This window comes from Patiria miniata, unplaced genomic scaffold (assembly GCF_015706575.1).
Source record: "Patiria miniata isolate m_02_andy unplaced genomic scaffold, ASM1570657v1 HiC_scaffold_14, whole genome shotgun sequence".
Lineage (NCBI taxonomy): Eukaryota > Metazoa > Echinodermata > Asteroidea > Valvatida > Asterinidae > Patiria > Patiria miniata.
Window position 1 is genome coordinate 1,112,003 of NW_024037052.1, and position 71,497 is coordinate 1,183,499.

Here is a 71,497-nt window from a genome sequence, read left to right on the forward strand (position 1 = left end):
TGTTAAGTAACTGTAACCTTTTTTCCGTGTGACGTCTATCGGGGAGGGAAGGGGGGGGGTAAGGGGGAGGTGAAACTTGTGTCACCGGCGGTGGAAGCTACCCCTGCCTGGGTCTTTGGTCTGAAATTGGGATCATATCTCCAGCTTGGGATGGAGATATGTCCTCTTTGCAGGTCTTAGCCCCAGGACGACCGTTGTGAAAGTGTGTGTGGTGGGTTGCCGGCTGTTTTGTTGCGTTCTGTTCATGTCTGTCTGTTTCGTCTCCCTATTTGTCCGGGCCCACTGTGTTCACCCCTTGTTTCAGTTCCGTTCGTCTTCGTTGAATGTTCAAAGATGCAGAGTTTTGACATTTCACTAACACTTTTTGTTTCTTCCCAGTTTTCTCTTTTCTGTGTGTGCAGATTGAAGATGAAGGGCACAGAAGTAAGGTCGTCCAAGTGCAGCATTCATCTCCCACAGGTAAATGAGTAATGTTTCTCCTTGCAAAACGTCTCTGTTTTGATGCGCTTCCTTGCATTTGAATGGGCTTGCTGGATTTTAACGTGGAGGTAGACCTTGGGGTATATCTTTGGAGTTTGAGATGGCAAGTTGGACATACAGTACTTGTTGATAAAATGGAAATGTATTGGAGGTTTGATGACAGGACGTGATGTCAGAAAATTGGGATATTGAATTTACAATGTATACTTGCTCTTTTTTTCTGCCACAGGGAGCTTTTGAATGCTGCGAAGAGAGAAGACGCCGGTTTTCATCGAAGTTTTTGTTAAGTAACTGTAACCTTTTTTCCGTGTGACGTCTATCGGGGAGGGAAGGGGGGGGGTAAGGGGGAGGTGAAACTTGTGTCACCGGCGGTGGAAGCTACCCCTGCCTGGGTCTTTGGTCTGAAATTGGGATCATATCTCCAGCTTGGGATGGAGATATGTCCTCTTTGCAGGTCTTAGCCCCAGGACGACCGTTGTGAAAGTGTGTGTGGTGGGTTGCCGGCTGTTTTGTTGCGTTCTGTTCATGTCTGTCTGTTTCGTCTCCCTATTTGTCCGGGCCCACTGTGTTCACCCCTTGTTTCAGTTCCGTTCGTCTTCGTTGAATGTTCAAAGATGCAGAGTTTTGACATTTCACTAACACTTTTTGTTTCTTCCCAGTTTTCTCTTTTCTGTGTGTGCAGATTGAAGATGAAGGGCACAGAAGTAAGGTCGTCCAAGTGCAGCATTCATCTCCCACAGGTAAATGAGTAATGTTTCTCCTTGCAAAACGTCTCTGTTTTGATGCGCTTCCTTGCATTTGAATGGGCTTGCTGGATTTTAACGTGGAGGTAGACCTTGGGGTATATCTTTGGAGTTTGAGATGGCAAGTTGGACATACAGTACTTGTTGATAAAATGGAAATGTATTGGAGGTTTGATGACAGGACGTGATGTCAGAAAATTGGGATATTGAATTTACAATGTATACTTGCTCTTTTTTTCTGCCACAGGGAGCTTTTGAATGCTGCGAAGAGAGAAGACGCCGGTTTTCATCGAAGTTTTTGTTAAGTAACTGTAACCTTTTTTCCGTGTGACGTCTATCGGGGAGGGAAGGGGGGGGGTAAGGGGGAGGTGAAACTTGTGTCACCGGCGGTGGAAGCTACCCCTGCCTGGGTCTTTGGTCTGAAATTGGGATCATATCTCCAGCTTGGGATGGAGATATGTCCTCTTTGCAGGTCTTAGCCCCAGGACGACCGTTGTGAAAGTGTGTGTGGTGGGTTGCCGGCTGTTTTGTTGCGTTCTGTTCATGTCTGTCTGTTTCGTCTCCCTATTTGTCCGGGCCCACTGTGTTCACCCCTTGTTTCAGTTCCGTTCGTCTTCGTTGAATGTTCAAAGATGCAGAGTTTTGACATTTCACTAACACTTTTTGTTTCTTCCCAGTTTTCTCTTTTCTGTGTGTGCAGATTGAAGATGAAGGGCACAGAAGTAAGGTCGTCCAAGTGCAGCATTCATCTCCCACAGGTAAATGAGTAATGTTTCTCCTTGCAAAACGTCTCTGTTTTGATGCGCTTCCTTGCATTTGAATGGGCTTGCTGGATTTTAACGTGGAGGTAGACCTTGGGGTATATCTTTGGAGTTTGAGATGGCAAGTTGGACATACAGTACTTGTTGATAAAATGGAAATGTATTGGAGGTTTGATGACAGGACGTGATGTCAGAAAATTGGGATATTGAATTTACAATGTATACTTGCTCTTTTTTTCTGCCACAGGGAGCTTTTGAATGCTGCGAAGAGAGAAGACGCCGGTTTTCATCGAAGTTTTTGTTAAGTAACTGTAACCTTTTTTCCGTGTGACGTCTATCGGGGAGGGAAGGGGGGGGGTAAGGGGGAGGTGAAACTTGTGTCACCGGCGGTGGAAGCTACCCCTGCCTGGGTCTTTGGTCTGAAATTGGGATCATATCTCCAGCTTGGGATGGAGATATGTCCTCTTTGCAGGTCTTAGCCCCAGGACGACCGTTGTGAAAGTGTGTGTGGTGGGTTGCCGGCTGTTTTGTTGCGTTCTGTTCATGTCTGTCTGTTTCGTCTCCCTATTTGTCCGGGCCCACTGTGTTCACCCCTTGTTTCAGTTCCGTTCGTCTTCGTTGAATGTTCAAAGATGCAGAGTTTTGACATTTCACTAACACTTTTTGTTTCTTCCCAGTTTTCTCTTTTCTGTGTGTGCAGATTGAAGATGAAGGGCACAGAAGTAAGGTCGTCCAAGTGCAGCATTCATCTCCCACAGGTAAATGAGTAATGTTTCTCCTTGCAAAACGTCTCTGTTTTGATGCGCTTCCTTGCATTTGAATGGGCTTGCTGGATTTTAACGTGGAGGTAGACCTTGGGGTATATCTTTGGAGTTTGAGATGGCAAGTTGGACATACAGTACTTGTTGATAAAATGGAAATGTATTGGAGGTTTGATGACAGGACGTGATGTCAGAAAATTGGGATATTGAATTTACAATGTATACTTGCTCTTTTTTTCTGCCACAGGGAGCTTTTGAATGCTGCGAAGAGAGAAGACGCCGGTTTTCATCGAAGTTTTTGTTAAGTAACTGTAACCTTTTTTCCGTGTGACGTCTATCGGGGAGGGAAGGGGGGGGGTAAGGGGGAGGTGAAACTTGTGTCACCGGCGGTGGAAGCTACCCCTGCCTGGGTCTTTGGTCTGAAATTGGGATCATATCTCCAGCTTGGGATGGAGATATGTCCTCTTTGCAGGTCTTAGCCCCAGGACGACCGTTGTGAAAGTGTGTGTGGTGGGTTGCCGGCTGTTTTGTTGCGTTCTGTTCATGTCTGTCTGTTTCGTCTCCCTATTTGTCCGGGCCCACTGTGTTCACCCCTTGTTTCAGTTCCGTTCGTCTTCGTTGAATGTTCAAAGATGCAGAGTTTTGACATTTCACTAACACTTTTTGTTTCTTCCCAGTTTTCTCTTTTCTGTGTGTGCAGATTGAAGATGAAGGGCACAGAAGTAAGGTCGTCCAAGTGCAGCATTCATCTCCCACAGGTAAATGAGTAATGTTTCTCCTTGCAAAACGTCTCTGTTTTGATGCGCTTCCTTGCATTTGAATGGGCTTGCTGGATTTTAACGTGGAGGTAGACCTTGGGGTATATCTTTGGAGTTTGAGATGGCAAGTTGGACATACAGTACTTGTTGATAAAATGGAAATGTATTGGAGGTTTGATGACAGGACGTGATGTCAGAAAATTGGGATATTGAATTTACAATGTATACTTGCTCTTTTTTTCTGCCACAGGGAGCTTTTGAATGCTGCGAAGAGAGAAGACGCCGGTTTTCATCGAAGTTTTTGTTAAGTAACTGTAACCTTTTTTCCGTGTGACGTCTATCGGGGAGGGAAGGGGGGGGGTAAGGGGGAGGTGAAACTTGTGTCACCGGCGGTGGAAGCTACCCCTGCCTGGGTCTTTGGTCTGAAATTGGGATCATATCTCCAGCTTGGGATGGAGATATGTCCTCTTTGCAGGTCTTAGCCCCAGGACGACCGTTGTGAAAGTGTGTGTGGTGGGTTGCCGGCTGTTTTGTTGCGTTCTGTTCATGTCTGTCTGTTTCGTCTCCCTATTTGTCCGGGCCCACTGTGTTCACCCCTTGTTTCAGTTCCGTTCGTCTTCGTTGAATGTTCAAAGATGCAGAGTTTTGACATTTCACTAACACTTTTTGTTTCTTCCCAGTTTTCTCTTTTCTGTGTGTGCAGATTGAAGATGAAGGGCACAGAAGTAAGGTCGTCCAAGTGCAGCATTCATCTCCCACAGGTAAATGAGTAATGTTTCTCCTTGCAAAACGTCTCTGTTTTGATGCGCTTCCTTGCATTTGAATGGGCTTGCTGGATTTTAACGTGGAGGTAGACCTTGGGGTATATCTTTGGAGTTTGAGATGGCAAGTTGGACATACAGTACTTGTTGATAAAATGGAAATGTATTGGAGGTTTGATGACAGGACGTGATGTCAGAAAATTGGGATATTGAATTTACAATGTATACTTGCTCTTTTTTTCTGCCACAGGGAGCTTTTGAATGCTGCGAAGAGAGAAGACGCCGGTTTTCATCGAAGTTTTTGTTAAGTAACTGTAACCTTTTTTCCGTGTGACGTCTATCGGGGAGGGAAGGGGGGGGGTAAGGGGGAGGTGAAACTTGTGTCACCGGCGGTGGAAGCTACCCCTGCCTGGGTCTTTGGTCTGAAATTGGGATCATATCTCCAGCTTGGGATGGAGATATGTCCTCTTTGCAGGTCTTAGCCCCAGGACGACCGTTGTGAAAGTGTGTGTGGTGGGTTGCCGGCTGTTTTGTTGCGTTCTGTTCATGTCTGTCTGTTTCGTCTCCCTATTTGTCCGGGCCCACTGTGTTCACCCCTTGTTTCAGTTCCGTTCGTCTTCGTTGAATGTTCAAAGATGCAGAGTTTTGACATTTCACTAACACTTTTTGTTTCTTCCCAGTTTTCTCTTTTCTGTGTGTGCAGATTGAAGATGAAGGGCACAGAAGTAAGGTCGTCCAAGTGCAGCATTCATCTCCCACAGGTAAATGAGTAATGTTTCTCCTTGCAAAACGTCTCTGTTTTGATGCGCTTCCTTGCATTTGAATGGGCTTGCTGGATTTTAACGTGGAGGTAGACCTTGGGGTATATCTTTGGAGTTTGAGATGGCAAGTTGGACATACAGTACTTGTTGATAAAATGGAAATGTATTGGAGGTTTGATGACAGGACGTGATGTCAGAAAATTGGGATATTGAATTTACAATGTATACTTGCTCTTTTTTTCTGCCACAGGGAGCTTTTGAATGCTGCGAAGAGAGAAGACGCCGGTTTTCATCGAAGTTTTTGTTAAGTAACTGTAACCTTTTTTCCGTGTGACGTCTATCGGGGAGGGAAGGGGGGGGGTAAGGGGGAGGTGAAACTTGTGTCACCGGCGGTGGAAGCTACCCCTGCCTGGGTCTTTGGTCTGAAATTGGGATCATATCTCCAGCTTGGGATGGAGATATGTCCTCTTTGCAGGTCTTAGCCCCAGGACGACCGTTGTGAAAGTGTGTGTGGTGGGTTGCCGGCTGTTTTGTTGCGTTCTGTTCATGTCTGTCTGTTTCGTCTCCCTATTTGTCCGGGCCCACTGTGTTCACCCCTTGTTTCAGTTCCGTTCGTCTTCGTTGAATGTTCAAAGATGCAGAGTTTTGACATTTCACTAACACTTTTTGTTTCTTCCCAGTTTTCTCTTTTCTGTGTGTGCAGATTGAAGATGAAGGGCACAGAAGTAAGGTCGTCCAAGTGCAGCATTCATCTCCCACAGGTAAATGAGTAATGTTTCTCCTTGCAAAACGTCTCTGTTTTGATGCGCTTCCTTGCATTTGAATGGGCTTGCTGGATTTTAACGTGGAGGTAGACCTTGGGGTATATCTTTGGAGTTTGAGATGGCAAGTTGGACATACAGTACTTGTTGATAAAATGGAAATGTATTGGAGGTTTGATGACAGGACGTGATGTCAGAAAATTGGGATATTGAATTTACAATGTATACTTGCTCTTTTTTTCTGCCACAGGGAGCTTTTGAATGCTGCGAAGAGAGAAGACGCCGGTTTTCATCGAAGTTTTTGTTAAGTAACTGTAACCTTTTTTCCGTGTGACGTCTATCGGGGAGGGAAGGGGGGGGGGTAAGGGGGAGGTGAAACTTGTGTCACCGGCGGTGGAAGCTACCCCTGCCTGGGTCTTTGGTCTGAAATTGGGATCATATCTCCAGCTTGGGATGGAGATATGTCCTCTTTGCAGGTCTTAGCCCCAGGACGACCGTTGTGAAAGTGTGTGTGGTGGGTTGCCGGCTGTTTTGTTGCGTTCTGTTCATGTCTGTCTGTTTCGTCTCCCTATTTGTCCGGGCCCACTGTGTTCACCCCTTGTTTCAGTTCCGTTCGTCTTCGTTGAATGTTCAAAGATGCAGAGTTTTGACATTTCACTAACACTTTTTGTTTCTTCCCAGTTTTCTCTTTTCTGTGTGTGCAGATTGAAGATGAAGGGCACAGAAGTAAGGTCGTCCAAGTGCAGCATTCATCTCCCACAGGTAAATGAGTAATGTTTCTCCTTGCAAAACGTCTCTGTTTTGATGCGCTTCCTTGCATTTGAATGGGCTTGCTGGATTTTAACGTGGAGGTAGACCTTGGGGTATATCTTTGGAGTTTGAGATGGCAAGTTGGACATACAGTACTTGTTGATAAAATGGAAATGTATTGGAGGTTTGATGACAGGACGTGATGTCAGAAAATTGGATATTGAATTTACAATGTATACTTGCTCTTTTTTTCTGCCACAGGGAGCTTTTGAATGCTGCGAAGAGAGAAGACGCCGGTTTTCATCGAAGTTTTTGTTAAGTAACTGTAACCTTTTTTCCGTGTGACGTCTATCGGGGAGGGAAGGGGGGGGGTAAGGGGGAGGTGAAACTTGTGTCACCGGCGGTGGAAGCTACCCCTGCCTGGGTCTTTGGTCTGAAATTGGGATCATATCTCCAGCTTGGGATGGAGATATGTCCTCTTTGCAGGTCTTAGCCCCAGGACGACCGTTGTGAAAGTGTGTGTGGTGGGTTGCCGGCTGTTTTGTTGCGTTCTGTTCATGTCTGTCTGTTTCGTCTCCCTATTTGTCCGGGCCCACTGTGTTCACCCCTTGTTTCAGTTCCGTTCGTCTTCGTTGAATGTTCAAAGATGCAGAGTTTTGACATTTCACTAACACTTTTTGTTTCTTCCCAGTTTTCTCTTTTCTGTGTGTGCAGATTGAAGATGAAGGGCACAGAAGTAAGGTCGTCCAAGTGCAGCATTCATCTCCCACAGGTAAATGAGTAATGTTTCTCCTTGCAAAACGTCTCTGTTTTGATGCGCTTCCTTGCATTTGAATGGGCTTGCTGGATTTTAACGTGGAGGTAGACCTTGGGGTATATCTTTGGAGTTTGAGATGGCAAGTTGGACATACAGTACTTGTTGATAAAATGGAAATGTATTGGAGGTTTGATGACAGGACGTGATGTCAGAAAATTGGGATATTGAATTTACAATGTATACTTGCTCTTTTTTTCTGCCACAGGGAGCTTTTGAATGCTGCGAAGAGAGAAGACGCCGGTTTTCATCGAAGTTTTTGTTAAGTAACTGTAACCTTTTTTCCGTGTGACGTCTATCGGGGAGGGAAGGGGGGGGGGTAAGGGGGAGGTGAAACTTGTGTCACCGGCGGTGGAAGCTACCCCTGCCTGGGTCTTTGGTCTGAAATTGGGATCATATCTCCAGCTTGGGATGGAGATATGTCCTCTTTGCAGGTCTTAGCCCCAGGACGACCGTTGTGAAAGTGTGTGTGGTGGGTTGCCGGCTGTTTTGTTGCGTTCTGTTCATGTCTGTCTGTTTCGTCTCCCTATTTGTCCGGGCCCACTGTGTTCACCCCTTGTTTCAGTTCCGTTCGTCTTCGTTGAATGTTCAAAGATGCAGAGTTTTGACATTTCACTAACACTTTTTGTTTCTTCCCAGTTTTCTCTTTTCTGTGTGTGCAGATTGAAGATGAAGGGCACAGAAGTAAGGTCGTCCAAGTGCAGCATTCATCTCCCACAGGTAAATGAGTAATGTTTCTCCTTGCAAAACGTCTCTGTTTTGATGCGCTTCCTTGCATTTGAATGGGCTTGCTGGATTTTAACGTGGAGGTAGACCTTGGGGTATATCTTTGGAGTTTGAGATGGCAAGTTGGACATACAGTACTTGTTGATAAAATGGAAATGTATTGGAGGTTTGATGACAGGACGTGATGTCAGAAAATTGGGATATTGAATTTACAATGTATACTTGCTCTTTTTTTCTGCCACAGGGAGCTTTTGAATGCTGCGAAGAGAGAAGACGCCGGTTTTCATCGAAGTTTTTGTTAAGTAACTGTAACCTTTTTTCCGTGTGACGTCTATCGGGGAGGGAAGGGGGGGGGTAAGGGGGAGGTGAAACTTGTGTCACCGGCGGTGGAAGCTACCCCTGCCTGGGTCTTTGGTCTGAAATTGGGATCATATCTCCAGCTTGGGATGGAGATATGTCCTCTTTGCAGGTCTTAGCCCCAGGACGACCGTTGTGAAAGTGTGTGTGGTGGGTTGCCGGCTGTTTTGTTGCGTTCTGTTCATGTCTGTCTGTTTCGTCTCCCTATTTGTCCGGGCCCACTGTGTTCACCCCTTGTTTCAGTTCCGTTCGTCTTCGTTGAATGTTCAAAGATGCAGAGTTTTGACATTTCACTAACACTTTTTGTTTCTTCCCAGTTTTCTCTTTTCTGTGTGTGCAGATTGAAGATGAAGGGCACAGAAGTAAGGTCGTCCAAGTGCAGCATTCATCTCCCACAGGTAAATGAGTAATGTTTCTCCTTGCAAAACGTCTCTGTTTTGATGCGCTTCCTTGCATTTGAATGGGCTTGCTGGATTTTAACGTGGAGGTAGACCTTGGGGTATATCTTTGGAGTTTGAGATGGCAAGTTGGACATACAGTACTTGTTGATAAAATGGAAATGTATTGGAGGTTTGATGACAGGACGTGATGTCAGAAAATTGGGATATTGAATTTACAATGTATACTTGCTCTTTTTTTCTGCCACAGGGAGCTTTTGAATGCTGCGAAGAGAGAAGACGCCGGTTTTCATCGAAGTTTTTGTTAAGTAACTGTAACCTTTTTTCCGTGTGACGTCTATCGGGGAGGGAAGGGGGGGGGTAAGGGGGAGGTGAAACTTGTGTCACCGGCGGTGGAAGCTACCCCTGCCTGGGTCTTTGGTCTGAAATTGGGATCATATCTCCAGCTTGGGATGGAGATATGTCCTCTTTGCAGGTCTTAGCCCCAGGACGACCGTTGTGAAAGTGTGTGTGGTGGGTTGCCGGCTGTTTTGTTGCGTTCTGTTCATGTCTGTCTGTTTCGTCTCCCTATTTGTCCGGGCCCACTGTGTTCACCCCTTGTTTCAGTTCCGTTCGTCTTCGTTGAATGTTCAAAGATGCAGAGTTTTGACATTTCACTAACACTTTTTGTTTCTTCCCAGTTTTCTCTTTTCTGTGTGTGCAGATTGAAGATGAAGGGCACAGAAGTAAGGTCGTCCAAGTGCAGCATTCATCTCCCACAGGTAAATGAGTAATGTTTCTCCTTGCAAAACGTCTCTGTTTTGATGCGCTTCCTTGCATTTGAATGGGCTTGCTGGATTTTAACGTGGAGGTAGACCTTGGGGTATATCTTTGGAGTTTGAGATGGCAAGTTGGACATACAGTACTTGTTGATAAAATGGAAATGTATTGGAGGTTTGATGACAGGACGTGATGTCAGAAAATTGGGATATTGAATTTACAATGTATACTTGCTCTTTTTTTCTGCCACAGGGAGCTTTTGAATGCTGCGAAGAGAGAAGACGCCGGTTTTCATCGAAGTTTTTGTTAAGTAACTGTAACCTTTTTTCCGTGTGACGTCTATCGGGGAGGGAAGGGGGGGGGTAAGGGGGAGGTGAAACTTGTGTCACCGGCGGTGGAAGCTACCCCTGCCTGGGTCTTTGGTCTGAAATTGGGATCATATCTCCAGCTTGGGATGGAGATATGTCCTCTTTGCAGGTCTTAGCCCCAGGACGACCGTTGTGAAAGTGTGTGTGGTGGGTTGCCGGCTGTTTTGTTGCGTTCTGTTCATGTCTGTCTGTTTCGTCTCCCTATTTGTCCGGGCCCACTGTGTTCACCCCTTGTTTCAGTTCCGTTCGTCTTCGTTGAATGTTCAAAGATGCAGAGTTTTGACATTTCACTAACACTTTTTGTTTCTTCCCAGTTTTCTCTTTTCTGTGTGTGCAGATTGAAGATGAAGGGCACAGAAGTAAGGTCGTCCAAGTGCAGCATTCATCTCCCACAGGTAAATGAGTAATGTTTCTCCTTGCAAAACGTCTCTGTTTTGATGCGCTTCCTTGCATTTGAATGGGCTTGCTGGATTTTAACGTGGAGGTAGACCTTGGGGTATATCTTTGGAGTTTGAGATGGCAAGTTGGACATACAGTACTTGTTGATAAAATGGAAATGTATTGGAGGTTTGATGACAGGACGTGATGTCAGAAAATTGGGATATTGAATTTACAATGTATACTTGCTCTTTTTTTCTGCCACAGGGAGCTTTTGAATGCTGCGAAGAGAGAAGACGCCGGTTTTCATCGAAGTTTTTGTTAAGTAACTGTAACCTTTTTTCCGTGTGACGTCTATCGGGGAGGGAAGGGGGGGGGGTAAGGGGGAGGTGAAACTTGTGTCACCGGCGGTGGAAGCTACCCCTGCCTGGGTCTTTGGTCTGAAATTGGGATCATATCTCCAGCTTGGGATGGAGATATGTCCTCTTTGCAGGTCTTAGCCCCAGGACGACCGTTGTGAAAGTGTGTGTGGTGGGTTGCCGGCTGTTTTGTTGCGTTCTGTTCATGTCTGTCTGTTTCGTCTCCCTATTTGTCCGGGCCCACTGTGTTCACCCCTTGTTTCAGTTCCGTTCGTCTTCGTTGAATGTTCAAAGATGCAGAGTTTTGACATTTCACTAACACTTTTTGTTTCTTCCCAGTTTTCTCTTTTCTGTGTGTGCAGATTGAAGATGAAGGGCACAGAAGTAAGGTCGTCCAAGTGCAGCATTCATCTCCCACAGGTAAATGAGTAATGTTTCTCCTTGCAAAACGTCTCTGTTTTGATGCGCTTCCTTGCATTTGAATGGGCTTGCTGGATTTTAACGTGGAGGTAGACCTTGGGGTATATCTTTGGAGTTTGAGATGGCAAGTTGGACATACAGTACTTGTTGATAAAATGGAAATGTATTGGAGGTTTGATGACAGGACGTGATGTCAGAAAATTGGGATATTGAATTTACAATGTATACTTGCTCTTTTTTTCTGCCACAGGGAGCTTTTGAATGCTGCGAAGAGAGAAGACGCCGGTTTTCATCGAAGTTTTTGTTAAGTAACTGTAACCTTTTTTCCGTGTGACGTCTATCGGGGAGGGAAGGGGGGGGGTAAGGGGGAGGTGAAACTTGTGTCACCGGCGGTGGAAGCTACCCCTGCCTGGGTCTTTGGTCTGAAATTGGGATCATATCTCCAGCTTGGGATGGAGATATGTCCTCTTTGCAGGTCTTAGCCCCAGGACGACCGTTGTGAAAGTGTGTGTGGTGGGTTGCCGGCTGTTTTGTTGCGTTCTGTTCATGTCTGTCTGTTTCGTCTCCCTATTTGTCCGGGCCCACTGTGTTCACCCCTTGTTTCAGTTCCGTTCGTCTTCGTTGAATGTTCAAAGATGCAGAGTTTTGACATTTCACTAACACTTTTTGTTTCTTCCCAGTTTTCTCTTTTCTGTGTGTGCAGATTGAAGATGAAGGGCACAGAAGTAAGGTCGTCCAAGTGCAGCATTCATCTCCCACAGGTAAATGAGTAATGTTTCTCCTTGCAAAACGTCTCTGTTTTGATGCGCTTCCTTGCATTTGAATGGGCTTGCTGGATTTTAACGTGGAGGTAGACCTTGGGGTATATCTTTGGAGTTTGAGATGGCAAGTTGGACATACAGTACTTGTTGATAAAATGGAAATGTATTGGAGGTTTGATGACAGGACGTGATGTCAGAAAATTGGGATATTGAATTTACAATGTATACTTGCTCTTTTTTTCTGCCACAGGGAGCTTTTGAATGCTGCGAAGAGAGAAGACGCCGGTTTTCATCGAAGTTTTTGTTAAGTAACTGTAACCTTTTTTCCGTGTGACGTCTATCGGGGAGGGAAGGGGGGGGGTAAGGGGGAGGTGAAACTTGTGTCACCGGCGGTGGAAGCTACCCCTGCCTGGGTCTTTGGTCTGAAATTGGGATCATATCTCCAGCTTGGGATGGAGATATGTCCTCTTTGCAGGTCTTAGCCCCAGGACGACCGTTGTGAAAGTGTGTGTGGTGGGTTGCCGGCTGTTTTGTTGCGTTCTGTTCATGTCTGTCTGTTTCGTCTCCCTATTTGTCCGGGCCCACTGTGTTCACCCCTTGTTTCAGTTCCGTTCGTCTTCGTTGAATGTTCAAAGATGCAGAGTTTTGACATTTCACTAACACTTTTTGTTTCTTCCCAGTTTTCTCTTTTCTGTGTGTGCAGATTGAAGATGAAGGGCACAGAAGTAAGGTCGTCCAAGTGCAGCATTCATCTCCCACAGGTAAATGAGTAATGTTTCTCCTTGCAAAACGTCTCTGTTTTGATGCGCTTCCTTGCATTTGAATGGGCTTGCTGGATTTTAACGTGGAGGTAGACCTTGGGGTATATCTTTGGAGTTTGAGATGGCAAGTTGGACATACAGTACTTGTTGATAAAATGGAAATGTATTGGAGGTTTGATGACAGGACGTGATGTCAGAAAATTGGGATATTGAATTTACAATGTATACTTGCTCTTTTTTTCTGCCACAGGGAGCTTTTGAATGCTGCGAAGAGAGAAGACGCCGGTTTTCATCGAAGTTTTTGTTAAGTAACTGTAACCTTTTTTCCGTGTGACGTCTATCGGGGAGGGAAGGGGGGGGGGTAAGGGGGAGGTGAAACTTGTGTCACCGGCGGTGGAAGCTACCCCTGCCTGGGTCTTTGGTCTGAAATTGGGATCATATCTCCAGCTTGGGATGGAGATATGTCCTCTTTGCAGGTCTTAGCCCCAGGACGACCGTTGTGAAAGTGTGTGTGGTGGGTTGCCGGCTGTTTTGTTGCGTTCTGTTCATGTCTGTCTGTTTCGTCTCCCTATTTGTCCGGGCCCACTGTGTTCACCCCTTGTTTCAGTTCCGTTCGTCTTCGTTGAATGTTCAAAGATGCAGAGTTTTGACATTTCACTAACACTTTTTGTTTCTTCCCAGTTTTCTCTTTTCTGTGTGTGCAGATTGAAGATGAAGGGCACAGAAGTAAGGTCGTCCAAGTGCAGCATTCATCTCCCACAGGTAAATGAGTAATGTTTCTCCTTGCAAAACGTCTCTGTTTTGATGCGCTTCCTTGCATTTGAATGGGCTTGCTGGATTTTAACGTGGAGGTAGACCTTGGGGTATATCTTTGGAGTTTGAGATGGCAAGTTGGACATACAGTACTTGTTGATAAAATGGAAATGTATTGGAGGTTTGATGACAGGACGTGATGTCAGAAAATTGGGATATTGAATTTACAATGTATACTTGCTCTTTTTTTCTGCCACAGGGAGCTTTTGAATGCTGCGAAGAGAGAAGACGCCGGTTTTCATCGAAGTTTTTGTTAAGTAACTGTAACCTTTTTTCCGTGTGACGTCTATCGGGGAGGGAAGGGGGGGGGGTAAGGGGGAGGTGAAACTTGTGTCACCGGCGGTGGAAGCTACCCCTGCCTGGGTCTTTGGTCTGAAATTGGGATCATATCTCCAGCTTGGGATGGAGATATGTCCTCTTTGCAGGTCTTAGCCCCAGGACGACCGTTGTGAAAGTGTGTGTGGTGGGTTGCCGGCTGTTTTGTTGCGTTCTGTTCATGTCTGTCTGTTTCGTCTCCCTATTTGTCCGGGCCCACTGTGTTCACCCCTTGTTTCAGTTCCGTTCGTCTTCGTTGAATGTTCAAAGATGCAGAGTTTTGACATTTCACTAACACTTTTTGTTTCTTCCCAGTTTTCTCTTTTCTGTGTGTGCAGATTGAAGATGAAGGGCACAGAAGTAAGGTCGTCCAAGTGCAGCATTCATCTCCCACAGGTAAATGAGTAATGTTTCTCCTTGCAAAACGTCTCTGTTTTGATGCGCTTCCTTGCATTTGAATGGGCTTGCTGGATTTTAACGTGGAGGTAGACCTTGGGGTATATCTTTGGAGTTTGAGATGGCAAGTTGGACATACAGTACTTGTTGATAAAATGGAAATGTATTGGAGGTTTGATGACAGGACGTGATGTCAGAAAATTGGGATATTGAATTTACAATGTATACTTGCTCTTTTTTTCTGCCACAGGGAGCTTTTGAATGCTGCGAAGAGAGAAGACGCCGGTTTTCATCGAAGTTTTTGTTAAGTAACTGTAACCTTTTTTCCGTGTGACGTCTATCGGGGAGGGAAGGGGGGGGGTAAGGGGGAGGTGAAACTTGTGTCACCGGCGGTGGAAGCTACCCCTGCCTGGGTCTTTGGTCTGAAATTGGGATCATATCTCCAGCTTGGGATGGAGATATGTCCTCTTTGCAGGTCTTAGCCCCAGGACGACCGTTGTGAAAGTGTGTGTGGTGGGTTGCCGGCTGTTTTGTTGCGTTCTGTTCATGTCTGTCTGTTTCGTCTCCCTATTTGTCCGGGCCCACTGTGTTCACCCCTTGTTTCAGTTCCGTTCGTCTTCGTTGAATGTTCAAAGATGCAGAGTTTTGACATTTCACTAACACTTTTTGTTTCTTCCCAGTTTTCTCTTTTCTGTGTGTGCAGATTGAAGATGAAGGGCACAGAAGTAAGGTCGTCCAAGTGCAGCATTCATCTCCCACAGGTAAATGAGTAATGTTTCTCCTTGCAAAACGTCTCTGTTTTGATGCGCTTCCTTGCATTTGAATGGGCTTGCTGGATTTTAACGTGGAGGTAGACCTTGGGGTATATCTTTGGAGTTTGAGATGGCAAGTTGGACATACAGTACTTGTTGATAAAATGGAAATGTATTGGAGGTTTGATGACAGGACGTGATGTCAGAAAATTGGATATTGAATTTACAATGTATACTTGCTCTTTTTTTCTGCCACAGGGAGCTTTTGAATGCTGCGAAGAGAGAAGACGCCGGTTTTCATCGAAGTTTTTGTTAAGTAACTGTAACCTTTTTTCCGTGTGACGTCTATCGGGGAGGGAAGGGGGGGGGGGTAAGGGGGAGGTGAAACTTGTGTCACCGGCGGTGGAAGCTACCCCTGCCTGGGTCTTTGGTCTGAAATTGGGATCATATCTCCAGCTTGGGATGGAGATATGTCCTCTTTGCAGGTCTTAGCCCCAGGACGACCGTTGTGAAAGTGTGTGTGGTGGGTTGCCGGCTGTTTTGTTGCGTTCTGTTCATGTCTGTCTGTTTCGTCTCCCTATTTGTCCGGGCCCACTGTGTTCACCCCTTGTTTCAGTTCCGTTCGTCTTCGTTGAATGTTCAAAGATGCAGAGTTTTGACATTTCACTAACACTTTTTGTTTCTTCCCAGTTTTCTCTTTTCTGTGTGTGCAGATTGAAGATGAAGGGCACAGAAGTAAGGTCGTCCAAGTGCAGCATTCATCTCCCACAGGTAAATGAGTAATGTTTCTCCTTGCAAAACGTCTCTGTTTTGATGCGCTTCCTTGCATTTGAATGGGCTTGCTGGATTTTAACGTGGAGGTAGACCTTGGGGTATATCTTTGGAGTTTGAGATGGCAAGTTGGACATACAGTACTTGTTGATAAAATGGAAATGTATTGGAGGTTTGATGACAGGACGTGATGTCAGAAAATTGGGATATTGAATTTACAATGTATACTTGCTCTTTTTTTCTGCCACAGGGAGCTTTTGAATGCTGCGAAGAGAGAAGACGCCGGTTTTCATCGAAGTTTTTGTTAAGTAACTGTAACCTTTTTTCCGTGTGACGTCTATCGGGGAGGGAAGGGGGGGGGTAAGGGGGAGGTGAAACTTGTGTCACCGGCGGTGGAAGCTACCCCTGCCTGGGTCTTTGGTCTGAAATTGGGATCATATCTCCAGCTTGGGATGGAGATATGTCCTCTTTGCAGGTCTTAGCCCCAGGACGACCGTTGTGAAAGTGTGTGTGGTGGGTTGCCGGCTGTTTTGTTGCGTTCTGTTCATGTCTGTCTGTTTCGTCTCCCTATTTGTCCGGGCCCACTGTGTTCACCCCTTGTTTCAGTTCCGTTCGTCTTCGTTGAATGTTCAAAGATGCAGAGTTTTGACATTTCACTAACACTTTTTGTTTCTTCCCAGTTTTCTCTTTTCTGTGTGTGCAGATTGAAGATGAAGGGCACAGAAGTAAGGTCGTCCAAGTGCAGCATTCATCTCCCACAGGTAAATGAGTAATGTTTCTCCTTGCAAAACGTCTCTGTTTTGATGCGCTTCCTTGCATTTGAATGGGCTTGCTGGATTTTAACGTGGAGGTAGACCTTGGGGTATATCTTTGGAGTTTGAGATGGCAAGTTGGACATACAGTACTTGTTGATAAAATGGAAATGTATTGGAGGTTTGATGACAGGACGTGATGTCAGAAAATTGGATATTGAATTTACAATGTATACTTGCTCTTTTTTTCTGCCACAGGGAGCTTTTGAATGCTGCGAAGAGAGAAGACGCCGGTTTTCATCGAAGTTTTTGTTAAGTAACTGTAACCTTTTTTCCGTGTGACGTCTATCGGGGAGGGAAGGGGGGGGGGGTAAGGGGGAGGTGAAACTTGTGTCACCGGCGGTGGAAGCTACCCCTGCCTGGGTCTTTGGTCTGAAATTGGGATCATATCTCCAGCTTGGGATGGAGATATGTCCTCTTTGCAGGTCTTAGCCCCAGGACGACCGTTGTGAAAGTGTGTGTGGTGGGTTGCCGGCTGTTTTGTTGCGTTCTGTTCATGTCTGTCTGTTTCGTCTCCCTATTTGTCCGGGCCCACTGTGTTCACCCCTTGTTTCAGTTCCGTTCGTCTTCGTTGAATGTTCAAAGATGCAGAGTTTTGACATTTCACTAACACTTTTTGTTTCTTCCCAGTTTTCTCTTTTCTGTGTGTGCAGATTGAAGATGAAGGGCACAGAAGTAAGGTCGTCCAAGTGCAGCATTCATCTCCCACAGGTAAATGAGTAATGTTTCTCCTTGCAAAACGTCTCTGTTTTGATGCGCTTCCTTGCATTTGAATGGGCTTGCTGGATTTTAACGTGGAGGTAGACCTTGGGGTATATCTTTGGAGTTTGAGATGGCAAGTTGGACATACAGTACTTGTTGATAAAATGGAAATGTATTGGAGGTTTGATGACAGGACGTGATGTCAGAAAATTGGGATATTGAATTTACAATGTATACTTGCTCTTTTTTCTGCCACAGGGAGCTTTTGAATGCTGCGAAGAGAGAAGACGCCGGTTTTCATCGAAGTTTTTGTTAAGTAACTGTAACCTTTTTTCCGTGTGACGTCTATCGGGGAGGGAAGGGGTGGGGGGGGGGGTAAGGGGGAGGTGCAACTTGTGTCACCGGCGGTGGAAGCTACCCCTGCCTGGGTCTTTGGTCTGAAATTGGGATCATATCTCCAGCTTGGGATGGAGATACTTTATACCATCTTGCTCACAGCCATTTTGAATTCACGTTCGTGTTTGTAGAACATAATGAAATTAGATGGATTGCATTTTGAAAGTGTACTCTAAATGCAACGTGCAAGTGCTACATACATGTACGCAAGCAAGTTAAGCGCATTATGACGGTTAAAAAACGTCACGGCAAAAATCAGCTGCAGCAGATATGCGCACACATTTTCGCAGAGCAAATGAAACACTCAATTTACTGTGCATTTCAGTTTGAGTGTATCGGCTTTGATAGCACACCTGTATGGAATACAAACGCAGATACAAATAGCCGTACAAAAGTTTGAGTTTTCCATAGGTTTGTGCACAAACATGGATGCGCCCATCAGCCATCACTTTGTACATCGAGTCAGCACTCTAGTAATTCAGTGTAGCTCTATGGCAGTAATGTAGTTTCTTCCTAATTGCTTCTTGAAATACGTGTTTTTGTGTTTGTGCATTGGTCATGTATTTTTGTAATACAGAGGATTTCATGTGGAAAATGTTGTTGCATTTTACCTGAATGCTATTAAAATGCATGTACATGTACATTTCCAGGTTTTGTTTATGCACTTGGAAACATGCCCAATTGCCTGAGAATTGCAATATGAAATTTTGGAACAAAAAGTAATCTTTTTAACAATAATTTTCTTTGCATTTCTGCCTGTACACAGACCCTGGAAATCAACGCCACAATTAATGCCCCTCCCCAGAAAGAACCGCACCGGCAGCAACCCCGTCAGTTCAGTCTTCAGCACACGACGCAACAAAGTCACCCAACCTACCTTAGACCTTCAGCACCGCAGGCAATATCGACACCTCGGACTCATGATGTGGTCAATTCCACGCTGGTGTAACAAGCCATTAAGCCTCAGGCATGTGCACTGGCTCTTCATGAGCCCAGTCTCTTAAACATCTCACCCATAGATTGTGTCAGCTGATGGTATTGTACAAATTGCAACATGATCAGAGAAATAGTAGTGGCAAGTTACACTGAGTGAGAGGAGGTAGTGTGAAATCACTGGTGCCAAGGTGGGCTGATGTGGACTACCATACCTCCTAACGTGGACAAGTAATACACTACTTACCCGAAATGAACCATGTTGTATTTGTTCTGTTACACCCATACATAATTCGTTAGTTCCATTGGAAGAAATTCATTGGAATTCCATGGAACATCCCTCCCATGAAATGCGTATATACTGTCATTCTTGAAGGTTGCAGTGTGGTACCACTAGCAACCCGACTTGCATGTGCAATTGTTGCATAGCTCAGGGTTTCAGAGCTAATTATGGGGTACTTCTGTCCTGGTAGCACTGACTGGTTTACGTGCCTCATGCGTGTGCCGTGTGTGCAGGGTAGCTGCTTTTGCTTCCCAGACAAACCTATGCAAGTATGAATAATGCTTTAAGCTTCACTTGTTGTTACTGTACTACCGCCTATTGTCCAAAAGACTAGTCCATGACCCAAAGTGCTAAAAGCACAGCAACTAAAGAACTACATCACTGCAACTGGAGGTCTGTGTTGATGTGGGTGCTCTTGCAGACCATTTCTTGATAGCGCAACACCAGTGTGAACATTTTGTCAAGGGGAAGATTGCAGAAGTGCAATAACAAGTGAATTTCAGTACACACAAATTGAATAAATATTGTCTTGCATTAGGAGTATATAATCAGCTGTCCGGTGTATCTGTAGGTGAGGTGTTTATACAAAGTAAATATTGACTGTTCTAACGTGTGGTACAGTAAAAAGAGTTTCACTTAGTGATCCGTGGAGTGCTATATTTTCCCTCCACTCTTCCTTGAGAATATACTTACAATATGGTATGGATCACCTTGCAATGGTATCGTTTGATTGTACCACTCATTGCAGTCAATATTAGCATACATTGTACTTAAAAGGCAGTGGTGTAGTCAAGTACATTTCCATGAGTACGAAATGTACTGGAGTATGAGTATGAGTACTGCAACACTGCTAGAAGGCATATGAAGTGTGACTCATGAGAATGTGGAGGTGCACATTGATCTATGCAAGACAAAGCTTTGCTTACTGCATTTATTCTAGCTTTATATGAACATCTTCCATATGCCCAGTGACATCTGAAACATTTTTGTCATTGACCTGACCAATCACATTGCTTTATGACTATAACAATGAACAAGTAAGGGCGTTGTTTTCTTCTCTTGCTTTTGCAAAGTTTAAGGAAAACAAGACAAGTCCCTGCATGCTTGATTGATGCGGCATGATTGTCAACATCTGACATGGTTTCTGCACATCCACGTACTCTGGTTCATATTTAACTTATGTAACTTCTTGGAAGCTTCCATCCTATTGTTCATTTGTGTCTCGGTAAACAGTCAAAATGTGGTATTAAGCGCATTCAGTTTTGCTGTTGAACCACTGTTATTAACACATTGAACCCAACTTTTTCAACAACTCAGAATATAGTATAGGTAGATTTTTCTTTAGGACATTAATATCCATGATATATATACGTATATATTTTTAAGAAGGGGCTAAAGTCCAGCACTTTTTGAGTGAGAAAGCTAGAATTGTTTTGCTTGTATCCTATTGTGTATAGCTATCCAGAGATAAGTTGTGTCTAGTTTCTGTGCTGTTATAGTTTGGTTTTCGTATATGGCACATGATGTAGGGTTTGATATTTACTTTGCTAGCTTGTGATTTGCAACTTTGCCACAAACATTTAAGATAAATATAAAGATCATAAAATGATCACTTTTTTGTTATTAATTTCATTAATCAGAAATACAGGTGGAATGTAGGTTAGCTATACACATCAATCATATTGACAAATATGTTGGTTTGTATAAAAAAAAAAGGCCTCCTGTTTAAACGATATACTTAAAGTCTTTATTAGTTTAATTGTGTTGGACAATATATTTCAAATGATGTTTATTATATAAAAAAGTGATCACATAGGGAAATGGTTTCAGTAAATTATGTTTAAAAGAAATCATTTCTGCTATGCAAAATGTAAAAAAAAGGTTTAAATATTGTATGGTTTTACTTGTTTATGTATATTCATTTACTTTTACAAAATTGTGCAATTTATGAATTAATAACTGAGCTTTCAGACATTTGAGATGGAAAAAGTCAACATTGATACTAAAGGACCTAAGACAAGAAATGGGAAAATGGGGGGGGGGGGGGCGGAGCGTTTGTTGAATTCTTTATTTCAGTTATGCTGGTAGCTTTATTTATTTGACATGGTCCTACAGAAACTGCAATTGTTGCAATAAAGTAGTCCAAGTTATTCTTTTGCTAACTGCGAAAACTGTAAACTAATGAATGTACACATGTTTTTGTGAGAATAGATTTGGTTTATTGTAACAATGTATGGTTATATTTTGTACAAATTATCCTACTTCCCATGCATGGATGCTGTGATTATGTTCAGTAATTTAGTTGTTTTAAGTCTATTTTCTTCGGTCAAGATAGAGGTTCTGAGTACAAACAATGTGCTTTTTAAAAATGAACGAGTGATTGTTTGAATTATTGTCTGGTACAATTTATGTTGCACATTGTGACTTGCTTTTCACAGAGTGCATGTACATGTAATATATGAATTCTGTAACGTATGTACTACTAGTATGTTATGTCCAGTGGCCCTAAGAGTGAAATAACATTATGTGAGACTTGCACTTGTGCGTTTAATATCTCCATTATTTAAGTTGTCATTGAGACTCAACTAGAAAAGACTCGAGTTGAAATCGTAATCTTTTCAATGAGGGAATAAATGTGTGTGCTTGTTGGTCGATATTAAACACTGTTCAACACCGGCTTGGAGTCTGGATGATGATACTGACCGGAGCCAAAGGCAAGGGTCGTTATCAGCATCCAGACTCAACCGGTCTTAAACAAAGTGTAGAATACCGGCCAAGCACATATTTATTTCCATTCATAAATACCTCTTCGGTCAAAAAATCTAAACTTTTGGTCCAAAAGTCAAAGGAAGTTAAAACTTATAGATTTCTTACAATTTTGTTCAACAATTTTACTACACTTTTTTTTCTCGAAACGCCCATCTAGCTATTTCATGTTATGTCCCTTTACATGGGTCAACTGTCGTAGGTCAACCAGCCCTAGTGTCAACATATCTAAACTCAACTTTGATTGGCTGGCCCGTGGGGTCGCATACAATTTGCATGTTCGGATATATCAGACATTCGTAGTGAGGCTCTGTAAACATGATCGTTTGATCCTCGGACTACCCAGGAGGCTAGTTTTACCACTCAACTTGAAGCAGCTGATATTTGTATAATTAAGAGCTCAATGGTAGTTGCCCCAGTCTAGTCTTGGGAAGGTCTATGTACATTGTTTCAAGTTGAAGCTCATGAGATTGATCAGTTGACATTCATGACATTGAATTGTATAGATTAGGGATAGGCAATGTGGCAATATTTATGAGGTTGGTACCTAGACAGGCTTGTAGGGGCATCAAGGTCTGCATATGCAAACCGCCCCCCCCCCCCCCACACACACACACACAAAGAAATAAAATCCACATTTTTGCTGAATATTTTTGTGAAGTAATTTGGCTCATCTATTACTTTCACCACTGCCTTTAAAAGATTACCTGCAACCATGATGCTTCAACTGAATAAAAATGACATAATAGTGCCATCCAGAGACTAATGTAATCAAGCCCCCCCCCCTTCCTTGAGTTTGTCAAACTGCAAGTCTTACCCAATTATATGTTGGTCTGGTGTCTTTACCCCCCCCCCCCCCCCTCGTGCATACATGCCTGGTATTGGCTCAACTGTGGCTTCTATTAGTGATTTCTTGATTGGTCAAAACATTCAACACGGTGGCACTGTGTGTAACAAACTAACAGACATGTATGTTGTACATATGTGCTTATCTTCAACCAAATTTGAATTCTTATACTGATAGGTTGATACATGAAACAGGCATGCAACTCAAAATTTACAAGAAAAGGAGGAAATTCCAAACCACACAAGCCTTTGTACAGTATTTTTCAAAAATTGTAATGGCATTCATGAGAAGAAAAGAAAGAAGGAAATCAGCAGATCCAAGGAAAAATTGCATGCCTGATGGCAACAACAGTGTTATTATCCCATAATGGGCCACACTGCACCACACAACGCAAGACGCTTGCTGCACGTACGTATGTGGTAGATGAAAGCTGAAACGTGACGACAGCGTGCACGTAACTGTGCATGAAGTGTGCTGGAAGATGAATTGTTAAACCCACTCACACTCATGGAACACACAAAATAAAGCGCTTGAATGCCAATCACAAATTTGTTCTGAAAGCTTGCATAGATCCTTTTAATATTCTACATTTAATTCCAAAATCCTTCACCATAAAAATAAAGTCCTTAAAATAGCCAACTTATTTTAAAAAGTATTTCACTGCAAAAATTCCAAAAGATATTAACAGTTGCATAAAATAATCTCTCTGTTCAATCCTTACTGCCAAGCATATCAATAGGGCTCACTCAATGACGGTCATCTCTTGATTGCTTATTTTACGCAATCAAGCACGCATTGCGCAGTGTTAAAAATGTTCCAAACACACGCGCTTCTTGCTTGAAATGTGTTTGAAATACGACACAGCCGATGTGCGTTATTCAGTTGATGCTCAAAATGTTGATGCATGTGGCTGGTCTGTAGGAAATGACGTCATTTGAATGAGACCTATTGATATTGGACACCAATATAAGATTGTATGGTAGAATACATGTGACTTCATTGCATACACTACTTTGTACATCTCTCCTACATTAGAACAACATGCAGGACATGACCCCAATACATGTACTTTTTGTGCATAGTTAATTGGAATAACAAGCTTGACACAAATGTTTGGAACAACAAATGGGTATTGAAGGACAACTTGCAAACTAGATGGTGAGAAGAGGGCACTATTTACCATTCTGAAATGAACAGGACTGTTCATGTAGTCATCGAGGACAAAACGTGGACATCTGCGTTTCTGCTGTCAGAATAGCAGATTGAGTATTTTTTGAATGGTTCATTTTGTTCTGCTTTCCCGCCTTTGTGCTACCATAAATGCAGAATTTACTGTTTAATAAAATCCACTGTAGTGCTTTTATGCTACCTGAAATGCAGATTTTGCTTTTCCTCCCTTGCTGGAGGGAGAAAAAGTGGACATCTGCTTTTCTCTTGTTCAAAAATCAGATCAAACCGTTTCTGACGTTTCCATTTCCTGCTTTTGTGCTACCCAAAATGTATATTTTTGTTTTTTGCTTTTCTCATTTCTTAGAACCAGAAAAGCAAAACGAACCTTTGGTAACTACCATTTGTATTCTGCTTTTGGTTAAAAGGAAAATGAAACGGTGCTTCTGAGAAAAATAAGCACCGTTTCATTTTTCTTTGAGTGTAGGTTAACAGGGTTTTTTAGGCGTTCCCCCTTAAAGAGCTTCCACATCACAAAGTTACAAAATGAAAAATGTATTGTCGGAAAATGGCCATACTTCTGTTATCTGCTCTTCTGACAGCAGAAAAGCGATGTCCACTTTGTGTCCTCCTTGGGCCTTACCATAGTGTACCCAAAGTATCGCATTTGAGAAGTCTTTGCTGTGCGCAGTAAACCCATATGTGAGCTGCACAAGCATTACTTCAATAACATCTGAACATACTGGCATGCAATTTCAGTAGTTATTGCCTCCATTTTAAACAGATTCAATTTCAAAACATTGACTATTTTGGCAGTATACATTGCCCCCACAATATAATGGAGCCTTTTCATGTCAAGGTTCCTGTGAGATAACAAATACAACAAACTCTCTCCAGTTTTAAGTAACCAAAGTAACTGTACATGTGGGCATTGTTATGTTAGTACTGTTACTATTCTACGCAGAACAACCGGCCATTCGTACTAAAGTGACAAAGTGACATCAGTTCTCACGTAGCACATGAACAAAAAGGAGCCTTTTTCTCTAAATGTTTGAAATCGTTCACAAGAACAGCGAATACAGCAGCTGAACTATCAGCATGCTAGCATCGGTGGATTTATAGGATCTCCTCCAACTGTTTCTAATCTTAAGTTGTCAGACAAGTCAATTATTAATAACATCAGACATACATGCACTGTTCTTGTGAATATCAGATTTTTGACCCAGGGTGGCAAAAAGGTTCACTTTTTCTATTCACTTGGCACAATAAAATGTTTATGCATAGGCCTTGGTGGGAAAGACAATAGCAACGAAGTCCTATGTCCAATTTGATTGAAAGTTTGATAAGGTTTCCCTGTATTCTCAAGATGTACAGTATCCACTCAGCTATAACTTCAACAGGTAAGTTGTTATGGATCTAACTTAAGATTTGGAGCAATTTTGTTTTTGCTTCAAAAAAAAAAACCCAAAAGGCACAAATATCACAAGATCCTATGCATCTTCAAACAGAGAATGAGGCTTCCCAAAGTTATAAGTCATTTGATCAAATGTGGAGACACAGTGAGGGGTGATTGTGTGTATTACTAGAGATTCCTGAGGTCTGTTTCCACGCCATAGATCAGAGCCTTGAGTTGAAGTAGCTCACTCTGCATCTTCTTTGATCTCTTAGCTGTCTGATGAATATTATGCAGCATGAACATATCACCATCTTCCCCAACACCCACTGTCACCTGTTCAGCATGGCAACAAAACAAGAAGGGTTTACATTACAAAGCACTGACAATGATCCAGGGCTAGGGATGTAGTTGATTCCATTCACAAGTCCACCACAAGTCCAGACACAAGTAATTCGTGAGTCCATCACAAGTCCAGGCACAAGATACACTGGATGCCTTTGTCAAAGCTCATTTGAATAGCTTGTGAGTTAAATTGGTGTTGGAGGACTTGTGGTGGACTTGCAGGGACTAGTGATGGACTCGACTACATCCCTGCAATGATGTCCTTGCAATCTTGATTTCAGTGACAACATCATTATGGACTAAGATGACATAACATCTCACTAACAGAATCTGCTTCTTGATTTAGTCAAGAGCACGTTTCATGGAATGCACCATTTTACTTTATATAATCGACATACAGATCGTTGTCATTTGATTGGTGGAACTCACATCATGTGGCATTCGTTATTGCTCCCATTCACGCCGGGGCTCAAAAAGTCCCATTCGCCTATGGGGAATGGGAAATACTATTGAACAGTTAGGATCATTCTTGTTCCATGACGCAGTTGTATGCAAATGCATGCTGGTGTGCGCGTTTAGCATTGCACGTAGCCAGCGTTGGGTTCAAACATTTTCGTGAAGGGGTGGTTTGGAAGAGAAAAATACATTTTCAACCAATTTTATATTGAAATAAAAGTTCAAATATCAAATGACAAGGATCTATGTGTCAGTTATATAAAACAAATATAAAAGTTCGACATGTTTTTGTACATGGTGGAAGTGTGGCCTTTATTTATGGAGGTAGTCCAGTAAAATGGCCACATATGGGGCTAAGCATGACCCAGCCTTTGGGGTACTTGTTCGCAGTGTCCGCACCACGATCTGCATGAACTGCACTATAGCTGACCAACATAGGAAAGTAGAAAACAGCAACGGACAAATGCAAACTAACAACATGACTGACATGAACAGACAATACTCCACCTTGTAGAGTTGCTTCTCAACATCCTTGAGTTGGTTTCTCAAGATTCGGGTATCATTCTTGAAACCTTCTATCTCCAGATTCCGTCGCTTCTCCATGGCCTCATACCGCTGGTTCATCAGGTGTAAACGCTTAGCAAGCTTTTCCGTCTTATCCTGTGGATAAATAACCACAAGAATGAATGGTACTAGAAACAGGTTTCGGCAATAGATCAGAAATGGCTTAAACTTTGCATGAGCAGTTGGTACTGTTTGAATATCAGAGTTTATTTTGTTCACTTTTCGATAGCAATCAGAACAATCCACTGAAGGGAATTTGAAGTCGGAATTCTATTTTTGATACATTTTGGTACCAACAAAATAGGATTACATAATAATCCTGTTTTAATCCTAAAAATGTGATAAATAGTGATATGACAGTATTCTACCAATACACACACACAAATATGTACTCATGCCATCAGTTTCTGTCATGAGTAAGTATAGGTCATGAAAAACTGACTGGACCTTTTTTTTTACGTTTTGCGTAATTTGTTTCGCTTCAGTGACTTCTAATATTTCAGCCTTCGAAAATGTCCTTCCGTTACCGAAAAAATACATATTTTTAATTTATTTTCAAAACTTGCAGTATGAATGCAATGAAAGTTATTGTGCAAAGCAAGTTTAGGTAGGCCTTCAATATGACATTATAACTGACACTGCTGTACGTATCGTTTTTTAATTACAATTAATTAAATCCCGTCCTTCCGTTACCAAATTGGTAACGGAAGGACGGTAACGGAAGGACAAATGTTATTTTTATCAAATGTAACGACATTTGTGCTCATGTTTGAAAAATGAAAATCACTGCAACTACATGCATGTATAATGCGCATTGAAAGGACATTCATGTGACCCACCTTCACAAAGCTGGTATGAGCAGGGCAAGGTGTTCATTACAAAGGATGGCACAGGCATATGTATAACATGTACATGTACAATGTACATGTATGACAATGTACCGGTACTCATACATGTATGGAGTTGTTGCAGAAAATCAAATCATTAAGTTGCTGCTATCACCATTCATGGACAATAGAGAAAGATACAATTTCTGTGAAGCCATTCCAGAAGCAAATTAAGTAAAAAATGAGATGGCAGAAAGTACCAGTGCTATTGGGCACTTTCATACAATTTACATGTGTAAGACATGTGAGGTGCAATTTTTGACAAATTAAGTTAACAACTTCAGGCTGGATGTTTATAAGATAATTATTGTTAATACTCTAAATCATTAAAATTTGATTTCAAACACTGAATTTAGAGTTCAATTAAAAGCAACACCTAAAACATTTTTTAAAGCACAATGATTCTGAAGCCATCAGTTCTACCTGTAGATGTTTTTAATGTACATGTAAGCTGGTCGCCCCTGCCCCCCCCCCCCCCCACCTTAGGTAAACCACTGAACCTACTGGTGTTATTATTAAAAGTTGTTGGTGAACATGTAACCAATATACTCAAGTGCTCAAATACTGTGTATTTAAAACTTTTAAGGATTAAGGTGATGGGTTTGAAGTCCATTTCTGTAGTTGTCTTGTGTTCGTGAATTATGTGTTTTTGGTTGTTTTCATTTTTCATTTGTTATCATTAATTAGCAGGCTTCTATCTTTATCTCAATAGTTTCTTGGGTATAATTATTTATGCCAGGTCTGCATATTGTTGATTTCACATTCAGTTACACATTTCAGCAATTTATTTCACTTGTATAATTAGTGTAAATTCACATTTTATTCATGCTATAATTGAGTAAACCTTTTGTCCTTCCGTTACCGTCCTTCCGCTACCAAATTATAATCCACTTAAGACATTGTAATTATATCACCGAAACACTTAAAGTCAAATGAAAGGTGGTATAGTATAGATAAAGCCGCAGGGATTCCATTTCCTACCTTTGAAATATAATTGCCCCATAAAATTCACAGAGTTTATGCAAAACGCGTGTAAGTTGGAAAACCCTCGTCCGTTTTACCGTCCTTCCGTTACCGACCTCATTAATATTCATAATTCATTAACGAGAGGTATGCATGCCCCCCAAAAGTGTGGAAATTGAAGGTAGCATTATAGCAATACCATTGTGACATTTGCTTGCTGTAACTAATAACAGTGGCTGTGATAGGCACATTTGAAATTTTGTTTAATGAGCGAAAACGTCCTTCCGTTACCGTGGAATTGCCCAAAAGCAGTAAAAAATTCTGAGCTCTCCATAGGTTTGTGCACAAAAATGGACGCACCCAGCAGTGTACATTCTGTACAGTAAGTTAAGTCTCTAGTCATTTTAAGCTACAGTCCATCATTTGCAGCTATCCAAAAAGTAACTGATGTAATTATCGTTGAAAAACATACTTGGTTGGTTGACAGTACTAAATTCTCTCTGAAATTATTCTTTCTGACATGCTGTCGTTTTGAAGAAATCAACAAAAGAAGGTCTTCAGACGCATCGTTGGAAATTTCTGTTAGTAGTTCGCTTTTTATTGGCGAAGCACGCACAAGCGTTGACACGATGCAAACGTGCGCGCAGTTGCCTTAATTCATCGTATCAGTGCATGACACCGCGTAGCTGCAATCGGCTCAATGAGAATGTGTCTCAATTCAGGCCCAATTCAAAACATGATTCAGCAACATGATTCAGCAACTTTTATTTGAAATCGAGATCCGCAGGCCCGGTTCTGTGTTTTTTTTTGTCCCGTTCTGTTCACAAACTCATCTATGTTTCAAGTCACAGACCATACAGGGATGAAACTGGCCTATGGGGAAAAAATCTGAAAATAGGCCGGCCAAAATTCTGTGTCCGAAATCTGGGCTGCGCCGCAAGTACACATACGTACTATATGTACAATAAACTTCGTGTTCAATTTCTGGACATCGCCTCCTTTTTTTCTTTTACATGTACATGTAGATCCAAATGAAATTTTACGATGTGAAAAATGTTCAGTGTTTCCATAAGATTAAAAAGCCCGAATTAGGGTTGGAGTTTCTGACTCGTAATTAAAGAAATTCACATCTTACTTGAGACACGGAGAAAGTCAAGGAAAAAGTCCAAGACAACAAGTCCACTAACGCATGGTAGGTGGAACTGGAAAAAGTTTGGCATTAGGCCTGCCGTCTTTTTCGTACAACAACTGCCGGTGAAATTTGTCTTCTATGCTCTCCTCGCCTTCCTCAAGATTTTGCATGGAAGAGATCGTCAGACTAAAACCACCACGTTGCAATCATTCAGTATCATTTGTACAACACTGAATAAAGTAGATCTGCCAAAGTCCAAAATGCTCCTTATGTGCGATTACCCCAATAGTTTGATTGCAGCTTTTGAGGGGGCCATTCAGTTGTGACTTTGTAACAAGATTCTTTTGTTTTGCTAACTTTTGAAAAAAAAAATGATTTCTGAATGGAAAAGTTAGTTCTTTTTTTAAAGCAATTCAAACGAATTTGCTTGAAAATGATCATTATTGTATTGTATTTAACTTGAAATGATTTCTTTGTGCAGGAAGCTTCTCTATAATGCCCACCTCAATTTCCAAGTTCTGTGTTTGTCTCTCTTCCAGTGCATGATCTGAGATGACTAAGACGTCATCTTTGGAGACATCTAGTTGTTCCTTACATCGATCCAGCTCCTGTAGTAGACGGTCCTTCTCTGCCATCCAGACTCGCTCCTGAGATCGTCCTTCATACTTCAGCTCTAGATAGTCCTTAGTGCTGTCATACAACATCTGCTGTGTACGATGTAACCTATTAACAGAAGAATGTCCATGACAAGTGATGTATGATGGTTGAACAAGGTAGCTGAATAAAGGATACACATTCTACTTTTGTTTAAAGAACGGTAAGTGTCTTATTAGTCATTCATAAGATTTCATTTCATTTTGCGTCGGGGTGATGTAAATCAAATTAGGTTTTGCCCTTCACCGACATATAAACACTGTTATACTCTCTGTGTTACCTCCCGAGTGAAAGTTGAAAAAATCATCACAGCGGTTACCCTTGACCCTCTACGGGAGATGTTGGCCACTTGACCACCGAGCTAACGGATCAGTTGGCTGGTTCGAACTATCGATGTAGACATCTGCACTACATTCAGATAAAGACATCTGCAATAGAGTGATTTCCAACTTTCAGGGAGGAAACACACTGAGAATACAGTGTTTATACATCGGTGATGGACAAAACCTAATTTGGTTTTATTAGTCAATTGACTCATGTAATTTCAGCAAGCACACACTGCATATGCCTCCATGTTATTTTGGCAAGATGTGTTGGCAACATACTAGTGTGGAAAGACTGTGGTTTCTAAAATAACTAAGATCAAAGTGCTTTACATTATTATTACCCCTGATCATTGGGCCAATGAAACATTGCAAATACAATCTCAGCTTCCTGTGGAATATGGATTTTTATTCACGAGAAAGTCATTTTAGTCATGTTCCCTGACAGTATTTTATAAACTATTGAATAGGATGGTGCCAGACTATTTTTGCATTCTAGCCTCACTTTCAATTTTTATTTTAAATGTGGCTTAAAAACATTAGGGTATGTTTAACAACAAATTTAAATTTTCATTAAAGCAGACTGGTATTAATTTGTAATTAATTTTATGTCACTGCTTTAATTTCTCTTTGCAAGTTCCAATATGAAGATTTTTACCTCGCTTTCAATTTAATATAGTCGACTCCTGAATAAAGCCCATACAGCTCGGTGTAGTCATTTCGACGCAAGGTAGCTAAAATCAATCACAATTGCGATCTCTGTTCTCACAGGTACCCATTTATTCCTGGGTGGGGCGAAGCAATGAGTGACAAAGTGTCTTGCCAAAGGGAACATGCACCATAACCCAGGCTGGCTCGAACCCACAACCTGTAGAATTACCCACAGACAACGAGTTCAAATGCTCCAGACCATGAGGCCAGGGCACTCCACATATTTAGAAATGTTTTGCCAATTCATGCAACAACACAAACACCAGGTAATATAATCTATTTGAAACCCCTGCCCGTTGTCCAAACTGCACACATGTGCATTTATCTTTATTGGTACCTTCAAGGATGTAACTGGGGTCCAAGTTGCTGGAGGGCCTAAAGGGACCTCAGTTTCTAGTAGGAGGCAGTCTTTGAGCAGAGGGGTCCATGCCCCTCATCCTCCTCCCCTATCATTAGCTATGCCACTGGGCACCTTTGTCAAGTTCATTTAAGATTATAAGGAATCAATGAAGGGAGTTCCTACTTTTCATTGAGGGAGTGAATCTTGGAGCGATCTCTCTCATCACATCACAGTCTGCATCTCTTCCATCCTGACCCTGCGATCCTCCAGCAAGGCTTCCGTCTGCTCTCTAGATAGCTCAGCTTGTTCCTTCATCTGAGATTGTAGAGCTTCAATCTGTAGCACAGACTCTGACTCTCTGGCTCTGTCGTGCCTGCTGCTGGTCTGAATCAGGATTGACAGCTTTTGGGCTGGGCGCTGTTGGACTTAGAATGAGGATTGGAAAATATTGATGGATGGTAACAGGATCAACCTGCTGGTACAGACTCGGACAAAAGAAAACCCACATTTTGGAGATGATCTGATCAATTATCGTGATTGAAGCAACTTTACTTTTTATTATTTGTTTCCATTGAAACATATTGCGCTTTAACCAAAAGTAAAATTTAAAATTAAAGTTTAACCAATTATTCATTTTCATATTTGACATCGTTCACGCCATCTTGCTCAATTTAACAGCAATTCATTTCATTTTTAATTCAAACCACATAAATTCAAAACAGATCTTCATAGAAAAATAAAATTGGAAAGTATGACATTGAAACATAAACACTTTCAAACATGACACGATTAATTCAATAAATATAAGTAAACATTATAAGTCATTCAATAAAATAAATAAAGTATAAAACAAAGTCTATTCTAATTTCTACATGTACATTTGTATATGTATTTAACAAAAAAACCCACATAAACACCATTGCATACACTGCAAGAAAAACGAAGGTTCCATATTGAACAAAAAAGGTTAATCAAAAAAGTAAGTTACACAGATTCGTTAAAAAACCACAAAACTCAAAGCCAGCATGTGAACTAAAAAAAAGATCAACTTATTAAATACCCTACAATTATGAAATGTCAATCATCAAAAAGGAGTATTGGAGCTCTGGGAAGATTATCCTTCAAGGCCTTACAGGTACATTAGCTGTCTGTATGTTCGACTATGATGTTCCATGGGGAAAAAAGTTAATCAAAAAAGTATAAAAAGTTAAACAGATTCGTAAAAAAAAAAAAATTAAACAAACTAACAATTACATGAAATGAAAGGTCTACATGTATTTCAAATTAATAACTTCCTCACTGAACAACATTTTTGTGACATATTGAAATCCTTCATTGAGTGTGATTTAATTTGGTTTATATTATTTGCAGGGTTGTAGTTGAGACCGCATAGTCCGAGACCGAGACCGAGACCAGCCCCTTCAAGGCGGAGACCAATATGGTCCGAGACCGAGACCGAGACCAAGACCGCTGATAATAAATAACAATAGTCGAAATAAAAAAACAAGACACGTTATTATAGTTGAAACTTGTAACCTTTCTATTCACAAAGATTACAGACCAAAATTTTGACCAGTGGCAGTGTTGACAAATTGATACATGACACGTTACTTGAGCAAAAAGTAGTTATACTTAAGAAATATAATGGGCTGCACCCAATCTTGACAAAAGTAAAAGTTAAAGGTAGATGTTTCATCTGTTATAGGAACTCGGATCCTAAACTCCACAGTCACCCCTTGGTTTCAGCTATGACTTCTAACGGATATTTAAAGATGCAATTTTAATTTTACATTGTGCCTCTTTTTTTCCTTAAATAAATATAGGACTTAACTTCTAACAAGACTTGTGTACATGTACTTGATTTTAAAAAATGGGAGCTAGAAAATGTTGAATCAATTTTTAAATTTCTGTCATAGAATGTGGACTTGTACATGTAGACCCACAAGTTGTGAGGTGGTAGCCAGTATGTGCCAGATATGGATTTTTAATTTTTTTCTGAACGGGATTTTAATTTTTGAGGAATAATGGGGTACTTCAAACTGAGCAGCCAGAAAATGGGGTCTCATCATACACTCTCATGGCAACAGTGAGTGGTAACTGGTAAGAGTGTGTGAGTTCAATGCTGGAAAATCAGGTTGAAATATTTACTTTTTCTTCAAAATACTGTCCCAAATTAAAGAGATCATTGTGTGGGGTCGAAAATATATAACTAATTTGAAGCACCTCATTTATTATCAGAATACAAAATGCAAGTGATTACGCCCACAGGGGTGGGCTAAACTACACAATCCCCAAAAATGGTTGACCCTTATTGTATAAATTGTTAGAAGTTTATACTTTGCTTTATGTGCCCGACTCAACAGATAAATGCCGAACTTGTTCCAAATCGTTCAGTGACTGGAACTGCTGCAGCTTTACATGTACTTTGGAGACTTTCCAACGTGCTGTCAAGTCCAAACCGACCGCGATATATAACAAGCTTGATCTACGGGCTAGCAAATGTTTTAACTATTAATTGTACTGAACGAAGTAAACAAAAAGTAATCGATCAAGCTGTAAAAGCTACATATTGCCGGTCTCAACCCGAGACGAGCCAAAATATCGAGACCAAAGGGGACCTAGCCCCATAAATGTGGCCTATTTACTGGACTGCCTCCGTAAACATAGGCCACACATCCACATGTACAAAAATCTTGATTTTCACATTTAGGCTTAGTTTGTAGTTTTTTTTGCTTTAGAAGCATACTCACCCTCTTTACAGGCTAATCAGAAAGTGCTGCCTTTTTCAGATGTCTAATTTTTGTGAAATTTCATTTTGAAATTTTGATACACAAATGTAAAAATGAATCTGGAAATTTCACGAAAAATATACATCTGAAAAAGGCAGCACTTTCTGATTAGCCTATAAAGAAGGTGAGTATACTTCTAAAGCAAAAAAACCTACAAACTAAGCCTAAATGTGAAAATCAAAATTTGGCTCCGTCGACACGATTTTTGTACATGTGTGGATGTGTGGCCTATGTTTACGGAGGCAGCAGTAAATAGGCCACATTTATGGGGCTAAAGGGGACCAAGACCGAGACCAAGACCGAGACCACAGCTTCCGAGACCGAGACCAAGACCAGCAAAAAGTGGTCTCGAGACCGGTCTCGAGACCTACAACACTGATTATTTGGCACACACCCACAAAAAGCAGATGAAAAAGGAAAACATTGCACATATCCATTTCTTCATGTGAATGAGTAATAAGAGTGCAAAATCAATGTAGTATAATCAAACAACAAAACTAAAAGCCCCATTCTGACCAATATAATTACCGAATATCTTCACTATATAAGCACTATTAAGATGACCTACATGTATAAATATAATCTCTGAAACTAATGATTAAGTCATTGTTGGGTCTGAGTTGGTCGTGCTTGGGTCCGAGTTGGTAGTGGGTCCGAGTTGGTCTTGGGTCCGAGTTGGTAGTGGGTCCGAGTTGGTAGTGGGTCCGAGTTGGCGTGGGTCCAACTTGGCATGGGTCCGACTTGGTTTGGGTCCGAGTTGACCTGATGCCATTTGGCTAAGTGGTTATTCGGCGAAGTGGTAATTCAGCAAAGTGACCAACACCCGTGACAAGCTCAACACACTAATCCAGATCAGCTAATCACTATGATCCATGCAGTGCAGAACATTAGCTGAGAGCCTTAGTCAAGACTTAAAACATCTTCATCAGACAATCCCACGCACCTTTTTCTATCTTCCAGTTCTTGTATCTTCAGGCGGTCATTTTCAGCAAAGAGCCTTAAGACATGATCTCTCTCCTGGAAGAGATAAACCTGCATGTCACTCAGGGCCTTCTGGAGCTCAGCGATTTCTTCCTCACGTTGGCGTAACTCCCATTCAAGCTTATGCTAAACAACAAAGAAAGGGACAAGTATTGTTGTGCTACATGTGACTATGATTTGCAAGTTTATGAGTTGTTCCATTGGAGTAGTGGTAATTTGTACATGTACACACACTGACATAATAATAACCAGAGAAATTTGAAAAAAAAAAACAGTATTGTGATTGAAAACATTGGACTATTATTCAAAGTGTTTATTTGAAATCTTATATTTCCCTTTACTTCCTTAATCCAATAACACTTTTACAAAAAGTAACAAATGATGTCACTGTAAAACCTGGTCTTGAAATTGGTTTAAAAAAACCCATTTTCTAACATCTAAGGGGAAAAGATACTATAAAGACCAGGGACAACATTACCCATGCAACTACATGTACGGGGTCTTGACTGATTGATAGATTGCTGTCGTCTTGGATATGTGTCAGAGCAAAACGGGGAATTTTTGTGGGTCATTTTTGGCAGAGTTGGGACAAACTTGACCTATTTAGTTTGTGTACATGTAGGTTACTCAGTATGTAAAGAATGTAAAGAAGCGGAGGCTGATTCCAGAAGTAATGTCATAGATAGAGGGCAGGCTTTTGATTTTTTAAGGGAAATTTGGGGGTAAAATGATGATGACAGAACGGCGACAACAAGCTTCCCAAAAATAAAGATGGCAATCACCACGCAATGTACCGTGCGATCATGTACCATGAGTCTGAGCATGCATGGCGCGCTGAATCGCAAGGCCCAAACAGCACAGTAAATTTTAGTCCAAAATTTGGGACTCTCAATACTGTGTATGTATGAGAGTCCCAAAACTTAAGGTATCCATATCGTGCAAAAGTTTGTGCTGCATAATAAAACCAGTGTGAATCAAATTTGCAAGCTTCTTACTCACTACAGTTTCTTCAATAATCCCCCAAACTTCTGCCTCGCAAAGTTGCTGTTGTGAGCATTGCATCACCAAAAATTCAGCTTTTAATTCTAATTTTGCAGAGAGTTATCGAAATCCTAGCCCGACTGCGTCTGGCCGTACAGTACTATCGCAAGCTCTGTAGTACGGCCAGACGCCCAATGCTTCCACAGAGACTGAATTTTTTTGGCCGCTGATGTAGCGATTTTGCTACAGATTTCGATCAAGATTATCTTTTCATCCAGGACACAAATTCCAAAGTTAAGGTTCTTAGTCGTAGAGCAACTCATACCTTTTCGAAAAAACGTTCTTTTGTCTCAATATTTTCATCCATCTGGCCAAAAGCCGACTTTTCAGTCATCATCTTCCACAAACATCGTCCCGAAAATGCTCCCCCATGCGATTTCAAAATGGCGGCCGCGCTGTAATGTATGCATTATGCGAGCGCGCTTGGGCAAGATAATGAATATGCATTATTTAGTTCATGACCTCGTGTTTGTATGGCCAGCCGCGCCGAGTGTCCGACAAACGTCATAAACTATGATGCATATTCATTACCTTGCCCAAGCGCACTCGCATAATGCATACATTACAGCGCGGCCGCCATTTTGAAATCGCAAGGGGGAGCATTTTCGGGACGATATTTGTGAAGATGACTGAAAAGTCGGCTTTTGGCCAGATGGATGAAAATATTGAGACAAAAGAACGTTTTTTCGAAAAGGTATGAGTTGCTCTACGACTAAGAACCTTAACTTTGGAAATTTGTGTCCTGGATGAAAAGATAATCTCGATCGAAATCTGTAGCAAAATCGCTACATCAGCGGCCAAAAAAATTCAGCCTCTGTGGAAGCATTGGGCGTCTGGCCGTACTACAGAGCTTGCGATAGTACTGTACGGCAAGACGCAGTCGGGCTATCGAAATCCATACGTGAGACATCACGTTGATGTGTACTGCAATGCATTGTGCAAAAAGACTCCTCAGCTATAACATTATTATCGTGTAGATAAAACAGCGCCCTCTTGTTGATCTGAGTGAATGCAAAATGTTTCATTTTTTAACAGAGGGCGCTATGTTCATTTGGCCATCGAATAAAAAACAAGTTAGCTGCAAGGCTCTACATACACCGGGGGTCAGACAAGACGACCGTTGAGACAACTCGACTCGGGACAAGTCACCCGTTGAGACAACTCGACCGTTGAGACAACTCGACCGTATGTGCGATAAATGGAAAGACAAGTCGACCGTTGAGACAAGTCGCCTCGCATGTTTTTGGGCCTAGTTTAGGGGATAGTACCGGGGATTTTGACGGCGGCTGATCGCCGTTTGGGAGTTATGACACATAATAGAGCAGAGCCGATATAGCACAGCATGATTGTCCTTGCACATCGTTCGAATTTGCCGGGCCTGTGCGCGCATCTCCGGTCAACCGCGTGGCCGTACCGTGCACGTGCCGTGCACGTTAGCTGTCTCAACGGTCGAGTTGTCCCGAGTCGAGTTGTCTCAACAGCCGACTTGTCCCGAGTCGAGTTGTCTCAACGGTCGACTTGTCTGACATTCCATACACCTACCCAGAATACATTGGGAATCAAACACACATTTCCAGAGCATGGGGATTGACGTTGATGCATGGTTTTTGAACTGCCAAAAACTTGCCTTAAAATTGGATTTAAGGTCTCAAATTTCGCAGGTGACATGCTTGCAACTATATCATTTTAATGTATGTGTTGTGTGGGCATTAATTAGCCTGCCTAATGGTGAGTAAAAAAACGTCAGTAGTAATTTTGCACGTTTTTATGCACTCACGGTCATGACGGTCCCAGTCTGAGTAAATTTGTGAGTAGCCTACCAAAAAGTACCAAATACATTCATTCAAATATGACTGTCTACCCAAAAGTCGGCACAATTGCAGAATACCCCGCCACTCGATCTATCCACCTCGTAGCCGGCTACGAGGTCACGGCTGATTGACCTCAATAAACATTCTCAGCGCTACTTGTATGTACTATGCCGAGTATGCGTCATGCTCCAGGGCGGAGTCCATTGCACTCCCACTTTGTGACCGCGTAGCCACCAACAGGGTAGTTGGTTTGGACTTAGAATTTTTTCAGCAACTCCCATTCCTTTTGTGTTGCTTCGTTCTCAAGCATATTCAAGGGGACTCCCACTCCGTAGCCTCGTAGCCGCCAACAGGGTGGTTGGTTTGGACTTAGAATTTTGTTCAGCAACTCTCATTCATTTTGTGTTGCTTCATTCTCAAATAATGGACCCCCACTCAGGGTAATCCTTACTTTTAGGACACCTCTATTTTTTACGAGTTCTGTTCAAAACTGACTTTTGCAGATGTCTGTCCAGTACCAAAGTGACTTTTGCAGGCTAAAGCAGTCTTTAGAAGTCAAGAAGGTGTCATTGCCAATTGTTCAGATGTGCCAAGAAGTATCAGAATGTCAATTTTGAGTGTCATTTAGTCAACTGTTTTGGTGAGTCTTTCCCTTCCTATATAGGAACGGGGTCCTAAAAGTAAGGATTACCCCACTCAGTATCCGCGTAGCTGGCAATGGACTTGAATTGTTTCTTTTGCAGTGATTCCAACCTCGTAGCCAGTGATTTTAGGGGTGTATTTCCGAGTGGCGGGGTATTCTGCAATTACTCCCAAAAGTCTTCTTTTGATTGTAAAGGTGATTTTTTTAGCAATGAAAAACATTTTTGACTCTAATTTGATCAAAACAAAACAGGGGCCCTCCACTACACGATCGCCGAATTTCCAGTCGGCCAGTCTCCTCCATAGGCCTACACAATCGCGGAAGTGGCGTCAGGTTGTAACTTGCAACATTCTTTCCTAACTAGACATCTAAAAGTGTGGAATTTAACATTTCTAAAAAGTGGTTCAGAAGTATTTACACATCTTATTCTAATCTTAGGAAATGTTATCCTACCTGCTCTGTGGTAAAATGTTCTTAGCAGACATGTTTAACCGGTGACTTTAGGGCGCACTTCCGTTTAAATTTTGCGCTTATCTTATTAAAGTTTAGACAGGTGCCGAGAGGTGCCGATATGCGAAGTAAGGATTGCAAAACAAGTCGTCTGGGGGCCACTTTTTCCTGTCTGTCGACGATAGGACAAAGGGGGCGCTCTTCGCAGGCTGTTCTTTCAGGTCTTTCGGAACCAGTGATCTCCATAATTATGGAGATCAAGTTCGGAACGGCGCAGCCATGCCACAATAACGGTGTCTTCTGCAACTCTGTGCTGTTATTCTATAAAATCAAAGCATTTAGGGTGTTTTTTTCCTCACAGAAGATCCCTAAAAGTTAAGTGACTACACTACCTTAATTTCTGTTGGTTTAGCAATACGATTATTATCGATATGGCGTTTTATGGCATATCAAACATGAATTTAAATACAATTGCATTTGGAAATGTCCTAATAGTCATGCCCTTACATCGTTAGGGTGTAGGTCACTATAGTAGTATGCTACCATATCAAAATATTAAAATGAAAATAGAGCAATCAAATATCTAGACGGATATATTTCGGTAATTTTCGTTACGGTAACTCGCGCTAGTACAGTTAGTCCGCGCATTATTTTGGTGCAAGTTAGACCTAACACATAAGAAACTATTCAAACAAAAAAACTCTTTGTTCGTAGATTATAAACCTTTTCCTGCATCTAAAAACAAAAACTTACAATACCAATTGCACTTTTTGCAAGTGAAAACGAGATGTCTAAAGTAATATAAAATCCACAATTTTAGCCCCACCCCACCCCAAACACAACGGGTTGGGTCAGGGTGACCAATATAGGGTCCGTTGCTCTTCGAGGACGTGTTAACACTGTATAATCAGTATGTTACTTCCTGAGTGAAAGTTGGAAAATATCACTCGGGTGGGACTCAAACCCGCGTCCTCCCGCTTACAATAGTGCAGACGAAATTAATACCAATCAACCACCGAGCTTGCGGGACTGCTGGTCGTGGGGGGGGGGGGGGGGGGGGGGGTCCGCTCATAAGTCCAACGCCTCATAAGACCGACAAAATGGTATCCCCCAACCAAATAAAGGCCCAAGTCCGACGCCTCATAGGTCCGACGCCTCATCATGGCTCCGACGACACCTCAAAGCTCCGACACTCAGTACGCTTCGTTTTTCCGACGTCGAACTTATGAGGCGTCGGACCTATGAGGCGGAATTGTATGCCTCATATGAGGCGTCGGTCCTATGAGGAGTCCGGACTTACGGCCCCGGTCGGGGAAGGGCAAAACCTATTGATTTACATCACCCCGACGCAAGTTCCATCTCATGAATAGTCAAGTTATTTGCGGTACCATAACCGCCGCTACATGTTCATCGGATTAGAACCAGCCAACCGATTTCACAAGCTCCGTACTGGAAAGTACGAAGTCGTGGGTTCGAGTCCCATGCCCCACCCAAGTGATGTTTTCCAATAACTTTCACTCGTAGGAAACATACTGAGTATAGGCTAACAGTGTTTATACGTTGTTTATACGTCGGCGCAGGGCAAAACCTTTAATGATTCACCGTAGGATTGGGACAACTTTCGGCCGGCCTCGAATAAGCTCCCACGAAGAACCGAGTTAAGTCCGAGGGATATGATACCGAAGTTCATCAGCGGGATTGTCTGATTTTTACAGAACACGGATAGTGCCACTCAATGAGTGTGAATATTTTTTGTACAGTGGCCGCCACTTGTGGCGGCCGCCAGATAATAAGTGGCGGCCGCTGTACAAAAAAAATATTTACACACGTACAGAAAAAAATTATATTCACACTTTTTTATGTTGCGGCCGCCAGATAATAAGTGGCAGCCGCTACATAAAAAGTGTGAATAAAATTAATAACTAAAAATTAAATCATTATGACTTATGTGGCGGCATTATGACTTATGTGGCGGCCGCCACTTATTATCTGGCGGCGTAATAAGTGGCGGCTGCTGTACAAAAAAAATATTCACACTCATTGAGTGGCACTCTCCGTCTTCCGTACTATCCCATTGAGTGGCACTCTCCGTCTTCCGTACTATCCGTCTTCACGGTAACTTTTTAATCTCAATTTACCATTTGGCCGATCGTGAGCAGGGGAGCATTATTGCCGTACCCCCCCCCCCCCCCCCATCAAATTAATAGCAATCTGGCTTCGCACCTCTTTTTCCTTTCTTTTCTCCCCTTTTCCCACCTTTTTTTCGTTTTCCGGGGGGGGGGGGCGAGCGCCTCCCCCTTTCTCCCTCCCCTTTGCGACGCCCATGGAGAGGGAGAGGTTAATGGGCGGGGGCCCACTGACGATCGGAGGCGCTGTTCAAAGTAAGTACCTCGCTTGTACCCCGGCCCGCCCTGCAAACAGGACGCTAGGATACTCTGATGAATTCACACTCTGATTGGTTGGATTTTGCGTGACCTGTGATCTGCGCGTCATCACGGTCATGATTCTGCCATAGACATATAATAATATATTATATGTCTATGGATTCTGCAAAGTTTGAAACGCAGCCGTTAAGATTTGACTCATTACTTTTTTTTTTCCAGCTTAGAGATGTTTGTTTTTCGTTGAAAATGCGTAATAATGTAGGAAGTTCTGTAAAACTGTTCCCGGCACTTTCCCGGGCTCCGTTTCGAATTACGAACGGTCGGATTGGATTATGCGACGCTCAAAATTGTGTCCACATGGGCCGCAATGAAACAGAATTGAAATCACATCCAGTATGGAACGTGTGCATTTCTATAGAAAGTTTTCGGGTAGCATTTGCGTACATTGTACGACTGCGGTCTTGAACAGCTGCAGCAAGATGCTTTATACATAGGTCATAGGCCACTTCCTTCACAAGATTCTGTGAAGCTCATCAGAGTGGCCCAGCGTCCTGATTGCAGGGCGGGGGTACGAACGAAGTACGCGATCTTAGACACTATTGAACAATAGGTGGCGTTCTTAGTCGCGGCATATTTTGCCGACGACTTTGCCGCTTGCACGCGGACAGCGGGACGACGATTTCACCACGCGGCGGCGGCGGCGGCAGGGGAGGGGGTGACACCCTAAGGTCCCGCCTCTAGCGACGCCAGCGTGATGAGCTCTAGCTTGTAGTTGATTTGGTTGTTTGCTGACTGAGGCTAGTAACCCCATGCAACGACGCTACAAAAAGATATTTCTTGCCTCACTGAATTCGCTTGCGCCGTACTATGCCAACTGTGAAGTTTTAAAAAGTGTGTTATACTGACTGGGGGCCTATGGTTGGTGACATTGTTGATATTTTTGCCTCACCTATTTGAAACATGTTAGGCCTATATTTTATTCTGTGGCGGGAGAAACGTCATTTTGTATATGTAACGGTGTTTTGTCTCCTGTTGACATTTTATCTATTCCGTTGTTTCTCCTTTTTTTTCTTACTTAGGCCTAATTAAGGAAACGAAAGCGCCAGTAACACACAGTTGCTATTTTTGAAGAAATAATCTCAACCACATTTTATCATGTTAACCCTGAACTATAAAAACAAAAAAAAACAGGCCAAAGTTGTTAGAAATATTGGTTTGTCCCTCGCCCCTCCCAAAACCTGGATTATATTCTGTGCATTTTGGGCATTCGGTGAAAGTAAAAGATAAAAGAAAGCTCCCAAAATCCAAACACGTATGGGTGCCCAGCAGACATTGGGTGTGTATGTGTTGGGGGGGGGGGGTGCGCACTGGACCCGATGAACCCCTCTCCTGATCCTGGTAATAATAAATTGACCAAAGCTTTGCGCGGCTGTAGGGTAGAGTATTGCTCCAATTATTTTCTGTTTCGCCTTTGCTCAGTATCCTTAACACCGAATGTTGAACCGGTGATAAGGCCAAAAAAAAAAAAAAGTCGGTCTCTGGTCAGCGCGCGCGTCGATTTTAATCATGCGCGTCGATCTTTTTTTTTCCAAAATGTTCCGCGGTAGCTCCAACAGCGCCCTCTATTTCCGCACCTCCTCATTTTTTTTTACCAAAGAGCACCAAGGAATGGGAAATTGCACCAAGGCAAATGATCGAAAGCACCAAGGCAAATTATGGAGGACACCAATGTACTTGAGGACACCAAAAAAGCAAAATAGTACCTACCTTGTCTGTACAATCCGAGCTTGAAGAAGAAAAAAAAAAAAAAAAAAAAAATCCGCGTGGCCGCGTCAATTCAGGAACTTTGGTCTGACCAGAGACCGATTTTTTTTTTTTTGGCCTAATATGATCATTTTACTTCTCCCGATACCAGGAATTAATGAGCATTATAGAAATCTTCCATGGATCCAACTGCGTCATGGCCCTCGTTATGCATCAGAATGCCCTTCTGTAATTCGCCCATGCATAACTTATTATAGTCTACACTTTGTCCGAGTTATCGAGATCTAAATTCGCAGATGTAAAGTCACATTCCATTAAATGCTGCCAGCCGCGTCTTGGTTTTTCTTTTATGAATCAAATTAAGTGCGTTTTGTTCGGGCAGCAGAAAATAGGCCTGTGGTGTAAACGGGTGACTACACACAGGTGATTCTATGAATAAGCAACGATCGACTATTTCCTCCCCGTAGACGCGTGCGCGGAAGAATCGGGTGCTGTTGTTTTTTTCGTTGAAATATGCAGCCCCTGTCTGTGTAGGATATATACGGAGGTTTTAAGTATTTTTTTCGTAACAGAATCAGTGTTCAAGATGTATTCCTGCTGGTGAGTATTTGGCATGTATGCCTACCTGTGTGTGCTTTGATATTTTCGGTTTGTTGTGTGTGAGTGCGCTTGGGGGTGAGTTTGGGTGTGTGTGTGTTAATATTTTTTTCGGGGGGGGGGGGGGGTTGGTTTGGGACACGAACTCCAAACGCGGGAAACGCCATCTTGGATCTGAGTATGAAATCTTTGCTCTACACATGTTTATTATTAAATTTAACAAGTTTTTCAACGAGCATCACTCAGAATTTCCTAAACGCAGTTAAAATACATGTCATTGCAAAAATGTTTAAAAGGCATGAATCTGGGGCTGAAAAACATTTCCAGTTTATTTTGTTGAAAAATACTTTGAAAATGCACTTGACTCTAGCTCCATAGACATTTTACACAATTCAGAAGTGGCGTCTGGATCCTGTCTTTCTGATTTGGACATTGTAAACCAAATACATGTAACATCAATTTAATATATAAAAAAAAATACTTTTGAACTGCACTGGAGGAGAATCCATGCAGCTGTGAGCAGAAATTCTGGTAATCCTTACCTTTAGGACCCCGTTGCTACATAAGGTTAAAAGACTCGCCAAAACAACTGAATAAATGACACTCAAAAGTGACATTCTGATATTTCTTGACACAAACGAACAGTTGGCAATGATACCTTCTTGAATATCAGCAGGTTTAATTTTGAAGAACGGGGGGCAGGGCTTTGATTTATGAGAGGTTAAAGACGACGATGACAAACAGGAAATATATTTTTAAAAAACAAGATGGCGAACTGCGAAAAACGGTAGGAAAGTCACATTTTCTTTGAACGTGCTTTCAAAATTACAACTAACATGAATTTATCTGAAGAAAAAAGACTGCTTCAGCCTGCAAAAGTCACTTTGGTGCTGGACAGTCATCTGCAAAAGTCAGTTTTGAATAGAACTCTTAAAAATTCGCGTGTCCTTCAAGATAAGTATTACCGAAATTCTGTTTAGGCCTTCATGTTTGGGACATCCCCATAAAAAAAGTGGCTCAAAATTACTGGACTTCCGTATTGTGAGGAAGTTTATTGAACCATTGGTGCAGATCAGTAAATAGGCCCAAAATTGCATACGCCGGCCAAATCACGATTTGCATGCCCTCAAATTCTCCGGTATTAGAGCATTTTTAGGGCCGTGAACTTAAGGATTTGTAAAAAAGAACGATAAAAGCCACGCAGAGAACTGTGAGCTCGTATAAATGTGGAATGTGGATGAAATTAGGCCCTAAAATGGCACTGTTTTGCAATGGAGCGTAGGCGTCCATTTTCAAAATGGCGATGGGCTTCAGGCCTGCTTTTAGGGCTGATCATCTTTGGATGGAATTTTCTCGAAATTGGATACATTGGATACCCCACCCCCCCCCCCCACCCCAAAAAAAATTTGCAAGGAAAATGAAAGATGATAAAACAAGCTTTAATTTGATGTGTGTCTCAAACATCTTGGAGACGGTTCTCATCAGTATTTGTAATGATTTTGAGAAGTGCGCGTAATTAGGCTATCACTGCATGAGGTCTATGGAAGCTTAATGGTCTGCACAATGTGCGCCTATTTGTGGGGCTAGTTTTGGGCACAAACATTCAAGAACAGGTGGCCTTTTACCTCCATGACCAAAAGTATTAGCAAACCCAATTGTTCAAAAATGTTCCGAACAGGTCTAGGTTTGAAAGGCATGCAATATGCTAGTTCACAACTTTGGGACACCCATTTAAAACTGCATTAATCAACTGTGCCAAAAGAATTATCTATAGTCATGCCACCAGACTTCTGAAAGGCCAATCTTTGGAAAACCTTGGACATGTACCAGTCTATAGTCTAAGGCTTCAATTAAAGTGAATTGGCTTTACTTGCAGGTGCAAAATGTTGAGGAATTTTAAAAAAATATTTAGACTTCAAACTTGGCTGGTGATCTTGCCACTGCCTCATGAAATATTTGGAGAATTGTGTCAGCTAAAAAGTGTGCAAAATTGGCCTGAAAATTGTGTTCACCCCTTGTTTCAGTTCCGTTCGTCTTCGTTGAATGTTCAAAGATGCAGAGTTTTGACATTTCACTAACACTTTTTGTTTCTTCCCTGTTTTCATTTTTCTGTGTGTGCAGATTGAAGATGAAGGGCACAGAAGTAAGGTCGTCCAAGTGCAGCATTCATCTCCCACAGGTAAATGAGTAATGTTTCTCCTTGCAAAACGTCTCTGTTTTGATGCGCTTCCTTGCATTTGAATGGGCTTGCTGGATTTTAACGTGGAGGTAGACCTTGGGGTATATCTTTGGAGTTTGAGATGGCAAGTTGGACATACAGTACTTGTTGATAAAATGGAAATGTATTGGAGGTTTGATGACAGGACGTGATGTCAGAAAATTTGGATATTGAATTTACAATGTATACTTGCTCTTTTTTTCTGCCACAGGGAGCTTTTGAATGCTGCGAAGAGAGAAGACGCCGGTTTTCATCGAAGTTTTTGTTAAGTAACTGTAACCTTTTTTCCGTGTGACATCTATCGGGGAGGGAAGGGGGGGGGGGGGGGGGGGGTAAGGGGAGGTGAAACTTGTGTCACCGGCGGTGGAAGCTACCCCTGCCTGGGTCTTTGGTCTGAAATTGGGATCATATCTCCAGCTTGGGATGGAGATATGTCCTCTTTGCAGGTCTTAGCCCCAGGACGACCGTTGTGAAAGTGTGTGTGGTGGGTTGCCGGCTGTTTTGTTGCGTTCTGTTCATGTCTGTCTGTTTCGTCTCCCTATTTGTCCGGGCCCACTGTGTTCACCCCTTGTTCCAGTTCCGTTCGTCTTCGTTGAATGTTCAAAGATGCAGAGTTTTGACATTTCACTAACACTTTTTGTTTCTTCCCAGTTTTCTCTTTTCTGTGTGTGCAGATTGAAGATGAAGGGCACAGAAGTAAGGTCGTCCAAGTGCAGCATTCATCTCCCACAGGTAAATGAGTAATGTTTCTCCTTGCAAAACGTCTCTGTTTTGATGCGCTTCCTTGCATTTGAATGGGCTTGCTGGATTTTAACGTGGAGGTACCCCTTGGGGTATATCTTTGGAGTTTGAGATGGCAAGTTGGACATACAGTACTTGTTGATAAAATGGAAATGTATTGGAGGTTTGATGACAGGACGTGATGTCAGAAAATTTGGATATTGAATTTACAATGTATACTTGCTCTTTTTTTCTGCCACAGGGAGCTTTTGAATGCTGCGAAGAGAGAAGACGCCGGTTTTCATCGAAGTTTTTGTTAAGTAACTGTAACCTTTTTTCCGTGTGACGTCTATCGGGGAGGGAAGGGGGGGGGTAAGGGGGAGGTGAAACTTGTGTCACCGGCGGTGGAAGCTACCCCTGCCTGGGTCTTTGGTCTGAAATTGGGATCATATCTCCAGCTTGGGATGGAGATATGTCCTCTTTGCAGGTCTTAGCCCCAGGACGACCGTTGTGAAAGTGTGTGTGGTGGGTTGCCGGCTGTTTTGTTGCGTTCCGTTCATGTCTGTCTGTTTCGTCTCCCTATTTGTCCGGGCCCACTGTGTTCACCCCTTGTTTCAGTTCCGTTCGTCTTCGTTGAATGTTCAAAGATGCAGAGTTTTGACATTTCACTAACACTTTTTGTTTCTTCCCAGTTTTCTCTTTTCTGTGTGTGCAGATTGAAGATGAAGGGCACAGAAGTAAGGTCGTCCAAGTGCAGCATTCATCTCCCACAGGTAAATGAGTAATGTTTCTCCTTGCAAAACGTCTCTGTTTTGATGCGCTTCCTTGCATTTGAATGGGCTTGCTGGATTTTAACGTGGAGGTAGACCTTGGGGTATATCTTTGGAGTTTGAGATGGCAAGTTGGACATACAGTACTTGTTGATAAAATGGAAATGTATTGGAGGTTTGATGACAGGACGTGATGTCAGAAAATTTGGATATTGAATTTACAATGTATACTTGCTCTTTTTTTCTGCCACAGGGAGCTTTTGAATGCTGCGAAGAGAGAAGACGCCGGTTTTCATCGAAGTTTTTGTTAAGTAACTGTAACCTTTTTTCCGTGTGACGTCTATCGGGGAGGGAAGGGGGGGGGGGTAAGGGGGAGGTGAAACTTGTGTCACCGGCGGTGGAAGCTACCCCTGCCTGGGTCTTTGGTCTGAAATTGGGATCATATCTCCAGCTTGGGATGGAGATATGTCCTCTTTGCAGGTCTTAGCCCCAGGACGACCGTTGTGAAAGTGTGTGTGGTGGGTTGCCGGCTGTTTTGTTGCGTTCTGTTCATGTCTGTCTGTTTCGTCTCCCTATTTGTCCGGGCCCACTGTGTTCACCCCTTGTTTCAGTTCCGTTCGTCTTCGTTGAATGTTCAAAGATGCAGAGTTTTGACATTTCACTAACACTTTTTGTTTCTTCCCAGTTTTCTCTTTTCTGTGTGTGCAGATTGAAGATGAAGGGCACAGAAGTAAGGTCGTCCAAGTGCAGCATTCATCTCCCACAGGTAAATGAGTAATGTTTCTCCTTGCAAAACGTCTCTGTTTTGATGCGCTTCCTTGCATTTGAATGGGCTTGCTGGATTTTAACGTGGAGGTAGACCTTGGGGTATATCTTTGGAGTTTGAGATGGCAAGTTGGACATACAGTACTTGTTGATAAAATGGAAATGTATTGGAGGTTTGATGACAGGACGTGATGTCAGAAAATTTGGATATTGAATTTACAATGTATACTTGCTCTTTTTTTCTGCCACAGGGAGCTTTTGAATGCTGCGAAGAGAGAAGACGCCGGTTTTCATCGAAGTTTTTGTTAAGTAACTGTAACCTTTTTTCCGTGTGACGTCTATCGGGGAGGGAAGGGGGGGGGTAAGGGGGAGGTGAAACTTGTGTCACCGGCGGTGGAAGCTACCCCTGCCTGGGTCTTTGGTCTGAAATTGGGATCATATCTCCAGCTTGGGATGGAGATATGTCCTCTTTGCAGGTCTTAGCCCCAGGACGACCGTTGTGAAAGTGTGTGTGGTGGGTTGCCGGCTGTTTTGTTGCGTTCTGTTCATGTCTGTCTGTTTCGTCTCCCTATTTGTCCGGGCCCACTGTGTTCACCCCTTGTTTCAGTTCCGTTCGTCTTCGTTGAATGTTCAAAGATGCAGAGTTTTGACATTTCACTAACACTTTTTGTTTCTTCCCAGTTTTCTCTTTTCTGTGTGTGCAGATTGAAGATGAAGGGCACAGAAGTAAGGTCGTCCAAGTGCAGCATTCATCTCCCACAGGTAAATGAGTAATGTTTCTCCTTGCAAAACGTCTCTGTTTTGATGCGCTTCCTTGCATTTGAATGGGCTTGCTGGATTTTAACGTGGAGGTAGACCTTGGGGTATATCTTTGGAGTTTGAGATGGCAAGTTGGACATACAGTACTTGTTGATAAAATGGAAATGTATTGGAGGTTTGATGACAGGACGTGATGTCAGAAAATTGGGATATTGAATTTACAATGTATACTTGCTCTTTTTTTCTGCCACAGGGAGCTTTTGAATGCTGCGAAGAGAGAAGACGCCGGTTTTCATCGAAGTTTTTGTTAAGTAACTGTAACCTTTTTTCCGTGTGACGTCTATCGGGGAGGGAAGGGGGGGGGGTAAGGGGGAGGTGAAACTTGTGTCACCGGCGGTGGAAGCTACCCCTGCCTGGGTCTTTGGTCTGAAATTGGGATCATATCTCCAGCTTGGGATGGAGATATGTCCTCTTTGCAGGTCTTAGCCCCAGGACGACCGTTGTGAAAGTGTGTGTGGTGGGTTGCCGGCTGTTTTGTTGCGTTCTGTTCATGTCTGTCTGTTTCGTCTCCCTATTTGTCCGGGCCCACTGTGTTCACCCCTTGTTTCAGTTCCGTTCGTCTTCGTTGAATGTTCAAAGATGCAGAGTTTTGACATTTCACTAACACTTTTTGTTTCTTCCCAGTTTTCTCTTTTCTGTGTGTGCAGATTGAAGATGAAGGGCACAGAAGTAAGGTCGTCCAAGTGCAGCATTCATCTCCCACAGGTAAATGAGTAATGTTTCTCCTTGCAAAACGTCTCTGTTTTGATGCGCTTCCTTGCATTTGAATGGGCTTGCTGGATTTTAACGTGGAGGTAGACCTTGGGGTATATCTTTGGAGTTTGAGATGGCAAGTTGGACATACAGTACTTGTTGATAAAATGGAAATGTATTGGAGGTTTGATGACAGGACGTGATGTCAGAAAATTTGGATATTGAATTTACAATGTATACTTGCTCTTTTTTTCTGCCACAGGGAGCTTTTGAATGCTGCGAAGAGAGAAGACGCCGGTTTTCATCGAAGTTTTTGTTAAGTAACTGTAACCTTTTTTCCGTGTGACGTCTATCGGGGAGGGAAGGGGGGGGGGTAAGGGGGAGGTGAAACTTGTGTCACCGGCGGTGGAAGCTACCCCTGCCTGGGTCTTTGGTCTGAAATTGGGATCATATCTCCAGCTTGGGATGGAGATATGTCCTCTTTGCAGGTCTTAGCCCCAGGACGACCGTTGTGAAAGTGTGTGTGGTGGGTTGCCGGCTGTTTTGTTGCGTTCTGTTCATGTCTGTCTGTTTCGTCTCCCTATTTGTCCGGGCCCACTGTGTTCACCCCTTGTTTCAGTTCCGTTCGTCTTCGTTGAATGTTCAAAGATGCAGAGTTTTGACATTTCACTAACACTTTTTGTTTCTTCCCAGTTTTCTCTTTTCTGTGTGTGCAGATTGAAGATGAAGGGCACAGAAGTAAGGTCGTCCAAGTGCAGCATTCATCTCCCACAGGTAAATGAGTAATGTTTCTCCTTGCAAAACGTCTCTGTTTTGATGCGCTTCCTTGCATTTGAATGGGCTTGCTGGATTTTAACGTGGAGGTAGACCTTGGGGTATATCTTTGGAGTTTGAGATGGCAAGTTGGACATACAGTACTTGTTGATAAAATGGAAATGTATTGGAGGTTTGATGACAGGACGTGATGTCAGAAAATTTGGATATTGAATTTACAATGTATACTTGCTCTTTTTTTCTGCCACAGGGAGCTTTTGAATGCTGCGAAGAGAGAAGACGCCGGTTTTCATCGAAGTTTTTGTTAAGTAACTGTAACCTTTTTTCCGTGTGACGTCTATCGGGGAGGGAAGGGGGGGGTAAGGGGGAGGTGAAACTTGTGTCACCGGCGGTGGAAGCTACCCCTGCCTGGGTCTTTGGTCTGAAATTGGGATCATATCTCCAGCTTGGGATGGAGATATGTCCTCTTTGCAGGTCTTAGCCCCAGGACGACCGTTGTGAAAGTGTGTGTGGTGGGTTGCCGGCTGTTTTGTTGCGTTCTGTTCATGTCTGTCTGTTTCGTCTCCCTATTTGTCCGGGCCCACTGTGTTCACCCCTTGTTTCAGTTCCGTTCGTCTTCGTTGAATGTTCAAAGATGCAGAGTTTTGACATTTCACTAACACTTTTTGTTTCTTCCCAGTTTTCTCTTTTCTGTGTGTGCAGATTGAAGATGAAGGGCACAGAAGTAAGGTCGTCCAAGTGCAGCATTCATCTCCCACAGGTAAATGAGTAATGTTTCTCCTTGCAAAACGTCTCTGTTTTGATGCGCTTCCTTGCATTTGAATGGGCTTGCTGGATTTTAACGTGGAGGTAGACCTTGGGGTATATCTTTGGAGTTTGAGATGGCAAGTTGGACATACAGTACTTGTTGATAAAATGGAAATGTATTGGAGGTTTGATGACAGGACGTGATGTCAGAAAATTTGGATATTGAATTTACAATGTATACTTGCTCTTTTTTTCTGCCACAGGGAGCTTTTGAATGCTGCGAAGAGAGAAGACGCCGGTTTTCATCGAAGTTTTTGTTAAGTAACTGTAACCTTTTTTCCGTGTGACGTCTATCGGGGAGGGAAGGGGGGGGGGTAAGGGGGAGGTGAAACTTGTGTCACCGGCGGTGGAAGCTACCCCTGCCTGGGTCTTTGGTCTGAAATTGGGATCATATCTCCAGCTTGGGATGGAGATATGTCCTCTTTGCAGGTCTTAGCCCCAGGACGACCGTTGTGAAAGTGTGTGTGGTGGGTTGCCGGCTGTTTTGTTGCGTTCTGTTCATGTCTGTCTGTTTCGTCTCCCTATTTGTCCGGGCCCACTGTGTTCACCCCTTGTTTCAGTTCCGTTCGTCTTCGTTGAATGTTCAAAGATGCAGAGTTTTGACATTTCACTAACACTTTTTGTTTCTTCCCAGTTTTCTCTTTTCTGTGTGTGCAGATTGAAGATGAAGGGCACAGAAGTAAGGTCGTCCAAGTGCAGCATTCATCTCCCACAGGTAAATGAGTAATGTTTCTCCTTGCAAAACGTCTCTGTTTTGATGCGCTTCCTTGCATTTGAATGGGCTTGCTGGATTTTAACGTGGAGGTAGACCTTGGGGTATATCTTTGGAGTTTGAGATGGCAAGTTGGACATACAGTACTTGTTGATAAAATGGAAATGTATTGGAGGTTTGATGACAGGACGTGATGTCAGAAAATTGGGATATTGAATTTACAATGTATACTTGCTCTTTTTTTCTGCCACAGGGAGCTTTTGAATGCTGCGAAGAGAGAAGACGCCGGTTTTCATCGAAGTTTTTGTTAAGTAACTGTAACCTTTTTTCCGTGTGACGTCTATCGGGGAGGGAAGGGGGGGGGGTAAGGGGGAGGTGAAACTTGTGTCACCGGCGGTGGAAGCTACCCCTGCCTGGGTCTTTGGTCTGAAATTGGGATCATATCTCCAGCTTGGGATGGAGATATGTCCTCTTTGCAGGTCTTAGCCCCAGGACGACCGTTGTGAAAGTGTGTGTGGTGGGTTGCCGGCTGTTTTGTTGCGTTCTGTTCATGTCTGTCTGTTTCGTCTCCCTATTTGTCCGGGCCCACTGTGTTCACCCCTTGTTTCAGTTCCGTTCGTCTTCGTTGAATGTTCAAAGATGCAGAGTTTTGACATTTCACTAACACTTTTTGTTTCTTCCCAGTTTTCTCTTTTCTGTGTGTGCAGATTGAAGATGAAGGGCACAGAAGTAAGGTCGTCCAAGTGCAGCATTCATCTCCCACAGGTAAATGAGTAATGTTTCTCCTTGCAAAACGTCTCTGTTTTGATGCGCTTCCTTGCATTTGAATGGGCTTGCTGGATTTTAACGTGGAGGTAGACCTTGGGGTATATCTTTGGAGTTTGAGATGGCAAGTTGGACATACAGTACTTGTTGATAAAATGGAAATGTATTGGAGGTTTGATGACAGGACGTGATGTCAGAAAATTGGATATTGAATTTACAATGTATACTTGCTCTTTTTTTCTGCCACAGGGAGCTTTTGAATGCTGCGAAGAGAGAAGACGCCGGTTTTCATCGAAGTTTTTGTTAAGTAACTGTAACCTTTTTTCCGTGTGACGTCTATCGGGGAGGGAAGGGGGGGGGGTAAGGGGGAGGTGAAACTTGTGTCACCGGCGGTGGAAGCTACCCCTGCCTGGGTCTTTGGTCTGAAATTGGGATCATATCTCCAGCTTGGGATGGAGATATGTCCTCTTTGCAGGTCTTAGCCCCAGGACGACCGTTGTGAAAGTGTGTGTGGTGGGTTGCCGGCTGTTTTGTTGCGTTCTGTTCATGTCTGTCTGTTTCGTCTCCCTATTTGTCCGGGCCCACTGTGTTCACCCCTTGTTTCAGTTCCGTTCGTCTTCGTTGAATGTTCAAAGATGCAGAGTTTTGACATTTCACTAACACTTTTTGTTTCTTCCCAGTTTTCTCTTTTCTGTGTGTGCAGATTGAAGATGAAGGGCACAGAAGTAAGGTCGTCCAAGTGCAGCATTCATCTCCCACAGGTAAATGAGTAATGTTTCTCCTTGCAAAACGTCTCTGTTTTGATGCGCTTCCTTGCATTTGAATGGGCTTGCTGGATTTTAACGTGGAGGTAGACCTTGGGTATATCTTTGGAGTTTGAGATGGCAAGTTGGACATACAGTACTTGTTGATAAAATGGAAATGTATTGGAGGTTTGATGACAGGACGTGATGTCAGAAAATTGGGATATTGAATTTACAATGTATACTTGCTCTTTTTTTCTGCCACAGGGAGCTTTTGAATGCTGCGAAGAGAGAAGACGCCGGTTTTCATCGAAGTTTTTGTTAAGTAACTGTAACCTTTTTTCCGTGTGACGTCTATCGGGGAGGGAAGGGGGGGGTAAGGGGGAGGTGAAACTTGTGTCACCGGCGGTGGAAGCTACCCCTGCCTGGGTCTTTGGTCTGAAATTGGGATCATATCTCCAGCTTGGGATGGAGATATGTCCTCTTTGCAGGTCTTAGCCCCAGGACGACCGTTGTGAAAGTGTGTGTGGTGGGTTGCCGGCTGTTTTGTTGCGTTCTGTTCATGTCTGTCTGTTTCGTCTCCCTATTTGTCCGGGCCCACTGTGTTCACCCCTTGTTTCAGTTCCGTTCGTCTTCGTTGAATGTTCAAAGATGCAGAGTTTTGACATTTCACTAACACTTTTTGTTTCTTCCCAGTTTTCTCTTTTCTGTGTGTGCAGATTGAAGATGAAGGGCACAGAAGTAAGGTCGTCCAAGTGCAGCATTCATCTCCCACAGGTAAATGAGTAATGTTTCTCCTTGCAAAACGTCTCTGTTTTGATGCGCTTCCTTGCATTTGAATGGGCTTGCTGGATTTTAACGTGGAGGTAGACCTTGGGGTATATCTTTGGAGTTTGAGATGGCAAGTTGGACATACAGTACTTGTTGATAAAATGGAAATGTATTGGAGGTTTGATGACAGGACGTGATGTCAGAAAATTTGGATATTGAATTTACAATGTATACTTGCTCTTTTTTTCTGCCACAGGGAGCTTTTGAATGCTGCGAAGAGAGAAGACGCCGGTTTTCATCGAAGTTTTTGTTAAGTAACTGTAACCTTTTTCCGTGTGACGTCTATCGGGGAGGGAAGGGGGGGGGGGGTAAGGGGGAGGTGAAACTTGTGTCACCGGCGGTGGAAGCTACCCCTGCCTGGGTCTTTGGTCTGAAATTGGGATCATATCTCCAGCTTGGGATGGAGATATGTCCTCTTTGCAGGTCTTAGCCCCAGGACGACCGTTGTGAAAGTGTGTGTGGTGGGTTGCCGGCTGTTTTGTTGCGTTCTGTTCATGTCTGTCTGTTTCGTCTCCCTATTTGTCCGGGCCCACTGTGTTCACCCCTTGTTTCAGTTCCGTTCGTCTTCGTTGAATGTTCAAAGATGCAGAGTTTTGACATTTCACTAACACTTTTTGTTTCTTCCCAGTTTTCTCTTTTCTGTGTGTGCAGATTGAAGATGAAGGGCACAGAAGTAAGGTCGTCCAAGTGCAGCATTCATCTCCCACAGGTAAATGAGTAATGTTTCTCCTTGCAAAACGTCTCTGTTTTGATGCGCTTCCTTGCATTTGAATGGGCTTGCTGGATTTTAACGTGGAGGTAGACCTTGGGGTATATCTTTGGAGTTTGAGATGGCAAGTTGGACATACAGTACTTGTTGATAAAATGGAAATGTATTGGAGGTTTGATGACAGGACGTGATGTCAGAAAATTGGGATATTGAATTTACAATGTATACTTGCTCTTTTTTTCTGCCACAGGGAGCTTTTGAATGCTGCGAAGAGAGAAGACGCCGGTTTTCATCGAAGTTTTTGTTAAGTAACTGTAACCTTTTTTCCGTGTGACGTCTATCGGGGAGGGAAGGGGGGGGGGTAAGGGGGAGGTGAAACTTGTGTCACCGGCGGTGGAAGCTACCCCTGCCTGGGTCTTTGGTCTGAAATTGGGATCATATCTCCAGCTTGGGATGGAGATATGTCCTCTTTGCAGGTCTTAGCCCCAGGACGACCGTTGTGAAAGTGTGTGTGGTGGGTTGCCGGCTGTTTTGTTGCGTTCTGTTCATGTCTGTCTGTTTCGTCTCCCTATTTGTCCGGGCCCACTGTGTTCACCCCTTGTTTCAGTTCCGTTCGTCTTCGTTGAATGTTCAAAGATGCAGAGTTTTGACATTTCACTAACACTTTTTGTTTCTTCCCAGTTTTCTCTTTTCTGTGTGTGCAGATTGAAGATGAAGGGCACAGAAGTAAGGTCGTCCAAGTGCAGCATTCATCTCCCACAGGTAAATGAGTAATGTTTCTCCTTGCAAAACGTCTCTGTTTTGATGCGCTTCCTTGCATTTGAATGGGCTTGCTGGATTTTAACGTGGAGGTAGACCTTGGGGTATATCTTTGGAGTTTGAGATGGCAAGTTGGACATACAGTACTTGTTGATAAAATGGAAATGTATTGGAGGTTTGATGACAGGACGTGATGTCAGAAAATTGGGATATTGAATTTACAATGTATACTTGCTCTTTTTTTCTGCCACAGGGAGCTTTTGAATGCTGCGAAGAGAGAAGACGCCGGTTTTCATCGAAGTTTTTGTTAAGTAACTGTAACCTTTTTTCCGTGTGACGTCTATCGGGGAGGGAAGGGGGGGGGGTAAGGGGGAGGTGAAACTTGTGTCACCGGCGGTGGAAGCTACCCCTGCCTGGGTCTTTGGTCTGAAATTGGGATCATATCTCCAGCTTGGGATGGAGATATGTCCTCTTTGCAGGTCTTAGCCCCAGGACGACCGTTGTGAAAGTGTGTGTGGTGGGTTGCCGGCTGTTTTGTTGCGTTCTGTTCATGTCTGTCTGTTTCGTCTCCCTATTTGTCCGGGCCCACTGTGTTCACCCCTTGTTTCAGTTCCGTTCGTCTTCGTTGAATGTTCAAAGATGCAGAGTTTTGACATTTCACTAACACTTTTTGTTTCTTCCCAGTTTTCTCTTTTTCTGTGTGTGCAGATTGAAGATGAAGGGCACAGAAGTAAGGTCGTCCAAGTGCAGCATTCATCTCCCACAGGTAAATGAGTAATGTTTCTCCTTGCAAAACGTCTCTGTTTTGATGCGCTTCCTTGCATTTGAATGGGCTTGCTGGATTTTAACGTGGAGGTAGACCTTGGGGTATATCTTTGGAGTTTGAGATGGCAAGTTGGACATACAGTACTTGTTGATAAAATGGAAATGTATTGGAGGTTTGATGACAGGACGTGATGTCAGAAAATTGGGATATTGAATTTACAATGTATACTTGCTCTTTTTTTCTGCCACAGGGAGCTTTTGAATGCTGCGAAGAGAGAAGACGCCGGTTTTCATCGAAGTTTTTGTTAAGTAACTGTAACCTTTTTTCCGTGTGACGTCTATCGGGGAGGGAAGGGGGGGGGTAAGGGGGAGGTGAAACTTGTGTCACCGGCGGTGGAAGCTACCCCTGCCTGGGTCTTTGGTCTGAAATTGGGATCATATCTCCAGCTTGGGATGGAGATATGTCCTCTTTGCAGGTCTTAGCCCCAGGACGACCGTTGTGAAAGTGTGTGTGGTGGGTTGCCGGCTGTTTTGTTGCGTTCTGTTCATGTCTGTCTGTTTCGTCTCCCTATTTGTCCGGGCCCACTGTGTTCACCCTTGTTTCAGTTCCGTTCGTCTTCGTTGAATGTTCAAAGATGCAGAGTTTTGACATTTCACTAACACTTTTTGTTTCTTCCCAGTTTTCTCTTTTCTGTGTGTGCAGATTGAAGATGAAGGGCACAGAAGTAAGGTCGTCCAAGTGCAGCATTCATCTCCCACAGGTAAATGAGTAATGTTTCTCCTTGCAAAACGTCTCTGTTTTGATGCGCTTCCTTGCATTTGAATGGGCTTGCTGGATTTTAACGTGGAGGTAGACCTTGGGGTATATCTTTGGAGTTTGAGATGGCAAGTTGGACATACAGTACTTGTTGATAAAATGGAAATGTATTGGAGGTTTGATGACAGGACGTGATGTCAGAAAATTGGGATATTGAATTTACAATGTATACTTGCTCTTTTTTTCTGCCACAGGGAGCTTTTGAATGCTGCGAAGAGAGAAGACGCCGGTTTTCATCGAAGTTTTTGTTAAGTAACTGTAACCTTTTTTCCGTGTGACGTCTATCGGGGAGGGAAGGGGGGGGGGTAAGGGGGAGGTGAAACTTGTGTCACCGGCGGTGGAAGCTACCCCTGCCTGGGTCTTTGGTCTGAAATTGGGATCATATCTCCAGCTTGGGATGGAGATATGTCCTCTTTGCAGGTCTTAGCCCCAGGACGACCGTTGTGAAAGTGTGTGTGGTGGGTTGCCGGCTGTTTTGTTGCGTTCTGTTCATGTCTGTCTGTTTCGTCTCCCTATTTGTCCGGGCCCACTGTGTTCACCCCTTGTTTCAGTTCCGTTCGTCTTCGTTGAATGTTCAAAGATGCAGAGTTTTGACATTTCACTAACACTTTTTGTTTCTTCCCAGTTTTCTCTTTTCTGTGTGTGCAGATTGAAGATGAAGGGCACAGAAGTAAGGTCGTCCAAGTGCAGCATTCATCTCCCACAGGTAAATGAGTAATGTTTCTCCTTGCAAAACGTCTCTGTTTTGATGCGCTTCCTTGCATTTGAATGGGCTTGCTGGATTTTAACGTGGAGGTAGACCTTGGGGTATATCTTTGGAGTTTGAGATGGCAAGTTGGACATACAGTACTTGTTGATAAAATGGAAATGTATTGGAGGTTTGATGACAGGACGTGATGTCAGAAAATTGGGATATTGAATTTACAATGTATACTTGCTCTTTTTTTCTGCCACAGGGAGCTTTTGAATGCTGCGAAGAGAGAAGACGCCGGTTTTCATCGAAGTTTTTGTTAAGTAACTGTAACCTTTTTTCCGTGTGACGTCTATCGGGGAGGGAAAGGGGGGGGTAAGGGGGAGGTGAAACTTGTGTCACCGGCGGTGGAAGCTACCCCTGCCTGGGTCTTTGGTCTGAAATTGGGATCATATCTCCAGCTTGGGATGGAGATATGTCCTCTTTGCAGGTCTTAGCCCCAGGACGACCGTTGTGAAAGTGTGTGTGGTGGGTTGCCGGCTGTTTTGTTGCGTTCTGTTCATGTCTGTCTGTTTCGTCTCCCTATTTGTCCGGGCCCACTGTGTTCACCCCTTGTTTCAGTTCCGTTCGTCTTCGTTGAATGTTCAAAGATGCAGAGTTTTGACATTTCACTAACACTTTTTGTTTCTTCCCAGTTTTCTCTTTTCTGTGTGTGCAGATTGAAGATGAAGGGCACAGAAGTAAGGTCGTCCAAGTGCAGCATTCATCTCCCACAGGTAAATGAGTAATGTTTCTCCTTGCAAAACGTCTCTGTTTTGATGCGCTTCCTTGCATTTGAATGGGCTTGCTGGATTTTAACGTGGAGGTAGACCTTGGGGTATATCTTTGGAGTTTGAGATGGCAAGTTGGACATACAGTACTTGTTGATAAAATGGAAATGTATTGGAGGTTTGATGACAGGACGTGATGTCAGAAAATTGGGATATTGAATTTACAATGTATACTTGCTCTTTTTTTCTGCCACAGGGAGCTTTTGAATGCTGCGAAGAGAGAAGACGCCGGTTTTCATCGAAGTTTTTGTTAAGTAACTGTAACTTTTTTCCGTGTGACGTCTATCGGGGAGGGAAGGGGGGGGGGTAAGGGGGAGGTGAAACTTGTGTCACCGGCGGTGGAAGCTACCCCTGCCTGGGTCTTTGGTCTGAAATTGGGATCATATCTCCAGCTTGGGATGGAGATATGTCCTCTTTGCAGGTCTTAGCCCCAGGACGACCGTTGTGAAAGTGTGTGTGGTGGGTTGCCGGCTGTTTTGTTGCGTTCTGTTCATGTCTGTCTGTTTCGTCTCCCTATTTGTCCGGGCCCACTGTGTTCACCCCTTGTTTCAGTTCCGTTCGTCTTCGTTGAATGTTCAAAGATGCAGAGTTTTGACATTTCACTAACACTTTTTGTTTCTTCCCAGTTTTCTCTTTTCTGTGTGTGCAGATTGAAGATGAAGGGCACAGAAGTAAGGTCGTCCAAGTGCAGCATTCATCTCCCACAGGTAAATGAGTAATGTTTCTCCTTGCAAAACGTCTCTGTTTTGATGCGCTTCCTTGCATTTGAATGGGCTTGCTGGATTTTAACGTGGAGGTAGACCTTGGGGTATATCTTTGGAGTTTGAGATGGCAAGTTGGACATACAGTACTTGTTGATAAAATGGAAATGTATTGGAGGTTTGATGACAGGACGTGATGTCAGAAAATTGGGATATTGAATTTACAATGTATACTTGCTCTTTTTTTTCTGCCACAGGGAGCTTTTGAATGCTGCGAAGAGAGAAGACGCCGGTTTTCATCGAAGTTTTTGTTAAGTAACTGTAACCTTTTTTCCGTGTGACGTCTATCGGGGAGGGAAGGGGGGGGGGTAAGGGGGAGGTGAAACTTGTGTCACCGGCGGTGGAAGCTACCCCTGCCTGGGTCTTTGGTCTGAAATTGGGATCATATCTCCAGCTTGGGATGGAGATATGTCCTCTTTGCAGGTCTTAGCCCCAGGACGACCGTTGTGAAAGTGTGTGTGGTGGGTTGCCGGCTGTTTTGTTGCGTTCTGTTCATGTCTGTCTGTTTCGTCTCCCTATTTGTCCGGGCCCACTGTGTTCACCCCTTGTTTCAGTTCCGTTCGTCTTCGTTGAATGTTCAAAGATGCAGAGTTTTGACATTTCACTAACACTTTTTGTTTCTTCTTCCCAGTTTTCTCTTTTCTGTGTGTGCAGATTGAAGATGAAGGGCACAGAAGTAAGGTCGTCCAAGTGCAGCATTCATCTCCCACAGGTAAATGAGTAATGTTTCTCCTTGCAAAACGTCTCTGTTTTGATGCGCTTCCTTGCATTTGAATGGGCTTGCTGGATTTTAACGTGGAGGTAGACCTTGGGGTATATCTTTGGAGTTTGAGATGGCAAGTTGGACATACAGTACTTGTTGATAAAATGGAAATGTATTGGAGGTTTGATGACAGGACGTGATGTCAGAAAATTGGGATATTGAATTTACAATGTATACTTGCTCTTTTTTTCTGCCACAGGGAGCTTTTGAATGCTGCGAAGAGAGAAGACGCCGGTTTTCATCGAAGTTTTTGTTAAGTAACTGTAACCTTTTTTCCGTGTGACGTCTATCGGGGAGGGAAGGGGGGGGGGTAAGGGGGAGGTGAAACTTGTGTCACCGGCGGTGGAAGCTACCCCTGCCTGGGTCTTTGGTCTGAAATTGGGATCATATCTCCAGCTTGGGATGGAGATATGTCCTCTTTGCAGGTCTTAGCCCCAGGACGACCGTTGTGAAAGTGTGTGTGGTGGGTTGCCGGCTGTTTTGTTGCGTTCTGTTCATGTCTGTCTGTTTCGTCTCCCTATTTGTCCGGGCCCACTGTGTTTTCACCCCTTGTTTCAGTTCCGTTCGTCTTCGTTGAATGTTCAAAGATGCAGAGTTTTGACATTTCACTAACACTTTTTGTTTCTTCCCAGTTTTCTCTTTTCTGTGTGTGCAGATTGAAGATGAAGGGCACAGAAGTAAGGTCGTCCAAGTGCAGCATTCATCTCCCACAGTAAATGAGTAATGTTTCTCCTTGCAAAACGTCTCTGTTTTGATGCGCTTCCTTGCATTTGAATGGGCTTGCTGGATTTTAACGTGGAGGTAGACCTTGGGGTATATCTTTGGAGTTTGAGATGGCAAGTTGGACATACAGTACTTGTTGATAAAATGGAAATGTATTGGAGGTTTGATGACAGGACGTGATGTCAGAAAATTGGGATATTGAATTTACAATGTATACTTGCTCTTTTTTTCTGCCACAGGGAGCTTTTGAATGCTGCGAAGAGAGAAGACGCCGGTTTTCATCGAAGTTTTTGTGTAAGTAACTGTAACCTTTTTTCCGTGTGACGTCTATCGGGGAGGGAAGGGGGGGGGTAAGGGGGAGGTGAAACTTGTGTCACCGGCGGTGGAAGCTACCCCTGCCTGGGTCTTTGGTCTGAAATTGGGATCATATCTCCAGCTTGGGATGGAGATATGTCCTCTTTGCAGGTCTTAGCCCCAGGACGACCGTTGTGAAAGTGTGTGTGGTGGGTTGCCGGCTGTTTTGTTGCGTTCTGTTCATGTCTGTCTGTTTCGTCTCCCTATTTGTCCGGGCCCACTGTGTTCACCCCCTTGTTTCAGTTCCGTTCGTCTTCGTTGAATGTTCAAAGATGCAGAGTTTTGACATTTCACTAACACTTTTTGTTTCTTCCCAGTTTTCTCTTTTCTGTGTGTGCAGATTGAAGATGAAGGGCACAGAAGTAAGGTCGTCCAAGTGCAGCATTCATCTCCCACAGGTAAATGAGTAATGTTTCTCCTTGCAAAACGTCTCTGTTTTGATGCGCTTCCTTGCATTTGAATGGGCTTGCTGGATTTTAACGTGGAGGTAGACCTTGGGGTATATCTTTGGAGTTTGAGATGGCAAGTTGGACATACAGTACTTGTTGATAAAATGGAAATGTATTGGAGGTTTGATGACAGGACGTGATGTCAGAAAATTGGGATATTGAATTTACAATGTATACTTGCTCTTTTTTTCTGCCACAGGGAGCTTTTGAATGCTGCGAAGAGAGAAGACGCCGGTTTTCATCGAAGTTTTTGTTAAGTAACTGTAACCTTTTTTCCGTGTGACGTCTATCGGGGAGGGAAGGGGGGGGGGTAAGGGGGAGGTGAAACTTGTGTCACCGGCGGTGGAAGCTACCCCTGCCTGGGTCTTTGGTCTGAAATTGGGATCATATCTCCAGCTTGGGATGGAGATATGTCCTCTTTGCAGGTCTTAGCCCCAGGACGACCGTTGTGAAAGTGTGTGTGGTGGGTTGCCGGCTGTTTTGTTGCGTTCTGTTCATGTCTGTCTGTTTCGTCTCCCTATTTGTCCGGGCCCACTGTGTTCACCCCTTGTTTCAGTTCCGTTCGTCTTCGTTGAATGTTCAAAGATGCAGAGTTTTGACATTTCACTAACACTTTTTGTTTCTTCCCAGTTTTCTCTTTTCTGTGTGTGCAGATTGAAGATGAAGGGCACAGAAGTAAGGTCGTCCAAGTGCAGCATTCATCTCCCACAGGTAAATGAGTAATGTTTCTCCTTGCAAAACGTCTCTGTTTTGATGCGCTTCCTTGCATTTGAATGGGCTTGCTGGATTTTAACGTGGAGGTAGACCTTGGGGTATATCTTTGGAGTTTGAGATGGCAAGTTGGACATACAGTACTTGTTGATAAAATGGAAATGTATTGGAGGTTTGATGACAGGACGTGATGTCAGAAAATTGGGATATTGAATTTACAATGTATACTTGCTCTTTTTTTCTGCCACAGGGAGCTTTTGAATGCTGCGAAGAGAGAAGACGCCGGTTTTCATCGAAGTTTTTGTTAAGTAACTGTAACCTTTTTTCCGTGTGACGTCTATCGGGGAGGGAAGGGGGGGGGTAAGGGGGAGGTGAAACTTGTGTCACCGGCGGTGGAAGCTACCCCTGCCTGGGTCTTTGGTCTGAAATTGGGATCATATCTCCAGCTTGGGATGGAGATATGTCCTCTTTGCAGGTCTTAGCCCCAGGACGACCGTTGTGAAAGTGTGTGTGGTGGGTTGCCGGCTGTTTTGTTGCGTTCTGTTCATGTCTGTCTGTTTCGTCTCCCTATTTGTCCGGGCCCACTGTGTTCACCCCTTGTTTCAGTTCCGTTCGTCTTCGTTGAATGTTCAAAGATGCAGAGTTTTGACATTTCACTAACACTTTTTGTTTCTTCCCAGTTTTCTCTTTTCTGTGTGTGCAGATTGAAGATGAAGGGCACAGAAGTAAGGTCGTCCAAGTGCAGCATTCATCTCCCACAGGTAAATGAGTAATGTTTCTCCTTGCAAAACGTCTCTGTTTTGATGCGCTTCCTTGCATTTGAATGGGCTTGCTGGATTTTAACGTGGAGGTAGACCTTGGGGTATATCTTTGGAGTTTGAGATGGCAAGTTGGACATACAGTACTTGTTGATAAAATGGAAATGTATTGGAGGTTTGATGACAGGACGTGATGTCAGAAAATTGGGATATTGAATTTACAATGTATACTTGCTCTTTTTTTCTGCCACAGGGAGCTTTTGAATGCTGCGAAGAGAGAAGACGCCGGTTTTCATCGAAGTTTTTGTTAAGTAACTGTAACCTTTTTTCCGTGTGACGTCTATCGGGGGGGAAGGGGGGGTAAGGGGGAGGTGAAACTTGTGTCACCGGCGGTGGAAGCTACCCCTGCCTGGGTCTTTGGTCTGAAATTGGGATCATATCTCCAGCTTGGGATGGAGATATGTCCTCTTTGCAGGTCTTAGCCCCAGGACGACCGTTGTGAAAGTGTGTGTGGTGGGTTGCCGGCTGTTTTGTTGCGTTCTGTTCATGTCTGTCTGTTTCGTCTCCCTATTTGTCCGGGCCCACTGTGTTCACCCCTTGTTTCAGTTCCGTTCGTCTTCGTTGAATGTTCAAAGATGCAGAGTTTTGACATTTCACTAACACTTTTTGTTTCTTCCCAGTTTTCTCTTTTCTGTGTGTGCAGATTGAAGATGAAGGGCACAGAAGTAAGGTCGTCCAAGTGCAGCATTCATCTCCCACAGGTAAATGAGTAATGTTTCTCCTTGCAAAACGTCTCTGTTTTGATGCGCTTCCTTGCATTTGAATGGGCTTGCTGGATTTTAACGTGGAGGTAGACCTTGGGGTATATCTTTGGAGTTTGAGATGGCAAGTTGGACATACAGTACTTGTTGATAAAATGGAAATGTATTGGAGGTTTGATGACAGGACGTGATGTCAGAAAATTGGGATATTGAATTTACAATGTATACTTGCTCTTTTTTTCTGCCACAGGGAGCTTTTGAATGCTGCGAAGAGAGAAGACGCCGGTTTTCATCGAAGTTTTTGTTAAGTAACTGTAACCTTTTTTCCGTGTGACGTCTATCGGGGAAGGGGGGGGGGGTAAGGGGGAGGTGAAACTTGTGTCACCGGCGGTGGAAGCTACCCCTGCCTGGGTCTTTGGTCTGAAATTGGGATCATATCTCCAGCTTGGGATGGAGATATGTCCTCTTTGCAGGTCTTAGCCCCAGGACGACCGTTGTGAAAGTGTGTGTGGTGGGTTGCCGGCTGTTTTGTTGCGTTCTGTTCATGTCTGTCTGTTTCGTCTCCCTATTTGTCCGGGCCCACTGTGTTCACCCTTGTTTCAGTTCCGTTCGTCTTCGTTGAATGTTCAAAGATGCAGAGTTTTGACATTTCACTAACACTTTTTGTTTCTTCCCAGTTTTCTCTTTTCTGTGTGTGCAGATTGAAGATGAAGGGCACAGAAGTAAGGTCGTCCAAGTGCAGCATTCATCTCCCACAGGTAAATGAGTAATGTTTCTCCTTGCAAAACGTCTCTGTTTTGATGCGCTTCCTTGCATTTGAATGGGCTTGCTGGATTTAACGTGGAGGTAGACCTTGGGGTATATCTTTGGAGTTTGAGATGGCAAGTTGGACATAGTACTTGTTGATAAAATGGAAATGTATTGGAGGTTTGATGACAGGACGTGATGTCAGAAAATTTGGATATTGAATTTACAATGTATACTTGCTCTTTTTTTCTGCCACAGGGAGCTTTTGAATGCTGCGAAGAGAGAAGACGCCGGTTTTCATCGAAGTTTTTTGTTAAGTAACTGTAACCTTTTTTCCGTGTGACGTCTATCGGGGAGGGAAGGGGGGGGGGTAAGGGGGAGGTGAAACTTGTGTCACCGGCGGTGGAAGCTACCCCTGCCTGGGTCTTTGGTCTGAAATTGGGATCATATCTCCAGCTTGGGATGGAGATATGTCCTCTTTGCAGGTCTTAGCCCCAGACGACCGTTGTGAAAGTGTGTGTGGTGGGTTGCCGGCTGTTTTGTTGCGTTCTGTTCATGTCTGTCTGTTTCGTCTCCCTATTTGTCCGGGCCCACTGTGTTCACCCCTTGTTTCAGTTCCGTTCGTCTTCGTTGAATGTTCAAAGATGCAGAGTTTTGACATTTCACTAACACTTTTTGTTTCTTCCCAGTTTTCTCTTTTCTGTTTGTGCAGATTGAAGATGAAGGGCACAGAAGTAAGGTCGTCCAAGTGCAGCATTCATCTCCCACAGGTAAATGAGTAATGTTTCTCCTTGCAAAACGTCTCTGTTTTGATGCGCTTCCTTGCATTTGAATGGGCTTGCTGGATTTTAACGTGGAGGTAGACCTTGGGTATATCTTTGGAGTTTGAGATGGCAAGTTGGACATACAGTACTTGTTGATAAAATGGAAATGTATTGGAGGTTTGATGACAGGACGTGATGTCAGAAAATTGGATATTGAATTTACAATGTATACTTGCTCTTTTTTTCTGCCACAGGAGCTTTTGAATGCTGCGAAGAGAGAAGACGCCGGTTTTCATCGAAGTTTTTGTTAAGTAACTGTAACCTTTTTTCCGTGTGACGTCTATCGGGGAGGGAAGGGGGGGGGGGAAGGGGGAGGTGAAACTTGTGTCACCGGCGGTGGAAGCTACCCCTGCCTGGGTCTTTGGTCTGAAATTGGGATCATATCTCCAGCTTGGGATGGAGATATGTCCTCTTTGCAGATCTTAGCCCCAGGACGACCGTTGTGAAAGTGTGTGTGGTGGGTTGCCGGCTGTTTTGTTGCGTTTCTGTTCATGTCTGTCTGTTTCGTCTCCCTATTTGTCCGGGCCCACTGTGTTCACCCCTTGTTTCAGTTCCGTTCGTCTTCGTTGAATGTTCAAAGATGCAGAGTTTTGACATTTCACTAACACTTTTTGTTTCTTCCCAGTTTTCTCTTTTCTGTGTGTGCAGATTGAAGATGAAGGGCACAGAAGTAAGGTCGTCCAAGTGCAGCATTCATCTCCCACAGGTAAATGAGTAATGTTTCTCCTTGCAAAACGTCTCTGTTTTGATGCGCTTCCTTGCATTTGAATGGGCTTGCTGGATTTTAACGTGGAGGTAGACCTTGGGGTATATCTTTGGAGTTTGAGATGGCAAGTTGGACATACAGTACTTGTTGATAAAATGGAAATGTATTGGAGGTTTGTTGACAGGATGTGATGTCAGAAAATTGGGATATTGAATTTACAATGTATACTTGCTCTTTTTTTCTGCCACAGGGAGCTTTTGAATGCGGCGAAGAGAGAAGTCGCCGGTTTTCATCGAAGTTTTTGTTAAGTAACTGTAACCTTTTTTCCGTGTGACGTCTATCGGGAGGGAAGGGGTGGGGGGGGGGGTAAGGGGGAGGTGAAACTTGTGTCACCGGCGGTGGAAGCTGCCCCTGCCTGGGTCTTTGGTCTGAAATTGGGATCATATCTCCAGCTTGGGATGGAGATATGTCCTCTTTGCAGGTCTTAGCCCCAGGACGACCGTTGTGAAAGTGCGTGTGGTGGGTTGCCGGCCAAGGGCGGATCCAGGGGGCGCCAAAGGGGGCCATGCCCCCCCCCCCAAAACGAAACAATTTTTTTTTTTTTTTTAATGTGACATCGCAATAAGGCAGGCATTGAGTACACCACCATTTTTTCCTAAAAAATTGGTTAAAGTGGTCAGAAATTTCCTCAGATCGCACCACAGAGCATCTATAATCCAAAAATTTTTCGGGGCCCTCACGGGCCGAACCCCACGCCGTAATTTTGAGACCCACTTTTTTGGGGGGGACCAAATTTTTTTTGGCCCCCCCAAAAATTGTGTTCTGGATCCGCCCTTGTTGCCGGCTGTTTTGTTGCGTTCTGTTCATGTCTGTCTGTTTCGTCTCCCTATTTGTCCGGGCCCACTGTGTTCACCCCTTGTTTCAGTTCCGTTCGTCTTCGTTGAATGTTCAAGATGCAGAGTTTTGACATTTCACTAACACTTTTTGTTTCTTCCCAGTTTTCTCTTTTCTGTGTGTGCAGATTGAAGATGAAGGGCACAGAAGTAAGGTCGTCCAAGTGCAGCATTCATCTCCCACAGGTAAATGAGTAATGTTTCTCCTTGCAAAACGTCTCTGTTTTGATGCGCTTCCTTGCATTTGAATGGGCTTGCTGGATTTTAACGTGGAGGTAGACCTTGGGGTATATCTTTGGAGTTTGAGATGGCAAGTTGGACATACAGTACTTGTTGATAAAATGGAAATGTATTGGAGGTTTGATGACAGGACGTGATGTCAGAAAATTGGGATATTGAATTTACAATGTATACTTGCTCTTTTTTCTGCCACAGGGAGCTTTTGAATGCTGCGAAGAGAGAAGACGCCGGTTTTCATCGAAGTTTTTGTTAAGTAATTGTAACCTTTTTTCCGTGTGACTTCTATCGGGGAGGGAAGGGGTGGGGGGGGGGGGGAAGGGGGTAAGGGGAGGTGCAACTTGTGTCACCGGCGGTGGAAGCTACCCCTGCCTGGGTCTTTGGTCTGAAATTGGGATCATATCTCCAGCTTGGGATGGAGATACTTTATACCATCTTGCTCACAGCCATTTTGAATTCACGTTCGTGTTTGTAGAACATAATGAAATTAGATGGATTGCATTTTGAAAGTGTACTCTAAATGCAACGTGCAAGTGCTACATACATGTACGCAAGCAAGTTAAGCGCATTATGACGGTTAAAAAACGTCACGGCAAAAATCAGCTGCAGCAGATATGCGCACACATTTTCGCAGAGCAAATGAAACACTCAATTTACTGTGCATTTCAGTTTGAGTGTATCGGCTTTGATAGCACACCTGTATGGAATACAGACGCAGATACAAATAGCCGTACAAAAGTTTGAGTTTTCCATAGGTTTGTGCACAAACATGGATGCGCCCATCAGCCATCACTTTGTACATCGAGTCAGCACTCTAGTAATTCAGTGTAGCTCTATGGCAGTAATGTAGTTTCTTCCTAATTGCTTCTTGAAATACGTGTTTTTGTGTTTGTGCATTGGTCATGTATTTTTGTAATACAGAGGATTTCATGTGGAAAATGTTGTTGCATTTTACCTGAATGCTATTAAAATGCATGTACATGTACATTTCCAGGTTTTGTTTATGCACTTGGAAACATGCCCAATTGCCTGAGAATTGCAATATGAAATTTTGGAACAAAAAGTAATCTTTTTAACAATAATTTTCTTTGCATTTCTGCCTGTACACAGACCCTGGAAATCAACGCCACAATTAATGCCCCTCCCCAGAAAGAACCGCACCGGCAGCAACCCCGTCAGTTCAGTCTTCAGCACACGACGCAACAAAGTCACCCAACCTACCTTAGACCTTCAGCACCGCAGGCAATATCGACACCTCGGACTCATGATGTGGTCAATTCCACGCTGGTGTAACAAGCCATTAAGCCTCAGGCATGTGCACTGGCTCTTCATGAGCCCAGTCTCTTAAACATCTCACCCATAGATTGTGTCAGCTGATGGTATTGTACAAATTGCAACATGATCAGAGAAATAGTAGTGGCAAGTTACACTGAGTGAGAGGAGGTAGTGTGAAATCACTGGTGCCAAGGTGGGCTGATGTGGACTACCATACCTCCTAACGTGGACAAGTAATACACTACTTACCCGAAATGAACCATGTTGTATTTGTTCTGTTACACCCATACATAATTCGTTAGTTCCATTGGAAGAAATTCATTGGAATTCCATGGAACATCCCTCCCATGAAATGCGTATATACTGTCATTCTTGAAGGTTGCAGTGTGGTACCACTAGCAACCCGACTTGCATGTGCAATTGTTGCATAGCTCAGGGTTTCAGAGCTAATTATGGGGTACTTCTGTCCTGGTAGCACTGACTGGTTTACGTGCCTCATGCGTGTGCCGTGTGTGCAGGGTAGCTGCTTTTGCTTCCCAGACAAACCTATGCAAGTATGAATAATGCTTTAAGCTTCACTTGTTGTTACTGTACTACCGCCTATTGTCCAAAAGACTAGTCCATGACCCAAAGTGCTAAAAGCACAGCAACTAAAGAACTACATCACTGCAACTGGAGGTCTGTGTTGATGTGGGTGCTCTTGCAGACCATTTCTTGATAGCGCAACACCAGTGTGAACATTTTGTCAAGGGGAAGATTGCAGAAGTGCAATAACAAGTGAATTTCAGTACACACAAATTGAATAAATATTGTCTTGCATTAGGAGTATATAATCAGCTGTCCGGTGTATCTGTAGGTGAGGTGTTTATACAAAGTAAATATTGACTGTTCTAACGTGTGGTACAGTAAAAAGAGTTTCACTTAGTGATCCGTGGAGTGCTATATTTTCCCTCCACTCTTCCTTGAGAATATACTTACAATATGGTATGGATCACCTTGCAATGGTATCGTTTGATTGTACCACTCATTGCAGTCAATATTAGCATACATTGTACTTAAAAGGCAGTGGTGTAGTCAAGTACATTTCCATGAGTACGAAATGTACTGGAGTATGAGTATGAGTACTGCAACACTGCTAGAAGGCATATGAAGTGTGACTCATGAGAATGTGGAGGTGCACATTGATCTATGCAAGACAAAGCTTTGCTTACTGCATTTATTCTAGCTTTATATGAACATCTTCCATATGCCCAGTGACATCTGAAACATTTTTGTCATTGACCTGACCAATCACATTGCTTTATGACTATAACAATGAACAAGTAAGGGCGTTGTTTTCTTCTCTTGCTTTTGCAAAGTTTAAGGAAAACAAGACAAGTCCCTGCATGCTTGATTGATGCGGCATGATTGTCAACATCTGACATGGTTTCTGCACATCCACGTACTCTGGTTCATATTTAACTTATGTAACTTCTTGGAAGCTTCCATCCTATTGTTCATTTGTGTCTCGGTAAACAGTCAAAATGTGGTATTAAGCGCATTCAGTTTTGCTGTTGAACCACTGTTATTAACACATTGAACCCAACTTTTTCAACAACTCAGAATATAGTATAGGTAGATTTTTCTTTAGGACATTAATATCCATGATATATATACGTATATATTTTTAAGAAGGGGCTGAAGTCCAGCACTTTTTGAGTGAGAAAGCTAGAATTGTTTTGCTTGTATCCTATTGTGTATAGCTATCCCGAGATAAGTTGTGTCTAGTTTCTGTGCTGTTATAGTTTGGTTTTCGTATATGGCACATGATGTAGGGTTTGATATTTACTTTGCTAGCTTGTGATTTGCAACTTTGCCACAAACATTTAAGATAAATATAAAGATCATAAAATGATCACTTTTTTGTTATTAATTTCATTAATCAGAAATACAGGTGGAATGTAGGTTAGCTATACACATCAATCATATTGACAAATATGTTGGTTTGTATAAAAAAAAAGGCCTCCTGTTTAAACGATATACTTAAAGTCTTTATTAGTTTAATTGTGTTGGACAATATATTTCAAATGATGTTTATTATATAAAAAAGTGATCACATAGGGAAATGGTTTCAGTAAATTATGTTTAAAAGAAATCATTTCTGCTATGCAAAATGTAAAAAAAAGGTTTAAATATTGTATGGTTTTACTTGTTTATGTATATTCATTTACTTTTACAAAATTGTGCAATTTATGAATTAATAACTGAGCTTTCAGACATTTGAGATGGAAAAAGTCAACATTGATACTAAAGGACCTAAGACAAGAAATGGGAAAATGGGGGGGGGGGCGGAGCGTTTGTTGAATTCTTTATTTCAGTTATGCTGGTAGCTTTATTTATTTGACATGGTCCTACAGAAACTGCAATTGTTGCAATAAAGTAGTCCAAGTTATTCTTTTGCTAACTGCGAAAACTGTAAACTAATGAATGTACACATGTTTTTGTGAGAATAGATGTGGTTTATTGTAACAATGTATGGTTATATTTTGT

The 71,497-nt window shown here is 43.0% G+C and overlaps 1 protein-coding gene and 2 long non-coding RNA genes across 4 annotated transcripts in view; 2 read left to right on the plus strand and 1 right to left on the minus strand.

Annotated features, from left to right (window-relative positions):
• The first annotated feature begins 15,933 nt into the window (after positions 1 to 15,933).
• On the plus strand, positions 15,934 to 21,348 carry LOC119721850. Of its 2 annotated transcripts, none has more exons than XR_005270317.1 (2): positions 15,934 to 15,992; positions 18,361 to 21,348. It is a non-coding gene; the product is annotated as an uncharacterized LOC119721850 (long non-coding RNA). The 2 variants fall into 2 exon arrangements; XR_005270318.1 differs by lacking the exon at positions 15,934 to 15,992 and adding an exon at positions 16,701 to 16,752.
• Positions 21,349 to 22,971: 1,623 nt separating this feature from the next.
• LOC119722189 (coiled-coil domain-containing protein 77-like) lies at positions 22,972 to 36,490 on the minus strand. The gene is made up of 6 exons (XM_038192236.1): positions 36,435 to 36,490; positions 35,051 to 35,254; positions 31,542 to 31,573; positions 29,834 to 30,053; positions 26,292 to 26,444; positions 22,972 to 25,319 (listed from the first exon to the last, which is right to left on the minus strand). The coding sequence occupies exons 1-6, from the start codon at positions 36,474 to 36,476 to the stop codon at positions 25,173 to 25,175; spliced, it is 798 nt and encodes a 265-aa protein (XP_038048164.1). The 5' UTR covers positions 36,477 to 36,490; the 3' UTR covers positions 22,972 to 25,172.
• A 28,045-nt stretch (positions 36,491 to 64,535) lies between these two features.
• LOC119721852 overlaps positions 64,536 to 71,497 on the plus strand; it is a 7,252-nt gene continuing 290 nt past the window's right edge. Inside the window, exons 1-2 of the long non-coding RNA XR_005270319.1 lie at positions 64,536 to 64,594; positions 68,804 to 71,497. The exon at positions 68,804 to 71,497 is cut by the window's right edge and continues 290 nt beyond it. This is a non-coding gene — a long non-coding RNA (uncharacterized LOC119721852). The remainder of the gene's footprint in view (positions 64,595 to 68,803) is intronic.

Coding starts and splice junctions, on each gene's coding strand:
- LOC119722189 (XM_038192236.1), bottom strand. CDS start 36,476: ATGGATGAAAATATTGAGACAAAAGAACGTTTTTTCGAAAAG. Junction 30,054..31,541: donor ATTCACTCCCTCAATGAAAA/GTAGGAACTCCC, acceptor TTCTGTTAATAG/GTTACATCGTACACAGCAGA. Junction 26,445..29,833: donor CACAGAACTTGGAAATTGAG/GTGGGCATTATA, acceptor ATTTATCCACAG/GATAAGACGGAAAAGCTTGC.